The following is a 60,948-nucleotide window of genomic DNA, read 5'->3' as shown; positions in this document are numbered from 1 at the left end:
TGGCCAAGTGGTGATAGAGCTGGATATTTTAACAGAATAGGGACACTGAACATTAATCACAACAACACAGGGGGAACAGCTATGTCTCACTGATAAGAAGGCCCATACCAAAGGAAAAACTAGTCTTCCCAATACTAAATTGTAGTGATTACGAGTTGACACACATTGAACTTACTCATGACATTACTAGGACCAATATTAAATAAAATCTCCATTTTAATAATGCAGAAAAAGAAGTATCATCAAGTTTGCACACCTCAGAAGGCAGTACAGCGGTTGTTAGAATTACTTCAGAAAGTGTAGCAAGAAGCTATACCTATGTCAATCGGGCAATTCAATGACAATGTGACAGACTCTTAAGCTACACTAGCTTGAAGGCTATACCAGAAATCACGAACCACAGAGGAAAGACATCAGACTTTACAGGTATTGTGAGGGTACATAGATGTGAATTATTAATTCGGGAGTTCACGCAACACCTGCCACAGAACAGCTGATATAATTGAGAAATCATGGTCTTTTGGTAGGGACTTAAGTTACATCATTAGAACTAATTTGAGAATTGAACCAAGTCTGCTTTTCTAAGGTGCTCCTGGGGCTGTGCAGTGGAGAAAGACTATCTTATGAAGAAATCATATCACAAGTAGCCACAGTGCAGCACACCATGACCGAGCCCTTCACGATTGAGTTCCATGACAATGGTCAATGATGATCTAGGAGAGCAAAATGAAGGAGGATTCTGAAAATTACCTTAGATCAGTTCAGTAACATTTGTATTACTAACAAGTTGAAACTTGAGTTGTGAATTCAAGTCTGTCTGTAATCTGGCAAATAAAACCAGATAATATTCTACCACCGCTTGAATAGTTCTTTGTACAAAGCAATTTTCAGGAATAACTTCTAGACGTGGTGTAGAGTTCTGCCAGCTGAAGGTAAAAGCATGTATCTAGATAGCAGAATCCTCGCAGTATATGAATACTACTACGTACAAACAAGAAGTCATCTAATGTTGTTACCATAAAAGTTCTTAACTGATTTACTTTAAACTTTTACATGACACTAATAAACGTGCATGGATTTAATATACCATATATAAAAAATCCCAATGTACAGGTTTTCTGTTAAAAATCACCTGTGAGAAAACGGTGTTAAGCTGTACCGTGTATATGTGCAGTTGCATTTTCTTTCTCACAGTCAGTTTTAACTATGATAGCAGGGCATTTAAACCATTAGACAAATTGTTACTCCTCCATATATTCTTTCTTCTTATACATAATTGGGAACATGAATTGTATACACAACTATGTGCTCTTTTACTTTATTCCTCATAGTCAGTTTTAAACGAAACCACAAGTAACGTTGTTGAAGATACAATACTCACAGATCCAGCAGCAACAGAGGTCCCCATACCCCATGTATCAATGGTTACAAACTATTTAACAATTTATTTTAAGCAATTTCGCTTTCTAACAAAGGTTTCCTTAGCATTAACAATAAATGAGGTTCAATGTCAGTGGTGGGGAAGGGGGGGGGGGGGGGGGAGAAGAAATTTACCTACACAGGAGAGGGAGGGAGAGCGGATGTGGACATAGATATGGGAAGGAGGGGGAGTTTTACAGGAAGATGGGGAGAAGGAGACTAGGTGGCATGCCTATCTAGCAACTGTGAAACCTTGCTGGGTTTACTGTTTGTTTATAAAAGTAATGGCAAGACATATTGAAGTCAAAGCTAAGTAAATAGGAACTTCACCTATGTCATTATAACACCTGGGGCAGGCCCTATAAGCTCTCATTGCAACGAGTTTCATGCTACCTAAACTGGGGCAACAGGGCAATGACTTCATGGAGGTATGCCACAGGGTATCTGTTGCAGAAACTATTACTCAGTGACAGCCTCAAAGACACCAAGAACAGTCAAGTTTCACCTAACAATACAGTGATGCCTCTGAGCACTATGGGACTTAACATCTATGGTCATCAGTCTCCTAGAACTTAGAACTACTTAAACCTAACTAACCTACGGACATCACACAACACCCAGTCATCACGAAGCAGAGAAAATCCCTGACCCCGCCGGGAATCGAACCCGGAAATTCGGGCGTGGGAAGTGAGAACGCTACCGCACGACCACGAGCTGCGGACAATAATACAGTGAAGCAACAAGCACAGCCCTAAGTGCCCAACAGGAGACTGCACTAGCATTGGCTGAACTAAAGCATAAAACAGTTTCCAAGCCAGATATCACCCATGCTGAAGTTTTGCAACATACAGCACCATCATATACATCATTCCTAATTTTTCAGTTACACGAAGGACTAAGACTTCAAAGTATTCCTGAGACTTGGAACTTAAAAATTTAATTGTGAACCCTCATGCTGCAAACATACTGGCTAATTTGTCTTAAGGTACAGCAGTGGTTTCTGTGTGATCAATTCTAGGCGCCCAAGAAAATCCATGGTCAGTGCCACTACAGGTTCTCACAAGTTAAACCAATCACCACTATCCATGAAGTATTAAAAGAAAATTCCAGTGCTGTCTATAGATAAACTTGAAAGGGAAAATAGGCTATTCCTGACTTTCAGAACAATTATGTAATTCCCCTGTAGGTAAGAGGGTTACACTGGGGAGGTCAGAAATGAGGGACATTGCACCACAAGATGAGGGTCACCTGCTTATTCTAATGAGAGGAAAGAAAGGTCACAGAGAGGAATGTCCAGCTGAAAACAGTGAACAGTGTTCCACAATTTTTCATGTATTTAAAGTTTTTCCTGAGACAGCAGTAAGCGCACAAGCCCCACATCACATTGATATGAAGAAAACTTCAGAGCCACAGCCCTTCATTGTATCACATCATCAGCTGTAAGCTGGTACCAAACTTTAGCATACTGTATTTGCATGAATATATGCAATGTGTGAATATAGGCCACACCTAAACTTTTGATTTGAGGTTATAGCAAAATCTAAATCTCAAATATAGGCCACTCTACTAATTTTACTAGAAATTTCAATTAAACAGTACTTTCAGTTTCACCTCTCCTCCTCCCCTTCAAGTCCTGCATAACTACGGGCAACTCATCACGAAGTACTACTACTGTTTACATGATGCAGACACTAAATTATGTTTGTCACCCTGCATAGTTAAGCAACACAGAGGAACAACATTACCGTATGCTTTGTGCTTTGCACCCATACAGAAACTAATATCAGAAACTGATGAGATTTTCATGAATGTTCATGTACAGTACAGACAAAGCTGGTTCACCATAACATCCATACATTCTGCACTCTCAAAATTGATGACTGTGTGCTTTAGGCTATTTACAGTTCTCGGCATATCATCTCCCTCCCCTTCTCTCTACAATCATCTCATAAGTACAAGCCATCACCAAGTTAGGTTTTGCATATTGGGAGATCTGATGATGTGACTAATTTAAGGGGCAGTTTTAAGGAAGTTCAAAGTTGAGGACAAGAAAAAAGTTGATCATTTGGTTTGTGAGTGATTATGTTAAAGCAGCATACTAGTTACACAGCAAAATTTAAACTTTAACTTATCAGCTATCAAAAGGAACATGGACAGCGGGAAGCTGGACCAGATTTCACATCTATGGGGGGAAAAAGAGAAGTAGTTCAATTGTTGTTGTACACGTGAAGATAAACTCAGAAATAATTAGAAACGTGTTTATTTTGAAGGCAAATGTGAAAATATCCAGATGTGAAAAAAGACTTTCTTCATTTTTTAAATCAAAACAGGAAACATGGGTATGCCATTACAATTAAAATGATTCAAAATGAAGATTGCTAAAATTACAAAAAAGGAACATTTCATTGATGGATTTTAAAGTTTTGTTCAGGTGGGTTTGGCAATTTATGCAATGAAATAATCTATCACAAAATTACAACTGCACAAAAACTGCCTCGAGCTTATGAAAACAGTTTCATAAATTTTCAGCATCACACAATCCAACTTCAACACACAACTTTTTATTTACATTCCCAAATAGAGAATGCAGACCAAATGGCAGTCTTATTTTGATAAGCAGAACAGAACTACAGTAAATAACACAGGGGAATGTCGTGTACAAATACCTACATGTGATGCTGAAAAGCAGCAGTCCACATTCACGATGAGCATTATGACTGATCGACAAAAATTACTACCGTACGTGGGTTTTAATTGGAAAACCCTCCCCAAGGGAGAAAGCTTCCCAGCTGGTATTACTTTAAGAGCTCGTGATGGAGGATGACAGAGAAACTGGTCCTAGACTGAATTTCTGTCATGTGGAATAAACAGCCAAGAGCTCTTCTTCACTCAGTCAATGCTTCTGTTGCAATAGTTTTCATGGGCACACTGCTGATGAAGTGAAACAAACTTGACCTAGTGATTACTCCTGGGAACATGACAGGTGTGTCACAGGCTTTTGATGTGTGTCTCCATCCATTCAAAGCTACTACAAGACAATTGTGCAGGAAGTGCATCATGAACAAAGCAACTTCAATACCAGGCGGTCATTTGCAACGTGTGCCTCTCTGAAGTTTGCCATTGGATTTTGGCTATTTGGCAGTCAATACCTGACTAACTTTTCACAAGTTTCAACACACTTTAATTTCCAATAATACTGATGGGACTGAAGATGACTTCATTTGTGGTAGTGACTGTTGCTCAATTTGGGAAGGTACAAACAAGTTGACAGTTACATGAAACAAGGTTGCTTTCTTTTTTCAAGATCTGATACTGTATTTTCGACAAAGTATAAGTTTTTCTGCTAGTTTCTTTTTATGGCGGCTTTGATGGTTTACAAAAGTAACTTTTAATGGTATTAATTCCACCCACAAGACCTGTGTATGCGTCTTTTGAAATTGATGATTTATTATGTGATGGGGGAGAAACACTAAATTGTGAGCTGCACCACGATTTTTCATGCCAAAATTTAGGAAAAAAGTAGCTTATATTTGCACAACACACAGCAGGTCTGATTTCCCCGTTCACCACGAAAATTAATGCTCTTCACATTGAGCTAGTTCTGTAAACAATTTATTTGTAATTGCATACTTCTTGCCGTGTACAGTGCTTTTATAGCATTGGTTGTGATTCTTTCCTTCTCAAGGCTGGAACTTTTGCATCCAAAAGCTGTGGTACATATTTTGATGTTTATTTGAAATGTTTGTTGACCTTCATTTACCCTCTCTCTGGCTATTAATTATTTTCATTTTTTCAGTTATGACGTCATCTAATGTAAGTAACATGATACCTATATTTTCTGAGAAGCCATTATGTTTAAACTTGTTCTTGCTTGTTGAAGGCACTGGAACAATCATGGAAAATCTGTCTCAACTCAACATTTTCCTACGATTTTCACAGTTGTAGTCTTCAATGGTTACCTTGTACAATCTTACCTTGTTTTGGTCTGCTAGAAAACTACATATTTCATGAGGCATACTAACCCTCCTAAGAAACGCTCCATCTACAGTTTTATTTTGATAGAATAATCTGCAGTGGGGTTAATAATGCTCCTTACTACATACAGCACAATAGTGCTATTCAGAAATATCTTTTAGGCGATTAAGTTCATTTCAATCATAGCACATCACTCCAGTATTTACCTTTCAGTGAGTTGCAGGCGATTAAGTTCATTTCAATCATAGCACATCACTCCAGTATTTACCTTTCAGTGAGTTGCACCACTACCCTGGCTAAGAAAAATTTCACACATGAAGGATTTACTTATGCCTGTTTCAGGAAATTTTACACCTTAGGAGGCAGTTGTTGAACAGTTTATATTTTAAATTAAGTATTTACATTTAATTATTTGGCTTTAGTGTCTTCATATCAACAGCACTTTACACATTAGAGTTATTTTACATTTATCTGTACTGAACAATTATGCTATTCTTCCTAAGTATTAAAAATCTGAATATCAAAAATTACACTTGACTTAGTCAAGTTTAATATGAGCAAAAATATCAAGCCGCTGTTCCAGTCCACAGAAACAGCTGCAAGATATAGATCACGGGTCTACAGAAATAACATCACCATTAATATTACAGTTAATAAGGCAAAGTGATATCCAAAGCAACCCAAGAATTTAATTTAGCAGGACTGATTAATCATTTTGGTAAATTCCACCTACACAAGTTATCAAACCTGATGTGCGTGCAAACATTCAATGATGACACCCGATATAAAAGAAACAATACTACTCACATTACCACAGACTTACCATTGAATAGTATATAACTGACCTCTGTGTTCCTGTGTTGTGTCAAGTTTCATCATAATCTACCCACTCAGTGGCGGCAAATGAGTAGTTTCTAATAGACTACTATTTGTGTTCCACTGGAAAATGTATGCAGGGTCTGGCACCAACAAAACTAAAATGATGACCATTAGTCTTTTAAGAAAGTTTTGATAGAATGTAAATACTTTTGGATTAAAGCGAATACTTACTGAGGCTTACTCTGAAAGCTAGCACATTTTCTTTTCGTGTATGCTTACAGACAACTCAACATTGCTGCTTTGCAGCTAAAGCTCTACTCTGACCATTTTTGCTACTGTGGGTGTGCACATACATCCTGCTACACTATTTCCCAGGTGCTTTAGACATGTGTATGTGCAGCACTTTGATCTTCCTACAGTTCTACAGATGTCTGGATGCATCCTGAACTGCCAACCTCTCACTGCTTTGGACAAATCACTTCCATATCTCAGTGAATAAAAGGGTTTCAAGTATTCATCATACAACATACTTGCCTCATCGCATGCTAAGATTTGAAAAAACCTCATTATGATATCTAACCATTTATAGGATGACGATTGTTATGATCACAACTCGCATTTGCAAGAACATGAATGGGCACGTCGCACATAATTGTCCTTCCGATATAAAACCCAGCAACTTGATAATTGACTGATATCTTTCTGCTCTTAATTTTAAATTGAATTTCGATATGTTATCTACATTTCATTTGCTGCAATGTACAAGCTAAAAACCAAACATTCAAAGTTTGCACAATGCTATTTCATCTCTGTGCTCTCAAATTTTGTGCAGTGTTTTGCTTAATTTGATTTAGTGTAGAAAGTATGACTGAACATGAAAAGAAATTCAGTTCTTTATCAAACACTGTAAAACGTGCAAAAATCAAATATTTTTCACCTAATAGTTCTCAAAATATCGGACAATACGTATTTCGTATTGGCCAGAATGCCATCTCTCAGCACAGGCACCCGCATTTGGTGAGCAGTGCAGCTGAAACAAAAGCCACCTCAGCACAGAATGCAAAGAGCATTTCTGGAGCAGCAGAAGGATTAATCCAAAAGTATTGATGTTGCAAAGCTGTGGGCTTCCCAGTAATCTTCAGTTATTGCCACTTTCAGTGTAGGACCCCTTCGATTCCACGAACTTCTGCATTCATTCCTATAACTACGCAAAATGTATTTACATGTGTCTTTGCACAAGGCAGTACAAAATCTCTGCCATCTGTCATACATCAGATCTCACGCACTAGCCTGTAGTAAACTGTTACTCCACTGTGACAGTCAACATGAATTTGATAGTTTCCCACTCCAAGGACAATACACAGTAATGCATTAATACACAGCCATTATTTCTTAGTACTTTACTTCTTTCGCTAGTGTGTTGATGTTTTATTATATATCATTTCTCACATATTATGATGACAATTGTGTGAAAGGATGGTACAGGAAAAATGCACACAGTAAAATATATGGCCTAATCTATTACACATCCCATGCTAAGAAAATGCAAATGGAAATGGCCCTACACTGCATTTGGACAGGCACTCAACCTCTTAATATTATGACCAAAGCATTTAGAGGGTTCATGATGACTCCATTACCTGTAAAAAATATTCACAGTAATAATCCTCAACAAAAACTACACACCTGAGGATTCCTTTTTAAAGTCAGTAACTGTTCCCACAATATATTTAAGGCAGATAATGGGAGAAAAAAACTGACATTCAATACAAAACTATAAATGTTTAATACTTGAGTATTCACATGTACATCACTTATTAAAATACATCACGGATGTCTGTGTAGCACTGTTCTGTTTTATCAGAAATATACAGTAAATATATATATTAAATGCTTCAAACTTCTTTTTGGCATGAATAATTTGTGGTAACTGAGTCCTGTAAATACACCATGTTCCTTTGGCTACCTCAGGATCTGCATTTTGCGCTGTTGCCATGTAGCAAATTTACGGTAAGCTGCATTCAGCAACTGATTCAGGTGACTAGTCAGATTGTGGCTCAAGGGTGAATATTCTCTCAGCACTCTATCCTGAAAAGATTTTAATAGGTATTAGCAAACGCTAAAGCTCAAAGATGGAAACTTACCAAATGAACAACTTATAAAGGTTTAATTATTCAAAATTTATATAACGAAAGTAAAAACGTACGTGTGTGTGTGTGTGTGTGTGTGTGTGTGTGTGTGTGTGAGAGAGAGAGAGAGAGAGAGAGAGAGAGAGAGAGAGAGAGAGAATATATTTGTCATTAATATGAGTGATGGAAATACTGCTATTACAAAAATACCTCAAAAGGTTTCAGCCTAGCTGAGTGAAACCTGTGGAGTGCTTCATGCATATGGGCTGCTTTCTGCTCTAGTGTTGTTGTAGTTGGGGGAAAGCATGCCCAAAAATGGCGTAGTAGCTCACACATTGACATGTACAGATTCTTCAGTTCCTTCTCAAGATCCGGTGGCACAAGCTCTGTAAAAGTATGTCATATCTGAATCAAAAGTGTGTCATATCTGAATCAAATATTTCCATCATTAAACAATCACATTTCCACAACAGAAACATTTTGAAATTTACGATTTATTTGAAAAATAATGCAATTAACTTAAAGGACTGATGTCACAAAAGCAACTCACGTGCCAGAGATTCCTCCTGGAAACCTTTCATTAATGCACCTCCTGGAGTCAGTTCTCCTAAGGCACTAACAGCTGATGCAGGATTCACCAGTGTTGTATTATGCCGCTGTAATACTCCCCAACTTTGTGCCTCTCTACCAAGTTTCATGGAGGTTCCCAACAGCTGTTCTCCTGTCAGCCCTTCAGCTGGGTCAGAAAAAAATAAAGCTTTGCAATATTTCAATGTGTTTAACCTAGTCCACTATTAAATATCAATATGATAGTAAAATTGTCAACTTACTTCCAAATTTATATCTAAACTAGTATTTTTAAATATGGTAATAGGTTCTTATTTTTGTTCAACTCATCCCTTACTAAAACTAAGTATCAAGATGAGAAAATTATTTTCAGGTTATACTTTTAACACCAATCTTCTGACTGATTTGATGGATCAAATGCATATATCATTGCATGAATTAAAAGTAATAAACATAATCAATTGTAACAAATTAGCAAAAATCACACAGCAGAAAAAACTTTTAGCACAGTTCTTACAGATGGTGACGTACCTTTCCCAAACAATTTATTACATTACAAAAATGTCACCCATTACTCCAGGAACATAATTCACATTTAAGGAATTTCAAATTTAGGTAATTACCTGAGGAGTCAGGCATTGGTCCATGCAAATACCTATCAACTCTAGACAGACTGAGCTGTGGGGCACTGACATTATTGGACTCACTAGCGGCATCTAGGTCTTCATATGTTATCTTCTCCTGAAGTCTTAACTGTAAAGAGAAAATGTCAACACATTTTTATGGAAGTCTAATCAGGTTAGTAGTCCATACATAGAATACAACAAAAATCATTGCTTCAATAACTGGGTTGCCACAAGTTTGCCTACGTGAAATTCCCAGATATATCCCTGATTTCCAGACGAGTTATAGCATTTTTTCCTGACAAATTTTGAGATCTCAAGGGTAAGTTAAGATGTAAGTTGACTATCTTTGCAGCTACGGTACAAGAAACAATTGTCCAAACAAGGAAATATCTAATAAACTTTCAATCTGAAAGCATTTCCTGATGTCAGCAAAAATTTTAAGTACTAACATCAAGATCTTTTGCAATGAACCGCTTTTAAATGGAGAAAGCAAGCCAAATGATGTGCGAGTTTCATTAAGACCATTAATGTCATTTTATTTCAATAAAATGAAACACTTTTGGTGACAAAAATGTGTATTTCCATGGTATCGCTAGACAGATTGAAAATATCTTCACTGATTTCAGAAATAAGCTCGGAAAAAGTAGGTCTCCTGAAAGAAGTGTATAAGGCGGGGAAGAATTATGTAAACCAACACTATATGTAACTGCCAATGAAATGTTGCTTCTACTACATTCATTATTGTCTTATTACCCACTGTGTTATTGCAGGTATTATGTGATTTTTCCTTTAGAGGAATAAAGAAGTGCATATTGTACAAACGGCAGGACACAATTTTCTTCTTCTTACCATCCATACTTTTTATACACCACACACAGACAGACTCGACCTGCGGCCAGATCGGTGTGATTAGACTCAATGGGCAGGGCCTGCACATTAGTGGGAACCGAATGGCTTCAGATCGGCAAGCCCAATCCAGTACAGGCAACCACAGAAACAGCCTGCAGTATTGGCCCGTTGCAGAAATCCACTTTTATTGCCAGCTATTCACAAGCCACAGACAGCATGTTGATGAAATGAGACCACTGATCAATCCAGGCACAGATAACTTGTCCAATTACTCTAAGAATCAATAATAATGAGGATATGTAGCAACTCACCATAAAGATGATTGCCAACCTGCAGACAGGCACGTACGAAAGAATCACACACTCACAACTGAATTTTCAGCCATAGCTTTTGTCAGAAAACGAGAGCACACACACACACACACACACACACACACACATTCACAATCACTCAGACAACTAATGCACACATGACCACCGTCTTCGGCAGCTGTGTCTACAGTCTCAGAATCAGATCCAAACACACCACTCCTCATGCATGCCTGCCTCTCATTGGCAGCTGCCAGGCTAGTGGCAAGCAGGAGTGGCAGCACTGACTGCAAGCTGAGGGGAGTGGTAGGAAAGGGAGAAGCAGCAGCAAAGAGGGAGTAGCAAAGCAGTGAACGTACTCAGCTGCACCCAGCCAGCAATGATTCACGACAACTCAGTAAGCAAACTATTTCATCTGCCGAGATTTTCGCTTTTTTCCCTTCAAAATTCCCAATATTTCCTCGATTTCCCTGATGTGTTCGAAATTCCCTGATATTTCCCGATTTCCAGAACCTGTGGCAACCCTGAATAATAACAAGAAGCAGCAGCAGCAGGAAGAGCACAACCGAACTCAACCTCAGTAAATAAGCCCTCATCGAAAAATCTAACAAGAAATTGATTGGTGAAATATCTGCTCATGAAAACCAGTTTTACAGGGCAATTATCTGTCTGTCACTCTTCTTTAACAGCTTTCTGGACAAATTCATCTGAAAGAGGAAAAACTTAATGTTCAGAACTAATGTAAACCTATACAACTAGGATAACAAAGACATCAAAATAGGACGATTAGCTTTCACAGATGACTTTGCTATCTTAATGAATGAGCACACCATTCCAATCAGAAGCCCACTAAAAATGTACTGAAAAACTCAGCTTAAAAATTTTGTTCCAAAAACTATTCTTGTGCTCAAACTGTGATATCCAAAAATTGTCCTCACAGTAGGTCAAATCAAGACACTCATACTTCTACTACCCAGGTAAGATCCTTAAACCACCTGGAGGAATGGGGGCAAACAGAGAGGGGATGTGTGAAGAAGCCTGAAAGGAGACTGCAAAAGTATGAGAAAGGTTCTCAGCTCAACTACAACAGAAGATGGCTACAGACTAAAATCCTGGAAAACAGAAAAATTATCCAACCCTGTGCCAGATATCTGAAGAAAGAAGATTAAAATTCTATTGATGCATTGAGACTCCCAAAAACAAGACTTGGCAAAATGTCAACTTACACAGTTTGAAAATTCTATACCATTGACTCAAAATGTCACAAAACATCCAAAAAGATCCCAAATAAATTCTTGGGACTTTTAGACAAACTCTCACAAAAAAATTGATCAATAGGCATCGCAGTCTGCAAGACTGAAAAGGAAACAGGAACAAAATGGCCTGAAGAATTAAAGGACTTGCATAAAAAATGAGCTGCATGGAAATTCAGAAAATTTGATCAAAGCTTTGCATGATCCAGTGGAAATAGTACACAAACGCAAAGCACTGTTAAAACTGACAAGAAACTAGTCTTTTCTAATTTTTTCACTCATTTACTGGAAAAGAATCAGCTTTGAAGTTTTCCAACATCATTTATTACTAGAGTCAAGACTTTTTATAACAGCATGCTGAGCTGAATCAATAGCATTGTAGAATGATAAGATACACTCCATGGAGCAATGGTCCTAATCTCCCTTTGGTCATTCTTTTTCCTCATTCAATTTGGAATACCGACATCATCTAAATATAAAATTCCTGAAATTTATGCATATTAACAAATATCTAATCATTTTAATGAAAAATTAACATTTTTTCTAATTACTTGCTGTACACAAAATTCCAGTTGTCATTGTAAATATTAATTCCTAATTACCAATATTAAATAATGTAAATCCAGGATGGAATGTAGCAATATTATGAAAAGAGAAATTGCCATTCACCATATAGAAGAGATGCCAAGTCACAGACGGGCAGTGTAATTACAGTTGTCTCAGCAGTCACGTTAGTGTGTGAGTGAGTTTTTTGTTGGCAAATACCTATGAGCCGAAAGCTTTATTTGGAACATTCTTTTTGTTGTGCCTATCTCCGCTGTATGGTAAGTGTCAACTTTCCTTTTCATAATATAATTACCAATATTTTATAGAAGATTTTTAACAAAAATGGTTTCAATTAGGAAAACTAAATTTTCAGAACAAAAATGTAAATCAAATACTTTTTATTTAGGGTAAGGCCATTGTTTTCTACCACAGACATGGTCTCTCAAAACGCCAGTTGATAAGGGTCTTGGAAGCATGAGAAACAATTTTCACAGCATCAAGCATGCCATACAAATGCTGCATTTGCAGTTGCCACTGTTTCATAGTTTTGGGAACTAAACAGTACTTATCTGGAGCCAAGGTAGGGGAACTGTCGTAAGGAATAACATATTTAAGCTGCCAGACATACTGGAACTAACGCACGAAGCTGTCACACATCACTGCTGAACACTATCTGAATATAGAGCAGCACGTCAAAAGAAGGGGAGAAAATGTGGCACTTTGATGGCTTCACAGTCTCCATTGCTGATCAACTATAAACGTAGCAGATGAGAGTTTCAACACTGAAACGTACTTCTTGGATTAAATATCGATCTAGTTCAGGAATTACTAGATGACTGTAAGAAATGATTTCAGTGGCTTCAATATTTAATGTATGGTGGAAGCCCTGCAATACACTTTTAGGAATTTTCATTGCTCTTATTTGTAACTACAATTTAATGTTAGCTAAGAATGAGAGCATGTTGTGCTTACTGTCTGGTCCCCTAAGATGCATACAGTACTGCTCGAATTTTACCAAATATTTCATTCTACTTAAAAATCAAATGACATTCCAAGCTATATTGTTGCTCTGCTCATCTCTTTTTACATCTTAATTGGAACTAATCACATTACTGCACAGTTGTTGAACCAGCTGGTTGGCCAGTGCTGTCCAAAGCAAATGTTTGGGTAATGCTGTTGTCCCTTATTGACTAGACTGTGTGTGCGTAACTCACACCATAAAATATATCTTTTTTATTGTACTTTACTCTAGATAGCCTGGCTTCTGCTCCACGTCTTGATTGAATATTCCTTTGATACATTATAAATACTTCCTTATGAATTAGTTAAAAGGTGAGATAACAATGACTAAGAATCTCATCATAATGAGTATACAATATGTGAAACACAAATGTGAGTGTAAAAGTTGTGTATGTTCAGCAGATGTCACAATCCCTGATGACCGTAACCACAACCAGCAGAATGATTCAAACAATATTTGTATGTCTAACTGCAATGAGGACGACTTCGTATGCGTATTCTTATCTCAGATGACATCTGGATCCATTGTTTAAGCAGTGAAAACAATGATCCTTGAGTGCACTGAAGGAGGCCAAGACCACTTTATTAACTCCTAAGGTGAAGGTGAGACCTGTTTAGGGATTCTACAAGTATCATCCTCACACTACTTTGATACGAACAGAACCAAAACTGAAGGAAGGTCAGCCAGTCTAGGCATAATAAAGATTTTTCAAGCAAAATTTGATTTCAATTTTCCCCAGCTTGTCCTCCAGGACAGTAGCAATTCACTCCAGTAGCAGCTACTGAAAGTACACTTCTCTGTCCCCTCCTGAATAAACTAGCTACCGACATCAAGTCTAGCGAACAGGAGGTGTGAACTGGCTTGCATTGTATCTGCTGACCAAGCCTTGGTGAGCAGAACACAAAAATTAATCTCTTGTGATCCATCCTTCCAAGTACCGAGTGGATGGCTCCCTGCCATCTGACTGGTTCAGCACTCCACAACTTGCCACCAGCAGAACTTTAAGTGAACCACCATCACTCCCACTTGTTCCTGTGTTTCACAACCACCTAGACCGGTAGCTGTCATATATTTCCACTGCAGGTGTGCCCACCTCTATTCCATGCTGTCAATCTCACAATACAGTCAAAGTTTTCTTTACTTCTCATTTCAAATTAACCTCATTACCTGTAACCCCCCTGCTCGTCCTTGATTCAGACCACCCATTTCTGGCACGGCCTGTACACCAGTTACATTTTACTGTTTGCTCATATATAACAACTTCAAATAAAAACTACTAAAACTGACAAAAATGGTGCACTTTCATCAATACTATGCACCATCTGACAAATTCCAGTCACAATTGCAAAGTGAATAAACTAAGCTTGAAATTTGGTCCCTCAGCCAACCTACTTTTTATATTTAGTTTCACTGACTTGTTCCAATTTTCAAACTTGACGAATTAGTTTGGTGGGAGAAACTTTGTATCAAACGAGGAACTGGGTGTTGCCCTCAATGAGTATTTCTACAGAATGAAAATAACTGGTCCCTCAGACCGAATTTACATAATGGATAGAGACTCAACAAATACTATTTTGTTTTTAAAAAATTCTTACTTGATATTTTTACTAAAATTATCTCACAATTGCTGAAGTTGCACATTTGTAACTACATATTCCTATGACTTATCAATATAAAACTCATTATCTAAGCATTTTACCAAGTGTTGAAAATAGGACAAATGCCCAAAGCACTGATATCCCTGGATTAAAAGTAAGTGTGTTTAGCACTTTGGTCCAAGCAAATGAGAGTTACTAAGTGTCATCTGCTGCATTGAGAGCCCCCTTTCAACAGCAAAATGTTAAAGAGGAGAGAGGCCACATACCACACAATTTTTAATATCGGTTTACCAAACTAAGTTAATCACTAAGTTAATCACAAAGTAAGTTTTACCTTTTTTACATTTGACTGTGGTTCACTGTTTATATTGCCATTTATCTGGGATGGTGACTCTGGCTGCTCATACGTATGTTGCTGACAGGCTTTTAATACCATAATTGAATGCTGGTTAAACCTGCAAATATTTGAGAAATTAGTATCATGAAACATTGCAAGTGACAACAGTACATATGACTTCTGTACATGGCAAATGTTGAAGCTAATACGTCTCATTTTATTTTAAAATTAAAAATAGCTGCAGTTCAAGGAAAATTGCATACATTACATACTATTACATAACACAAATTAACAAATACTCCTGCAATAATGGGGTGGTCAGTTTTAAAACTCATTTTGCACAGTTGTTTCATTTCAGCAATTTTTCCCTGCCCCTCCTAAGTTCCTTTATTTTTAAATCAAATGGCATTCAATAAAAGCATGTTATCTGTGGTGCACCCAGTGGCTTATGTGCATTAACAACTATATGTTGAAGGACAGTAAGAATTAATAAACTTATGAAGAACACAATTATATTACAAAAATTTAGATTGAACCACTTAGATGTAAAAAGTTTTTGAACAAGAATTCCTGCCAATATTTCTAAGTTGAATATGTAAAGTTTTACAATATTTCTGAAACTGGACAATAGTTCATAGACATTAAACTGAAGCACAGGGGCTTTGCTACACAAACAGGGTGTTTGAGAAATGCTGCTCGAATGTGCAATTAATTACTTCCATAGGCAAAAAATTCCTTCACACATTTTAATGGGTACCAGATACAAAAACATACTGTACCAGTAGTGAGGAAACAAGTTTCCCAGTGACTAATACAGTGTCAACTTACAGATAGCTATGAAGTTATTTCTAAATATACAAATACTGAATGGAAGAAAATATGCTGTAAACAGAAGAGTATTCTTTAGCAAAGTTATTTTACTAGATTTGAAAGCTTAAACAGCTGTCAGTCAAATTCAAATTCAAACTAAGGTTACAGATGAATTAAACACCACACTATCTCTGTATTTGGCTGTCCCTATAACAGTTTTATGCTTGAACAGGCACAGCTCTGAAGTAGAGTTGCCCCAAGATATGTACTAAAATATATTTCTCAATAATGTATTACAGAATTTAAATCATCATAAACCATTTCACACATAGTCAATGTTTTTATGACTTGATATCAAGTAACATTCATCAACAGGCAGCAGCCAGTCTTTAAACTGCTCCTTGAAATAAGGGTTAGCTCCATGCAGTAAAGGTTTGAAGGTGTGGCTTCTACAGAATACAGCAGTTGTGAGCCTCCTGAAGTCTCTGTACAACCTAAAAGTGTTCTATCAACCTCCACACAATTTTCGCATTCCACTGCTTACATCAAAACTGAATGAATCAAGGGCTGTGCTACTGAATCCCTATATACAAATTTCTAGTATTCTTTGGTGTCTCATTAACTAACAATTTGTATTGATGTTCTGGTAGTGTTTTATTTAGTTTTTTGTTTAATGACATTGGCAATTTTATCCACCACAGGAATATGTTTAATTGTATCTCTAGAGTATATTACAATACAGTAACTTAAGTGTTGCCATTCAGGACAAGTTTCATGATTGATTAGAGGAAATGAGCACAGGACACAAATCCCATCACTACAGTTTCCTTGCTTGCTGATGGCATTTCTTAGGATACATTGTGTTATTAGCGAGTTTCTTTTTGTGACTTGTGTTCAACTTCTAGTGCATTATTTTCTTGTGAAGTCTTGCAGCAGAGTGCGTGTCTGAAAAAGTGCAATATAAATTCTGTGTGCGATTTCTTGTGCAAAAATCTGGAAAATGAGCTTAGGATGAAAGTTAACAACTTAGTTGCACCCAGAACCAATCTAATCATATATCAAGAATGAAAACAGAGAACAGTTTAAATGCAGGTAAGAGTAAACATGCACTTTCAACAGAACATTGTATGATGCAGCTGAGTAGCTCTGAAGTAAAATGTACATTTTTCTGTTTCACCTGTCTTGTTACCGTGTAGCAATAGAGCCTAGACTGGGAATGGCATCACAGAATTTAAGAATTTTCATGCAAATGATGAAAAACCAATTCTGACGAAAGAATTCCAGTGAAAACACGAAGGAATTCCAGTGAAAACAGTTAATTAGTTTTCTTAAACTTTTAAAGCTAGGGAAAGTGGACGTTATGTGCCAACTAAATAGTGAATACAACCTTAAGCCCTTAATGGCAAATGTCACCAATTCACATGATACCAATGCTGTGATAACAATTGGCAGGTTAACTGTTTCCAAGTACCATTGCCAGTAGGTGCTGATTCTGCTTGTGGCTACTAATGCTTCTAGCGGGTGCTGCTTTCTTCTGAGTGTTTTGGGCAGCTCTAAGTCACCAGGTTTTTTTTTTTTAATCTTTAATCTTGGGAAACAATTATTAACCCAATGGCATACAAATTTTTATTGATATGGTGTCACAGCAGTAACCTCATTTTTCAGGATTTTCCTTTGTTTGCACAGCAACACACTACAAGCTGTGTTAAGAGCATTTTACTTGCTGGAGGCATAATTACAGAAACCAGTACCTATAAGTTAAAAGTATTGACCCCAACTGTTGAGACAATTGTCTCAATGTGACAAGGCGAATGGCTGTCTCATAAAATTCCCGGGGCTGCGATACTAACCAGTTCCGCACGTACAGCTGGAGGTCACCATCCAAGGTGAATCTTTTGCCCCTCAGAGCCTTTTTAAGGGGACCAAAAATGGCATAATCACAGGGAGAGAGGTCCGGTCTGTATGGAGTGTGGCCAAGAATGTCCCATTTGAATTTCTGCAGGAGTGCCGCGACTGTGTTGACGGTATGAGGCTTTGCATCGTCGTGGATCAAAATGACCGCACATGTGATATTGCTTGGTTGTTTTTATTTGATCACTTGGAGAAAGGTGGTCAAAGTTTGCAAGTAATGCTGGGCATTCACTGTTGGCCCATGCTGCAGGAAGTGAATCAGAAGAGCCCCATCTTGGTCAAAGAAGAATGTCAGCATAACCTTTTCTGCTCTCATGTGGATGGCCTTGGTGGGTTTTTTTTTTTTTTTTTTTTTTTTTTTTTTTTGTGGTGACCCTGGATGCTTCCACTGGGGACTTTGCCGTGTTGATTCTGGTTTGAAGTGATGACAGTGATCTCCAGCCACCACTCATGCCAGGAACACATTCCCTTCCCGAGCATAGCACTGCAGAAGAGCAAGACAGTGAGCCATTTGACATGCTTCCTGGTGTTGCTGAAGATTATGGGGCACCCATTGGGCAAACACTTTGTGCATATTCAGTCATTCGTTCACGATGGTGTGAATACTTGCAACACTCAATCCAACCACAGCAGCTATGGCTTTCACTGTCACTTGGCGGTCCCGGGTAATGAGTGCATCCACCAGCTGGACCTGTTATCAGTAATGCAGTGTGGTGCTCCAGGGCGTGCATCATCGGCTAACAACACCCATCCTTCCCTGAAGTGCTTGTGGCCTTGCAAGAGACATGCAGTGTTTGCTGTACACTTGAGACATTCGTCAATGAATGTCCATTCCTCCAACTACTCCCGCTGTCAGAAAACAAACACATCTTTGCTCATCTTTTCACGCCTCCATGTCACTATTTGCAATGTGACTGGCAGCGTTGGATGATTGATGCATGCTGCTGCTAGCTCTGTAATATTATAAATGGACAAACTTGTTCATCCTAGGGAACTAATTCACTGGTGATAGCTCTTTTTTGGAAACCGTTCATTTTTACTCATTCATCGTTCATTTGTACACGGTATATGGTTTTTATGAAAAATTGAAAATTAGTAGCTTAGGTTTCAAGACATAAGGCGCAAAGAGGGGGCACTTGCCTCCCCTCTGGAGAACAGAGTTTTTATTCATTACACAATTCTCACACACTAAGTAATTTTCGTGATTCTGCAAAACCTCTCGTTTAGCCAACTGTAGCGTTATGTGGCTGATTGCAATTAAATAATATAAGATAGCACATAAAAAGTGGCCCACTGTACAGACTGCTTGCCAATTACGCACGATTTGTTGACCACTAAGAGCAGAATAGATAAACATATAATAATTAGGCAGTAACTTTGAAACAATAGATGACTGGTGAGAGACAGTGAGCAGTCTAGTACTCTGAGCTGGTTTTTCGTGCACCACCCTGTACCACTGAAATAATATTGTAGAAGTTATCGTATTCTCCTCACAAAATGAGACGCCAGACACACTAATATGGAGCGTGGGCTTCATTCGGTTTTAAATTGGTCTGCCTTCCACAACAATGAACATGGTGTTTTACCTTTGATCAAAAACCTTTGATAAAAAAGACTGAAAATGACAACTTGTGTGTGCCATGCTGACTCTTTACATGTGTAATAAAAATCTTGCTTTTTATATCTTCTGCTGTTTATCGAAATAGTGAAGCAAGCTGATATGCCCTTTTGTTACGTGTGAAGATTTATGAATTACAAACCACGTCTTTTGATGTAATTTACTTAATTATAAAATATGTTTTAATTACTGGTGGTGGACACTAATTAGAATACGAAAAGAACCAAGTCGCGCACGCGCATCATCGGCTAACAACACCCATCCTTCCCTGAAGTGCTTGTGGCCTTGCAAGAGACATGCAGTGTTTGCTGTACACTTGAGACATTCGTCAATGAATGTCCATTCCTCCAACTACTCCCGCTGTCAGAAAACATCTTTTACTAGATTCAAAGCCATCTCAAGGCATCTTAATTTTGCTAATGTTTCTGCAGGTGCGCAGCATGACAAACTGAGGAAGATCAGACAAGTTACTACTTATTATTCTTGACAGATTTCAGTGTGTACAAGCCTAGTAAAACTTTTTTACTGATGAGTTGGAGGAATTCTGGGGCAGATTGTCATATGCACAATACAACCTATTAAAGAGGGCAAGATTGATTTGAAAATATATAAAGTATGCTCAAGTGATGATGGATACTGTTAAAAATTTTAAAATTTATACAAGGTCTTGAGATAGAAAAAGTATTCAGCAACCCAGCAAGTGAGAAAGGTGTCTAGGATTTATTTGAGGCTTTACTGGATGAATGGAGAAAAATATACGTGGATAATTGGTATAGTTCTCCCCACCTTGTTTCTAAAGCTATAGGAGAAGACGACATACACGGTTGGAACCATACGACCAAACAAGAACAACATGCCACCATAGTTAAAGAACTCTTGTGCTGAAAAGCGAACTGACTTTTGAATCGGCCAATGAAGTTCTTGCTGTAAAATGGATTAACAAAAACAGAGTGCACATTCTGTCAACCATTGATGATTGACCTGATGATGAAGAACAGCAAAAAATGGGGAGACTAAGCTGTAACCTAATGACATCAATGATTATAAACAAAGGAATGGGTGGAATTGATGCACATGATCAATACTTAGCATCATACCCTCTTACGAGAAGATATACGAAGAGATATAAACAGTTGTGGTTTTTGTGTGTGTGTGTGTGTGTGTGTGTGTGTGTGCGCGCGCGCGCGCGCGCGCACGCGCGCGCGCGCGCGCGCTCAAGAAATGGAGTCTTTTGACCCAAGTTTTGATACTGCTATGAGTGCCTTCATCAGAAAACTCTCACATTGGCTTATAACATAGTTACAAAATTGCAAGAAATAAAAAAGCGCTGTTAATCTGTAACGGCCTGAAATCTAGGTTTAGTTCCGATTGATAAATACCACACCTATTCTTTTAATTCTGGTAAGAGATATGTGCACACTTTTATTTGTATTAAGACTAAAATAAAATTACTCAGGCCAATGGAATAGAAGTTAAGAATGCATGCTGTATACAAATAAAAGACTTTGCTGCAGTACATACTGTTACAAGCTTACAAGATTTTATTCTCTCATACACATGTTGATGTTTGCATGATTGTGTGTGCACTTGAACTCACCTCTTTATCATATTCTGATGAACCATATTGCCACTCTGAGATGTGCCAGACTTCTCGATTCCAGTACCATAACCTTCATCCAATGTGGTGTCTTCAAATTCTGTTATGTTTACAAGTGGATCTTCAATACCACAGGTGATATCTTTCTTCAGTTCTAAAAACATTCAATGACAAAGGCAAAAATGTAATAGGTCAAAAGTAAATGACAAGTATGAATTTAAACAATGAACTCTTACAAGACTTTATGAACAAAACTATCTGCAAACCTAAATTCTCTTCCTAATTTTCTGCATTATGTATCATCCCTGTGGAAACAATTCTAAAAAAATGAGAAATTGCTATCAACCCAGAAACAACTTTTGAAACAAAGTAGGGATCACCCAACCTATTCTATTATTTAATGTACGAACAATGGGCAGTTATTAAAAGTGGTGGCAGAATGCATTACTGTGTCCTGCACAGCTTTCAGATTCAGTAACCCATTTAGTTGAAATGGTAACACACTCATATGTATACCTGTCCACAAAAATTATAGTTTTTCCTAGGGACTACTCTGCCTTTGTTCTTAACAAAAGCAGCCAAAACAATGTGTATTTAGTGTTTAAGTAAAGACTTCAAGAGAAAACCCACATACCTGAAATTTAATGCACTATTTAAATTGGGAGGTCACTTAAAAGATATCTGACAATTTTCACATTAGTGTATATCATTATTTACAACATTAACTAAGGTTCACAATTTGGAGCAGAGTTAAATTTCACACATTCAATTCCAGCACGATAAAAGCAATGTATGATTGCTTGTGGCAGACTATCAAACTTGTTTCGTGTGCATGCAAGAGAACCTTAACAGAAATATGCATACTGGTCACACTCCATTTTTAAAAAGTTGTGGGCACTGTTTTAGCCTCTAAGCAATGCTGCTTCGGTTCTTAATTGCTGTCGCTGCAGCTTTGTTACAGCTTTCACATTCAGTTCAAACAAATTTTCAACAACATGTACTGAACAATCTCAAAAGGTTAAAGGACTGCATAATTTTTTGCAGTGTTACATAATCAGATACTCAATACAGTGACTATTGTTGAGCCGCAAATGAAGACAGTCAAGTTTAGGCTGCTCCTGTGCACGTGACGTCAAGCATTCTCCGAGTCCACTCAATGGAAAGCAGAGGTGCTGAGTTGTCAATATGCACACACAAAAAGAAACAAAACTTGCTAGTTTTTCAACTGATCTTTTTTCGAGCAAGCAAAAAATAGAAGTGTACAACTGCAACACTCAGCGCTCCTACATCCCTATAAGCCTCCAGATAGATGAACAGTGCCAGTGCTGCATTTCGCTTTTCGGTAGGTGGACTAGGTTGTTGCGAGGGTTGTGTCAGATGGAGCACGTAGTGGGAGAGGCAGGTGGCACACAGAGATTGCAGGTGCGTGGCTACCAGCTTGGAGGGAGGCACAGTTTGCTGGATAGGAATGAAGGGAGGGAGAGGTGTCAGGTACATGGGCTAGGCATGCAATGCACATTTGGAGGTGACAAGGGAAATTTTTTTTTTTTTTTGTTGGGGTTAAGGGCGCTCAACTACTGAAGTCATTAGCGCCCAGTCACAATTGTTGGAGCACATAGAATCTAGTAAAACTCAAGGGGAGGGGGGGACACCAGAAAGTCCTTACAAAGATGCAGATAAAATAAGAAAGAGTTAGATGTCTTTGGACAAGCCAGTCAAAGTTACAAAACGAAGAACACGAGCAGCTGCTCGAGCATCATCAGCTAAAATATCCGGTAAAGTAGATGGCAGGGACAGGACAACACGAGATTGACTAAAGCGGGGACACGACAATAAAACATGGCGCACTGTTAATGCTTGACCACAAGGGCACTGCGGGGCTGGGTCACCGGAGAGCAGGTAGCGGTGGCTAAACCGGCAATGCCCAATCCGCAACCTGGTCAGAAGGACCTCTTCTCGCCGAGATGGTCGGGAGGAGGTTGTCCAAGCAGTTGGGAACGGTTTTACTGCCCGGAGCTTGTTTCCTTGAAGGGATGACCAAGTATCCCACCACAACGACACAAGCCTATGACAAACAACCCCACTAACGTCAGATGACGGGACACAATGGGAGGCTGGCCGAGGCAGGAGGACTGCAGCTTTGGCTGCAGCATCAGCAGCCTCATTCCCAGGCACTCCTACATGTCCGGAACCCCACAGAAAGCTGACAGGAGAGCCATCATCAGCGAAAGAATGGAGGGAATGCTGGATCCGTTGCACCAAGGGATGGACCGGATAGGGAGCCCCAAAGCTCTGAAGAGCACTGAGTGAATCAGAGCAGAGTACATACGATGAATGGCGGTGGCGGCGGGCATACTGAACGGCCTGATGGAGAGCAAAAAACTCGGCCGTAAAGCTGGAACATTGGTCGAGGAGCCGGTATTTAAAGGTGACGGCCCCGACAACAAAGGCACAGCAGACACCATCGTCAGTTTTGGAGCCATCAGTGTAAATAAAGGTGTGACTGGCAAGTCGCGCACGAAGTTCGACAAACCGTGAGCAATACACTGCAGCCGGAGTACCCTCCTTCGGGAACGAGCTGAGGTCGAGATAAATACGAACAGGAGCCTGGAGCCAAGGTGGTGGTGGGCTCTCACCCTCTCTGAAGGTGGTAGGGAGGGCAAAATCCAATTGTCGAAGCAGGCGACGGAAGCGGACTCCAGGGGGCAGCAGGGCAGACACACACAACCCGTACTGACGGTCGAGAGAATTGGCGAAGAAGGACTGATAAGAGGGATGGTCGGGCATTGACAACAGCCGGCAGGCATACCGACACAGCAGTACGTCGCGCCGGTAGGTCAATGGTAATTCGGCAGCTTCAGCATAAAGACTCTCGACGGGACTAGTATACAAGGCTCCAGTCGCAAGACGTAACCCCCGATGGTGGATGGAGTTGAGATGGCGTAAGAGGGATGGCCGAGCAGACGAGTAGACGAAGCTCCCATAATCCAGCTTCGATCTGACTATGGACCGATGCAAGCGAAGCAGGACAGTGCGATCCGCTCCCCAAGATGAACCACTAAGAACTCTGAGGACATTAAGGGAACGTGTACAACGGGCTGCCAAATAAGAGACGTGCGGAGACCAACAAAGTTTCCTGTCCAATGTGAGCCCTAGAAACTTAGTTGTTTCCACGAATGGGAGAACAACGGGACCGAGATGTAAGGATGGCAGAAGGAACGCTTTATATCGCCAAAAGTTGATACAAACCGTCTTCTCTTCAGAGAACCGGAAGCCATTTGCCACGCTCCATGAGTATAGGCTGTCTAGACAATGCTGAAGGCAGCGCTCCAGGAGGCATGTTCTCTGGGCACTGCAGTAAATCGCAAAGTCATCGACAAAGAGAGAGCCTGAGACATTAGGTGGAATGCAATCCATAATTGGATTGATCGCGATGGCAAAAAGGGCTACGCTCAAGACGGAGCCCTGAGGCACTCCGTTCTCCTGGAGGAAGACGTTGGACAATATGGAACCCACACGTACCCTAAACTTTCGATCTGTTAAAAAGGAATCAATAATAAGGGGCAGGCGACCGCGGAGACCCCACCTGTGCATAGTGCGGAGGATACCTCCTCTCCAACAGGTATCATAAGCCTTCTCCAAATCGAAGAACACTGCTACCGTTTGGCGCTTTCGGAAAAAGTTGTTCATGATGAATGTCGACAAGGTCACAAGCTGGTCAACAGCGGAGCGGCGGCGACGGCGACGAAAGCCGCATTGAACATTGGTAAGTAGCCGTCGAGATTCAAGAATCCAGACTAACCTAGCGTTAACCATGCGCTCCATCACCTTACAGACACAGCTTGTAAGAGAAATGGGGCGGTAACTAGAAGGAAGGTGTCTATCCTTCCCAGGTTTGGGTATAGGAACAACGACGGCGTCACGCCAACGCATGGAGACCTGACCTTCGGTCCAGACGCGATTGTAGGTACGAAGAAGGAAGCTTTTGCCCGCCGGAGAAAGGTGTGCCAGCATCTGAACATGAATGGCATCTGGCCCCGGAGCAGAGGACCGGGACAGTGCAAGCGCACGTTCGAGTTCCCGCATAGTAAAGGGGGCATTATAAGTTTCCAGATTCAGCGAGTGGAAGGAAGGTCGCCGAGCATCTTCTGCCTCTTTCCTGGGAAGGAAGGCAGGGTGGTAATGGGCGGAGCTTGAAACCTCCGCGAAAAAGCGGCCGAAGGCGTTGGAGACAGCCACAGGATCAACAAGGACCTCATTACCTGAGGTCAGGCCAGGTACCGAGGAGTGGGCCTTAATGCCCGACAGCCGGCGCAGGCCACCCCAAACGACAGAAGAGGGAGTAAAACTGTTAAAGGAGCTGGTGAAAAAGGCCCAACAAGCTTTTTTGCTGTCTTTGATGACTCTACAGCATTACGCTCGGAGTCGTTTGTATCCAATACAACTCGCCAACGTAGGATGGCGGCGAAAGGTGCGTAAAGCACGTCGTCGAGCACGGATAGCGTCTCTACAAGCCTCATTCCACCAGGGGACGCAAACGCGATGTGAAGAAGAGGTAGTATGAGGAATGGAACGTTCGGCAGCATTGATGATGACAGCCATGAGGTATTCGACCTGACTGTCACAACTGAGAAAATCGTGGTCCGGAAAGGTCGCCAGGGAGGAGTAAAGTCCCCAGTCAGCTTTTGGTATGTTCCAGCTTGAAGGACGTGGGGATGGGGTGTGGTGCAGGAGACTAACGACACAGGGGAAGTGGTCGCTCGAATAGGTGTCAGAAAGGACATACCACTCGAACCGATGGGCAAGAGTGATAGAGCAGATCGAGAGGTCCAAGTGGGAGTAGGTATGAGTAGAGTCCGAGAGGAAAGTATTGAGGCAGACAAGATTGAGATGGTTGAAGACATCCGCCAAGAGGGAGCCTCTTTGACAGGATGCAGGAGAGCCCCAAAGGGGATGATGGGCATTGAAGTCGCCAAACAATAAAAACGATGGAGGAAGCTGAACAATCAGGTGCATCATGTCAGCCCGACTAACTGCCGATGACGGAGTGTAGACTGTACAAACTGAAAAAGTAAAGGCAGAGAGAGTAATACGGACAGCTATTGCTTGGAGTGGGGTGGTCAATGGGATGGGATGGTAATAGACATCGTCCCGAACGAGCAACATGACCCCACCATGAGCTGGAATACCATCCACAGGGGTGAGATCATACCGCTCCGAGGTATAGTGGGTAAAGGCAATACGGTCAGCTGGGCGCAACTTGGTTTCCTGGAGACCAAGGGCGAGCGGACAGTGCAGGCGGAGGAGCAGTTGTAATTCCTCACGATTAGATCGAATACCTCTTATGTTCCAATGTAACAAGGCCATCGCTAGTCAGAAAAAAGGGGGGAACGAGACGGGGGAAGAGCTGGTCACCTCGACGGCCGCGGAGGGCCAGGTTTCGAGGGAACAATGCTACAACTGGCGTGAGGCAGATCCTGTTCCATCGAGTCGTCGCCAGCTGCGGCCGCTGTCCCGGGTTGCGTAGGAGGGGCAGCGTCATTTGCCGACGAGAGGCCAGCTGAGTGCCTGGCAGCAGAGCGTCCCGGCAAAACTGAGGACGGCCGGGAGCAGCGACTCACAGATGGAGCGTCAGACGAAACGCGCCGGGGTGGAGAGGGGGATAGAGACTTCTCTTGGAGGCCTTCTTGGAAGTCCGAGGAGGCACAGGGATGGTGGGCTGGACCCGAAGAAGGTCCTCACGCGCGGGGTCCGTTTTGGAACACCGGACCTCGGAAGCCGGGGTCCGGAATGTTTCCCCAATGGACGCCTGAGAATAGGATCGCTTCTCAGGCGGTGGAGGGGGGGGGGGGGGGGGAAGGAGGAAGGGTGGCCCCTGGGGCAGAGGGGGCAGGGGCTGCAGGGGAGGAGGATTTGGAAGGGAGGGATTTCGGAACTGGAGGCATAGACCCCGGATGGGGGGTGAAGGAGGTGGAGGGGGGACAGGATAGGGGTGAGGATACTGTGGAAGGAGTGGACACGACTGAGGCAAACGAAGTTGTCAACGTCACATGATGGAGGCAGTCATACTTCTTCCTGGCCTCAGAATAAGAGAGACGATCCAAAGTTTTGAGTTCTTGAATCTTCTTCTCCTTCTGATACGCGGGGCAGTCTAAAGATCGAGGCGAGTGGATGCCAGGACAATTAACGCACCGAGGTGGTGGGGTGCATGTATGTTCCTCACGAAGAGGACGTCCACAATCGCCACAAAGGGGCTCAGCCTCACACCGTGACGACATGTGCCCAAAGCGCAAACACCGAAAGCAGCGCATAGGAGGCGGGACGTAAGGTCGCACGTCGCACCGGTAGCACATCACCTTTACCTTCCCCGGGAGAACGTCCCCCTCGAAGGCGAGGATAAAGGCCCCGGTGTCGACGCGACGGTCTTTGGGGCCGCACTGGACTCGCAGGACGAAATGCACGCCTCGGCGCTCCAGGTTGGCCCTGAGCTCCTCATAAGATTGCAGCAGGAGGTCCCGATGAAAAATAACCCCCTGCGTTCTATTCAGTGCCAGATGCAGGACAATGGACACTGGGATGTCCCCTAGTCGGTCGCACGCCTGGAGCGCCGCTGACTGTGGCGGAGGTGGTCTTTAAAAGAATGGACCCCGAACGCATTTTACTGAGAGCCTCGATTTCCCCGAAGATGTCCTCAATGTGCTGAACAAAGAACATGGGCTTGGAGGTGACGAACATCCCCCCCATCGGTCCGACAACAGACCAAATAGCGGGGGAAGTACTTCGCCCCAAGCCGGCAGGCCTGTCCTTCCTCCCAGGGAGTGGCCAAGGGGGAAAGGGCAGGAGAACCAGAACCACAGACAGTACCTTTCTTTTTAAAAGACTCGGCCGCAGAGCGACCTGATACATGTTGACGTTTCATCTGCGAAACGTCTGCCCCGATACCACCCACTCCAACCAGGGGCTCTCTCCACGGGCGCCACCTAGCCTCAACAAGGGCCACCTGGCAGGATGACCGTTGTCGGGAGTCCTGATGCCCCAAGGAGACGGGCATCTACTCCTTGGCCGACGTGGGGAGAGCGCAGCTCAGGTATCGGTAGTACGATCCCTGTGTTGTCAGGGGGCTACAACCTAGAGGGTACATGACGACCCCACCACAACGGGCTGGCTACCGTGCTGGATTTCGGGTGCCATGGAAAGTCCATGATCGTAGGTGCAGATGGGGACGCACTATGGGCATAACTTGTGCAACCCATCAGGCGTTTAGGCCCAATTTGAGGAATAGTGGTTATGGTTACAACGCCGTTACAATGCTGAGTGCCAAGGTCTTAGTGCACGGAGGACCAGTGATACACCACGTAAGACGTCCTTCCCCAAAAGGCTCGTACTTCTGTAGAATTTTGAAAAATGGAGGCCAAACCCCAAGGGGGACCATCACATGAAAGGCCGAAACGGTTGAAACTCCTTTTAGTCGCCTCTTACAACAGGCAGGAATACCTCGGGCCTATTCATACCCCGGACCCGCAGGGGGGTGACATGGGAATGTGAACTGGGAGGGGGTGATGGCATAAAAGGAGGAAAATTTTGGGTGGATGGTGCTGGGACAATAGATCACAAGAGTGAGGCCAGGACAGCTACAGGAATGAAGGATGTGTTGCACTGATAACTCATCTGCGTACTTCAGAGGAGCTGTTGATGGAGGGGATGATACAGAAGGCCCACTTTTAAATCTAGCATGTTATACTCAGCTGCATTTTGTGTGACCGAGTTGTCAACATTGTTCTTGGCAACAGTTTGGCAATGGTCATTCACCCTGGTAGGCAGCTAGTTGGCATTCATACCAACATGTGGCCTAACCATCCTGTCTGCAGACAGTCTCCACCACTGTCATGATGCATCTCAGTGACTACCTGATTAAAGGCCTCTGCCAGCTGTCTGACTCCCTCCTCACCCCATTGACACTCTACAATCCACTTTCTACATGCTCCTAGAGGACCACAAACCCTACAATTCTGGAAACCTTATAGTAGCTGCCTATTGTGCTCCCAGTGAAACAATGTCCACTCTCGGTGGCGACCTGCTCCAACCAATTGCCCAGAACCTAGCCTCCCACATCAAAGATACTAACCACTTCTTTCACCGAGTCTCCACCATCCCCACCCATTTATCTCCTGGATCTCTACTCATCACTGTTGATGCCACCTCCCTCACACCAACATCCATGCCCCTGCCCTCACCACTATCAAACACTACCTCCCCAAAGTCCTACAGACTCAATCCACCACATTCTCCTCACACCCCTTACCAATCATACCTTGACCCTCAACTTATTTTTCTTTGAAGGGAAGGTATATAGACAAATCTGCAGAACAACCATGAACACCAACATGACACTCTTATGCCAACCTGTTTATGGGCTATATAGAGGAAACCTTCTTAGCCCTCCAAAACTATCAACCCGAGTCTGGTTTGGGTTCACTGACATCTTCACAATACATTCCTTCCCAACTTCAACACCTTCTCTCCAACCCACTTCACCAAGTCTTCAACCCAACATGCTACCTTCCTGGATGTTTACCACATCTAAGGTGCCTATCCACACCTCTGTCCTCATTAAACTCACTAACCACCAACAGCGATTGCATTTTGACAGCTGCCATTCCTTCCATACCCAAAAGTTCCTCCCATACAGCCTAGCCATCTGTGGGCTTCCTTAAAATTCGTTTTTTTTTTCACTTTTAACTAATTACCATCAACATACTTGAGTATAATCTGCATTTTCACAAGAAAGAAAGGTTGGCCCTCAGTTTCAAAGAATATAACACCAGATCTAATTTTGTGCTTAGTTTTATGTACGTAATAGATCTAATTTATTTCAACTATTCCTAGTTAGTATCTTTTGTTATGGGGTGAAATCAGTAATTGTTTCACAACTTACATTTTACTGTTAGCGTATAAACAAATATAAATTCTGTACTAATTATAAACATTTGGAGGAACAACTAATAGTACTCTTAAAGAATCCATTCGAAAACATGTTAGCAAAGCCAGCCCTTAATTTCAAAGTAATTGGCAGTTTTGTCAAAAGTATTGTTTGCATAACGATACTTGTTAATTTTATGATTTAAACAATTAATTCGGCCTAACTCTTTAGTACAAGGAACTGTTGAAAAGAACCAATTTTTCGATGTATTCAGTTAATTTAATGAGTTAAGTTTTAATCGGAATTTCTGTGAATTTAACTGTAAATTTTAATTTTAGTTTCAGTACCTATTATTGTGAGGATATAGAAGGGGCCGATTTTTGGTCCTGAGATAGTCAGTCCGCGGCCGAGTTTCAGACAAGAACCTATGTTGGCTAGAACAACAACAACAATGCATCAAATTAACTGTGAAATAAGTGTAACCAATTAGGCCATATGTTAAAATAATGACAGTGTCTGTTCAATACATACCACAATATTCTGCAACACTTGTGAGCTGTGTGGTTAGGTTTCTACTGCTCATTATGTACAACAGTAAACTATTGAAGCAGTATGTGGATGTTCGCTTGCAATCTATATTAATGAAACTTGTAAGTTAAACAATAGTGCACTGGCCATATAACTGTGTATTGTTTGAGGGGAGGGGGGGGGGGGTTGTGAACAGTGAAATAAACATTTGTGAAACATAAATGTGCACATCGGCTACATCATTTAAAGTACTCTGTGTCTGACTTCTACCCCCAAATTTTTCAGCCAGTATAGCAACGCAGTACATCTACACCAAGCACAACAAACTAAGAAATAAAGAAGGCGAATGTCAATCTCTTGGAAGCCTTCACAGGTGAGCACTACCCATGAACGTAGTCTGTAAACATTTCCCATACCATATTCTCACACACTTCCAACAATCAGCTACAAAGGAGCACCCCCTTGTCATCCAGTATCACCCTGGACTGGAACAACTGAACCACACCCTTCGTCATGTCTTTGATTACCTCCAACATGCTCTGAAATGAGAGAGCTCCTACCAAAGATCCTTACCACCCCTCTTATTTTAAGTGGTGTTCTCTCACCCACTCAACCTACACAACTTTGTTCATCCCTATGCCACTCCCACTCCGTTGCCACAGGGATCATGTCCCTGCAGTAAATGTGCAAGACCTGCACAATCCACTCAGCCAGCACTTCCTACTCCAATCCCATTACAAGACTATCCTACCCCACCAGAGGCTGGGCCACCTGTAAGCTACAACGTCATACCAACTCTTTTGCAAACACTGCACAGCATCCTATGTTGGTATTACTACCATCCATCAGTCCACCAGGATGAATGGCCACCACCAAACTACTGCCAAGAACAAAGTTTATCACACAGTGCCAAAATATGCAGCTGAGCATAACATGCTCAGTTTCAAAGGCTGATTCACAATCCGGACCTTCTGGATTTTTCCCTCCACCACCAGCTCCTCTGAACTAAACACATGGGAGTTGTCATAACAACACATCCTTCACTCCCTAGTCTCAACCTCCCACCTGACTATCCCCACCACAACCCAAACCACCTGCTGGAATGCAGCACTAGTGAAGTAGAGCTTCTGGGAATTTTATTTGCAACAGCAGTTGTGACACAATGTAGGCTATTATACATATCAAATTTTATACTGTCTTACCAGAAGGCCTGACACTGGGTGCAAATAAAGGAAAGGAGAGTTGGCAGCTTACCTTGATCATCCAACTTGGCACACTCAGTGAAGAGATCCTTTGAACCTGCATTGATACGGTCTCTATGAAAATAGTGTGACTGGAAGAATTTAGTCCAAAAGTCAGCTTCACTGAGCTTGTGAGGAACATATTCTAAGTGTTTTTTACGTACAGCAGGATATGTTTTGAATATGCACTCTATAATATCAGCAGTCAGATTATACTTCAAACCATTGCATCCATCTGTCTGAGGCTTTATGTCAGCCTGAAACAAAAATTTATCATCAGACAGTTGTTCATGATTTTAATTTAACACACATTGTTAAAAGACCTGCAACAAATGTATCTAGTACTGTGAAGTAAAACAATAAGATATCAAATACAAAGAGAATGGAAAATGTAGGACATGGGCCACATTACTTTTTGCCAGCAGAACAATCAGTGCAAAGGAATTAAGAGTGAAAGGAAGTAAGGAAGTTATCAAGTAAGGAAGTTATGATCAAATAACTAACAGTAACTTACACAATTTTTTTTACATTAAAAAATGAAAAAATAAAGTTAAACTTACTATTGGAACCTAAAATTTGCATAAACTTAACAGAGGTGGAAATTGTGTGATTGTTTAAAACTACAATAGCATTCTATGTCATGTTTATTTATTTCCAGTATACAACATTCAGTTGTCAGTGGTCTGATACGCAAAAATAAGGTTCATATTCGAAAACATTTATTTTGCATAACATCAGAAAGTTTTTCCTACTTAATATCATAATAATAATCAGTCAAAGACCAAATGAAAATTTAGTTAATCAGGAGAAAGAGTAATTACCCTGGAAACTACTGCCACTTGAGTTACAATAGGTGTACACAGACAAGTGCCACGGTATACCAGTTACATGTTATATACGTATAACAAGTGAACATTGTGTGATGTAGATAAGACTTTTCAATACATTCATCTAGATAATGTATAGAAGAATGGATATAGACTGATTCAATCATTATGTGTAAACCATAAATAACCGATGTATCCAGTCGCTAAAAAATAATTTAACTACAACTCTTCAAATGCTTTATTACATCATTAGGTTATTTTTTTGGACAACATTGCCCTCTGAACAGCAACAATGTCAAACCAAGTTTGGTGGCTATTTACTTTTAGTATAGTACAATTTGAGTTTAAATTTTAGATTTGTACGCTCCATAATAGCCTACCTACTGATGACTGTTAGAATATTATATTGATGTTTTGCAAGTTACAGGTGAATAAATGCAATTTACATTTTGCTTCAGTTTATTATGAAATATCCCCACTAGTTTGAAATACATATGTGTAATACTGAATAAAAGTTGTGCTTGTTACTACACATTCTCTTAAGACAATCCGAAATTGGAAAGAGGCAGTAGTAAATCCTACACTGTGGCATAATCATCATTATTGCAGTTTCAGTCAGGTAGTGTACCTTTAGGAAATTCTTTTTTGTTTGTCAGTCTTAAATGACTGCCCACCAGAGTAAACTACTGCAATGTGTGATAATACCTAGGACCCTAGCCAACATAGTGCATATGCGGTTTCAAAGTCTCCTGTTAAGGGGATCAGTACCAGGAACTCCTGTAGTCAACAATGGTGAGTTTACACACACTCAAAGCATTTCAGACAATGGCGAAGGCAGTTCCAAAGCATTGCTGAACTGAATAATTTAAATTTACATCTTTCTTCCAAGAGTTTACAATGATTTCTCAGGATTATCTCTATTAAATTTCTGAATTATTCTCAAAGACCTTAAACTTGCTTCTGTGTGCAAAATCAACAAAACACAGCATCATTATTTCACAACTGCTCCATTCACAAGGTTTTGGGTTGGATCACCGAGGTTGGCAGCGGCCAGACGAAACATGTGTGGGCTGAAGTCTGTATTTCTGCCAATTCAAAACTCTTGAGCCATTTTTCTTCTCTAAGAGAAGAAACTTCAAGTAATTTTCTTTCAGACGCAGGTATCAATTTATGTTAGAGCGATTTATGATTTTGTGATTTGGATTGGTAATTGAAGTTCTTTATTTATATGTAAAAACAAAGATGATGTGACTTACCGAACAAAAGCGCTGGCAGGTCGATAGACACACAAACAAACACAAACACACACACAAAATTTAAGCTTTCGCAACAAACTGTTGCCTCATCAGGAAAGAGGGGAAGGAGAGGGAAAGACGAAAGGATGTGGGTTTTAAGGGAGAGGGTAAGGAGTCATTCCAATCCCGGGAGCGGAAAGACTTATCTTAGGGGGAAAAAAGGACAGGTATATACTCGCACACACGCACATATCCATCCACACACATACAGACACAAGCAGACATATTTAAAGACCAAATATGTCTGCTTGTGTCTGTATATGTGTGGATGGATATGTGCGTGTGTGCGAGTATATACCTGTCCTTTTCCCCCCCAAGATAAGTCTTTCCGCTCCCGGGATTGGAATGACTCCTTACCCTCTCCCTTAAAACCCACATCCTTTCATCTTTCCCTCTCCTTCCCCTCTTTCCTGATGAGGCAACAGTTTGTTGCGAAAGCTTGAATTTTGTGTGTGTGTGTGTGTGTGTGTGTGTGTGTGTGTGTGTGTGTGTGTGTGTGTGTGTCTCTATCGACCTTCCAGCGCTTTCGTTCGGTAAGTCACATCATCTTTGTTTTTACATAAGTTCTTTCTTTATTTTGATGTGGTTTGGTTTTGAAAATATTTCTGTTAGTTGTGGTTTTTTGGCATTGTGGGCTTTGTTTATGCTATGTAGATCAAGTGAAATTTCCAGTACCCAGTTTATGAGCATGTGGGTTTATGGCATCACAGACTTAGTTTGAGCTATATAGGTGAAAATTTTCAATACATGGTTTTGTTTCTTCCCCACGTTTGTTATTGGGGATTTTGTTGATTGCTGAGGTTGTCATGTTTTTCATTTTTGCATTACTATTTCCTCCAGTAAGTCATTATTAGGACTGTCAAATTTAGTATGGCCCACCCAAAAAGACCACAATTCCCACATGTGTCCCATTAGTTTTCTTTTCCTATTTTCATATTTGTGTGTGTGTGTATATGTAGTGTGTGACACGTTCACCGTATTATATAAACTTTAAGCAGGAGTATCTGTCACCTTAGCAATGGGTCTAAACTAACAATACAGAAATTTTCAGTAAGCCTCACAAACGTGTACTAATCAACTGTAGGATACAGATTCTAATAGTGATATGCAACATTAGCTATCACTAAGTTTCATGTCACTCTTAACAACTAATGCAGTTAAAATTCATTAATAGTGTTACAAAATTACTGCTCATTCACCAACTGATGTACAACAATGAGATATTAAGAGTAAATTTGGACTTCCGAGTAATGGTTAAGTTGGAAACAAATGCTTGTTATTTAAAGAAGCAAAATTAAAAACGTCCTTTCAATATTAAAGGGTCGAACAATTCTGATACAGAAAAAAGGGAACATTGGGCACCTTTGGGCCACTGTACACTTGTGTAATAATGCAATATAATTCCAGAACTTTAAAAACAATATGAATTCTGCATTATATAGGGAGCTGCTGTTAATTTTATGACCAAAATAAGTGTCTCAAGGTTCTGCATTAAAAGATTGGGCAAGGAGAGCAGGAGAGAACAGAACATTTGAGTTGGATTGATAGACCACAGTACACTATTTCGTAGTGTTGGACCAAAGTTCAAGAAAATGGATAATATTAACAACTGAAATAGCGTGTAAATTTGAGTGTCACAAAATATCTGATAAAAATATTAAACTTTGAAGATCTCGTGGTGACACACCCCTGTTCAGTTTACACAGAAAAATGAAAACAATGTTGGTACCATAAATTTGTCAAAGTAAAGAAAATACTGATCCTATAACTTAGGAGACAGTGGAGAAAGAAACCTATGTCTATAGCATTTGTACTTCAGAGAATTCTTTCCACAGTGTTTAGCAGAAAATAACTTTTGAAATTCTGAAGACAGTAGGGATAAAGTACAGAGTAAAGGGCTAGCTACAACTTGTGTAGAAACCAGCTTGCAGCTGCAAGAGTTGAATGACATGGAAAGTAGACAGTTGCGAAAACACTGAAACCAGGTTGTAACATATCCTTGTTATTCAGTTTGTACACTGAGCAAGCAATCAACACATCCAACTAATTAAAGTTCAAGTGGATGTAGATTGCAGAATTAAACAGAGATGAAGAGACCTACATAAAACAGGGAGAGCAGCAACAAACACTACTCTCTGGGCTTATGAAGACCACACCCCATCTCAACCAAAACATTGCAAAATGTAAAGGTAGTGTAAGTACAATCTTATCTGACAACAGCAATAATATACCAAAGATTTTATTAATTAAGCCATCAACATCATCCATTAAGGTCCGTAATCCATCATTTCAATTTAACAGCATGGGATACCACTGCAAAGCTCCAAGTGCATCAGAGAGAGAGACACAAATATGGATCAAAAGCATCTGACATGAAGTTGTCAACCCTTTACTGATTTTTCAATACGAAAAGCCATTGCAGCAAGGAAGAAATTTTGAGGGGTGATTGGCAGGGGCAGTGGGGTTGAGAAAAACTGATCATACTTTTAAATTAACGCACCTACTGACCAAAATAAGCTGAGACACACAAAAGGAGAGCTTACATAAGTATGAACAACATGAGCTATTTACAATTTGTTAATTTGTACTAGGCGTACATTAATTTTATGTTAATTACAAATGTAAAAATACTGAAGTGGCCTACTTTGCAACAATACTAACGGTATTGATAACACTACATGGACTAATAGAAAACTTACCAAAGACCATGAATCAAACCACATGTTGCAATACAGGCCTGCAGAAGATTTTTCCACTCGCTTTCCTCTGTTCACAATACCTACCTCTCAGCAAATTATGTAAACAGCATTAACCATACCACTAGCTAAAACTGCACTTTTTAATGAGTATCAGTGGTGGCAACAACCTAACTCTTAAAACCATCACTTTTCCAATTGCAAGTACATTCATTTTCACTCATTTTTAATCTAGAATCGACATGTGGAGAAGGCAAGGCACACTGAACTATCACAAAATGAATCTTCATAATGCCAAAGCACAAACTCAGCATTACAATTGTATATAAACTCACCAAAAATGCTCCTGAGACACCAATATCCTGTTTTTGGTTAAGCTGCTTCTGTGTGTATTGTACAGCATGATGAGCCCAAAATTCTTCTGAAGTAACTACATGAGTTATTACTAAATCACGATATAACTGCAACAATGCAGGATTCTCTGTCAGAAGCCTGAAACAATTTGGTCTATCAATAATCATCAATTTTATGTTGGAGTCCCAATCTAAACATGTACAGTCTATGGCAGTGTTCAAGCTGCAATTTTAGAAAGGAAAGCCATTCCACAAAGACTTGACATTCACAAGTGGAATGAAACTGGATGCTTTCTTTATAAAAGTACCAAACTAACCTGCACATGCTTACCTTTTTAACTTTCATCTCTTACTAAGCAGCATGGCAATATGAAAAACAAAGTTAAAAATCAATCTATCACCCTATTCAATAGTGTGCTGTAACGATCATTTCAATTTATCACTTCTGGCTTATTTTAACAGTAGTGTACAGTACAAAGGAAATAAAGCTATCTACTCGAAGGTTGAATTTATCTGTCTTGTTCAACTAAAAAGATGAAGGCATGACAGTTAACTGATGGATCATTTTCTCTGTACGAAATTTCGGTTCGTGAGAAGTGGCAAAATAACAGCTGACAGCAACAAAATATTTAGCAGCCTAAAGATGTGACAGAAGATCTTGGTATTGATTATCAGTTTAGCATCGAATAAAACATACCCAAATGGAACTTCCCAATAAAACTTTCGACGCTATCAGAGAGCACTCACCTGTTTTTCTCTTCAAGCTCTTTATTAACTTCTCGTTTAAACTTTTGAAGAAGTTGCTGCAGTAATTCTTTAACATCATCCCTGTCTTTTATTTGCGCTTCCTGACCCAGCCTGTTGACGAAATGAAATGTTGACGTAGTTCCATCATGTAATACAACTTGAAGTTGCACTTTAGGTTTGCCTTCTGGTGAAATCTTTTGTACTGTTAAAAATAAATCACCATATTATGTTCATAATTTTCAGTCACCTGTCCTTCATATAAAAACAAAAACCTACTTACATTTGATATCTGTGTACCGATGGCTTACAGACACTGTATCCCTATGATCCAGCATCCACGCCAACCGCTCGTTCATTACATACAACGTGCCATCGCCTTTCTTGTACCGGACTTGGCTCACTTGAAGCAGTACGTCTTCTGACGATGTCGTCATGACGGTGTAGGAAAGTGACTATAACCTATCAATTTAAAATTATACACTTGAACTAAATCTTTCTACTGCACAAAATGTCTTTCTAAACTTAAGAATGTTCTCTACAAACAAAAATATAACTGTCCTTGAGATATGGCGACTCACGATGTTGAAATTTTATTAATGCTTTAATCACACTCTATAATGTCCCAAACCCCAATTTTTCGGAAGTAATCGCTAATTATGGGCAACACTTCACTATAACTCAACCTCAATTAGGCAATCAGCTGTTTCATAATGACAACCAACATGCAAAATGGCAATGCCTATAGCGGGAGGACGAGTCCATGGAGGGGGAAAATAAAATTTAGTTTTATTCGACATTTTACAATTTTCATAAAAAATTTTGAGTTTCAGATGTTCATTCAGGCTAACTGAAGTCTCTCAAACGGAAAAGAATTTACTGTAGCATGCTTTACCCTTCGAAGTCAACAACTTCCTCAGGAGCAAGGCGCTAGCCCACCATTCACGGCGGGAGCCATGTGTGACATACATAACGCAGCGCTGCATCCCGATCGACCAGCAGTCCGAACTAGAATAGCGCGCAGACACGCTCTTCCTTGACAGAGCCAACTGACTCCAGTTCCTCCCCTGCCGTGTTGCCATCGCAGAAAGATGAACAGCATAATATTCAGCACTTTTATGTCACACGAACACAGGTGAGATGTTGAAATAATGATGACGAAAACCGTAAGCGTGCAATTATTACTGAACAGAAAGAAAAATATTCCGATATAATAACATTTCCAAAGACGAAAATTGTTTGTAACTAACGACACTTCCCCCTTCGATAGTGAAGTGTCGACCATCCCTAATATTGTAGTATCTCTGATAACTAAAATTTTCTAGAAGTTCTCGAAAGATAATTTCTACTGAATCAGTAATGTATAACAAAAAATATATTTAAAATTTAGGACACAGGTCAACGTCGTCAGTAGTCCCAACAGCTTTCTACGGTGTGCAATAGAATAACGTCATCCTTATGCTTCTGCAGCCAGTCCTTTCACTTATCAAACAACATACAACGCAAAATAAAACCAAGAAAATATTAAGAAGCCCCATCCAGTGTTCATTTTAAGTGGACTATGGAAGGTATGTACTATAGATATTACATAAAATGTGAACTATACGTATGAGACAACTTTCGATCTCTCGTAATGGAACTGAATTAAATGCAAAATTTAGTACCATGTCGCTCGAACATAGGTTAGTAATTACTCGATGACATATCAATCAAAAATAAATTTAAAAAAGAAAATAAAAATTTTAATGCCACAGGAAATACGACAGCAACAAATTATGTAGATACAATAAACAAATAAATGTCTACACAATTTGAGGTTCTGTCGTAATTAAATGTGATTCTAACATCAGAAGTTAAAGACTCTTGAGAGATACACACCAAAGACATGCGTCTTTTCATTTGCAAAACTAGGCTATGTGACAGCTGTATGTATTCTTCCACTCCCTGTAAGTTACAAAGTGGATTCAAAACACAGATTAGGGAAGTAAAGGGATTTGCACCATGTAAGGTATTGGCTTTACGAAAGTTATATGAGATACTACAACTTATAATTAAGGCCATTTCACATTCAACGTCAACAAAACAGAACAACAGGCCATGTCACTGTAAATGGTGCTGTGTTCGCACAAAATGGAAAGTCAACCTAAAGACACATCACTTTTGGACTAGAACCACAGGCTGAAAATAAGAATATGAAGTACCACTCGTGATACAAAAAGTCTGAACTTAGTGTCAGAACTAAAAAACTAGCAGTGATAAAATTTATTAATGGCCACAGCAAGCTTCATAATTGATATTCTTAATAGAATTTTTACGGTGAATTGCTGAGAGATGTATCAATATGGAAAGTGGCCCCCAGAAAATTTATTTACTAACGAAAATATATGTATACTAAATACATCAAGAATGTTTATGTGGTAATACGTAGAATATGTTTACCTTATTCGTTGCGCTGCTTTTCCTTCTAATTAAGAAATAATGACAAAAACAAATATTTTTAATGAAACTTGATAATATTAAATAGCAAACACTACCTAATTTTTTAGAACACTGTTCTCATGTTCTGCCAAGGAACGGTGGAAAATTCAGTTAATGTTTAAAAAAACGGATTTATCAACTTGTACTCTTATTTATACCAAGTGTAGACTCTTTTGCTATCAAGGAATTGTGAAAGCTAAATTATTATTCAATTTCAGACATTTGGTCTCTCTTCTGAAAGAACAATCGATGGCAAAAATATCCAAGTCGTCAATGACTATTTTCAAAAAATGGTTCAAATGGCTCTGAGCACTATGGGACTCAACTGCTGAGGTCATTAGTCCCCTAGAACTTAGAACTAGTTAAACCTAACTAACCTAAGAACATCACACACATCCATGCCCGAGGCAGGATTCGAACCTGCGACCGTAGCGGTCTCGCGGTTCTAGACTGCAGCGCCAGAACCGCGCGGCCACTTCTGCCGGCAACTATTTTCATTGTGACACGAAATTAAAGCGAAATAATAAAGTCTAACAAGATGAAAAATCAAGTACTCCGTTTATATAACACAAGTTAGCACAACAAAAATAATTTAAATCTGATATTAGCAAACGACGACATCATTCCTGGCCCCCCACACCAATATCAGGGTCAAAATTTTATTCTCAAGGAACCTAGTCACCTCATTCTGTCAAAGTGGTGGTCTCTGTACATTCTGATATTTGAAGCGCTTTCGGAATGTTTTGGCTCCAGTCAATCAATTATGAATCGACATTCATTCTCCTTAATCTGAGTAATGTTCAGCACACATTTTCTTATCTTTCTGAGGCTCGTCTCCTCAATTTTCGTATTTTCAACCAACAAACGAGTAAAAACGCACATTTGAGGTAAATTACGCAATCAGAAGTCACTACAGGGAATTCTAGAATATTTCTGAGGTGTGTGGAACTCGCACAGTGGACGACTAACAGGGATTATAGATCATATACAGAGAAGGGCAGCATGAATGATCACAGGTTTGTTTGACATGCAGGAGAGTGCACAGAGATGTTGAAAGAAATGTGTTGCCAGACTCTTGAAGACAGACGTAAACTATCCTAAGAAAGCCTACTTACAAAGTTTCAGGAACAGGATTTTAACGATAACTCTAGGAACATACCAAAATCCCCATCATATTCTTCCCATATGAATCGTTAGGATAATTACAGCATTTAAACACTCATTCTTCCTGTGCTGCATATGTGAATACTTACTTACTGGTCAGCATTGCAGTCCCTGTAGAACTTTGGCCTCCTTTGTCACCACCTCCATTCTCCTCTGTCCATCGCTTTCCTTCTCCAGTTCCGGACTTCCGTTGCTTTGAGATCCTCTCCCTATTTTCGAGTCACCTTTTCCTGGGTCTTCCTTACCTTCTCATTAACCTCTTTCTTTGCATGTCATCATCCCGTAATCCATATCCTACCAAGGAATATGTGTGGTATCCACCTGGAGGACTAGTATTTTTCATTTGCGATTTACTCCCCTAGGGAGGTTTGGTTTTCTGTCATCTATAGAGATCCCCCCCTCCCCCTTGCTCCATGTGATACACGATTCGTATGGCCCCTCTGTCGATGCCTGTTGGTTTTGGGTGACCTTGCCAGCAGCTATGCTACTGCCAGCACAGCCCTAAACGTCCCTGGAGTGTGAAAACCCTTCCTCCTGGCACTGAAGGTGCCTTTGATAAAGCTATGTCTCATGGCAAGATCCATATGTGAACGGAATGGGAAAAAGCCCTAGTAACTGATACAATGGGATGTACCCTCTACCACACACTTCATACTCCTTGGCAGAATACGGCTGTAGATACAGATGTAGATAAACAAGGAATTCCTTTCATGCCTCCCTAATGAAGGATTTTCAGACTTATGTTCATGGAAGCTTTTGTAATGCTCTGCTATCAAGAATAAATCCCTAAAGTTTCTGTGTGCTTTGTAATATCTAATTACATATTTAATTATAACTTTTATAAACAGTTGTCATTATCTTGCCCTCCTTTATAACCTCCATAAGCCATAATAGAACCAATACAATAGTTCAACAATTCTTAAGCTTTGTTCTGCTATAAATATCTGATGTGTTGCTTGACTCCTATACATTGTTCATAGAAAAAGAAACTCTAAATTATAGTAGTATTTCCCTTTCAAAACTTGAGAAACAATTTATATCCTAAGAAAAGAAATAGCTTAATCACTATCTTGTTCTAAGAGCACTGTCTCAGAAATCTGAACAGTCTATTGAAATTTATTCGCTTTGTGGAGATGGCAAAGTTGAGATTTATATTAATTTACAGATGGTTCCTGTGTTTAATAGTGCATAGTAAAAAATTAAAAATTTTACACTTTCACTAATTAGTAAATGTTTTTGAAGGAATATTAATAATGTTCAAGTTTTCTCATAATCTAGTTCTTTGCTATTAGCTGCTCAGTAATTTGTCAGTTTCCATTTTAAATCTTTACTGAGAGATTTACCTTCTTTTTCTTTGATTGATGATTCATTATTCCTTTCCCAAGACATTATCTACCTAGTAAATTTAAAACCATCTTTTCTTTTCTTCACTTGAAACTGCGAGTGAACAGACAGAACATAGATAGGCAAGCTAAAATATATTTATTTGTCAACTGTCCTTGAATGTACATGTTTGCTGTTGTATGGATCTCAATAAGAAGTTTATTTAAGCTCTTGCCAAAGAAGATCTGAAATGATTGAAATGCCTTTGTACAGTCTTAGACATAAAAGCTGACCGCCGGCCGGCCGCCACAGAGACTAAGTCCGAGTCGTTCACTTAAGGCGGCCAATAAAACTGACCGCCCCTGACAACTCTAAGTCCGGCCACCTGCACAATCTGGCAACACTGTAAGATGCGGAAGTGTTAGGAGGAAAAGTTGTCTACTTCCGAGCTGATATGGAGGGAGTGAGCCCGTGGTCTTGCGGTAGTCGTCGTGCATTCTAAACTTAGAGTCGCATGTTCGCGTCCAACTGTATTTTTTTTTTACCACATTTCGCTCTAAAGTTATGAGTCTGATTGAACATTGAAGACAATTCGCTTAACATTCTACCCACCCGCAATAACAAGTATTCCAGAAACAATGCCGCAGTACAGCTTGTGGCTGCGTCGCGATCATAACAGCTTACGCTCGAGCGTTTCCTCGCGCTGCAGCAGCTAACGGCTACCGGCCAGACGCCACCCGCCGCCTGAAATCCGGCGCCGCCCATGTGAAGGCGGCGCCACGCTGTCAGTGTATGTATCAATGCCATTTTCGAATTTGAAGTTCTAGTTATCATCTTGCAGTTAATCATTGGATTTTGCATACTTGAAAATCATTAACTACAGTTAAGCATTGTAAAATTGAGTCGCAAGTGGAAAAAGGTGTAACATCTGCAACACAACGTTTACTTTTGGTATAGCAGAGGGGTAAATGTAGAGGAGGCAGCTAGAAAGATTTGAACTGCGTGGGGAGCGAGTGCTTTTGGGAAAAATACGCCACAAAAAGATATTCTTGTTTCAACAAAGATCGTTCTGGGATGAATGATTTTCCACATTAAGGAAGTCTCGACTACTGATATATGTGACAGATCACCATTTTACCATCATGCGACATTTGCATTCAACAGGCAAAGTTCAGAAGTCTGGTGTAGGACTACTGCATGCTCTAATTCGAAACAACAAAAATCAATGGAGTGACTATTATTGAACGTCATCAGGTCGCTCATTGAGCATTCCTTTGCAGTACTGTTACTGGTGACGTGTTATGATGCCTTTATCGTTAACTTCCTAAGAAGAAATGAAAGGCTGAGCCCCACCAAAAGAGTATACTAGAGCAAAGAGTAGTGTGAACATAATATTTTAGATTTGATAGCTCCAGAAGTGTGTTTTGGGCTACATATTCTGCCCCAAGGGGTGTGTGCAACACAGCTGGAATTTGTTGTCAACAACTGAGACACCTTTCGGTCGCTGTATAAGAAAGTCGAGCAACAAAACTACATCACTTGTGCTACTGCATGATAATTCACTCTATTGATTTGAGAAACAAAATTATCCAGGAGATTGATAGGAAAGTCGTCTCTCGGACACTTGTTTTGTTAGGGAAGTCCACTCTCAAGCACTTGTCTCTCTTGTCATATATTTGTAAATTATTACCTTTCCCCTTCTTGATCGATCAACCGTCAAGGCAATTCATTTCTAGACGAAAATACTCTTAATACTACTATGGTTTAATGGCACCGTTAAAACAAGTAGGTTTCTACGGGCGCAGAATTTGTAAACAACTGTAGCATTGTCAGATTGTTTTAGATATCAATAAAGAAAATTCAGCTGCTGATTAATTTCTCTTTGATGATTACTGTTGCGTTTAGTAAACTAATGGAAAATGCAAATAAAATATTCACTTTACTAATACCAATTAAATTCAGCTTACTACAGAAACATCATGACGGCAGTCTATCTTAATAAAGCATTAAGTTCAAAAATGGTTCAAAGGGCTCTGAGCACTATGGGACTTAACTTCAGAGGTCATCAGTCCCCTAGAACTAGTTAAACCTAACTAACCTAATGACATCATACACGTCCATGCCCGTAGCAGGATTCGAACCTGCAACCGTAGGGGTCGTGCGGTTCCAGACTGTAGCGATGCATAATTGTCTGTAAGACGATTGATCCTATTTTAACACAAATTAGTAGGATGTTACCGGCTTTTGACTTCGAAAAGATCTGTATTTACTTCATTTCCTGTATCATTCGAAGGTATTATGAATATGTGGCATTTCATAGATAAAATTATGTATTCACAACAACAAAAAATATCTCGACAGAAAACAAAAGTGGCATTATGAAATTGGCAGTACCGTAAGGTTTTCGCTCTGACTGTAAGGGTTACTGAAAGTACCAAGACGAATTTTGATCGAGCGCTGTCTTACGATTCCCTTATTGAGTTTGTATCTGCCTGCTTGTAGCTTTACTACAAAAGAATTAAAAATCTGGCTTTCAGCTAGTCTAGAAAGGCGAACGACAGCAACTTGCACCTGCTAGCCAAGCATCTTACCTGAGAAATGGTATTTTCCTAAAGTGAGAAGACATCCTTTTGTGGTTGAATTGTTGGCAAATATCAGTCAGACGTGTGCCGTTGGTCTAAGGGTTTCGGTGTGTTGAATTTGTGCCAATGATTTTTCTACAGGTTTTTTCTGTCCCAAATAGAGTTGAAGTCTTCCATTAGTATTTTCACGTCATCTTGGTGAATTTTGCTCATGGTATTTTCGAGTGCGTTCCAGAATTTTTCGACATTTTTGGTGTTTTTCTTATTTTCGATGGTGGTGAGGCCATGTGCATTGATGAGTGTATATTTTTTACTGGGGCTCTGAATGAGCACAGTCATTAGTCGATTGTTGATGGGTGTGATTTATTTGACAGAATTGATGATAGATCTGTGTTCGAGAAATGCCATGCCCAAGATTGGTACCCCTTTCGCTACCTTTTGTTGCATTTTGCTCTTGAAGATGCAATGGTTTCCGTAACGCAAGGTTTCATTGTCAGTTAATCGTGGTTCTTGAAGAGCAATTTTGAGAATTTTTCGTCGGTTGATTTATGATGTGAGATTATTAAGTTTTCGTATTTCGATGAATGTATCGATGTTTAGTTGTATAAAAAAAAAGTTCTTATGTGTGTGAAATCTTATGGGACATAACTGCTAAGGTCATCATGAGTCCCTAAGCTTACACACTACTTAACCTAAATTATGCTAAGGACAAAGACACACACAGCCATGCCCGAGGGAGGACTCGAACTTCCGCCGGGAACCGCCGAACCGTCCATGACTGCCGCGCCTCAGACCGCTCGGCTAAACCCGCGCGGCGTGTAGTTTTCAAATGCATGTTTTCTGCTTGTAGAGAAATTTACAAGAGATCTTCAATATTCTCTGCCGTGCTAACCTGGAATCCAACTGCCACCTGTCGACAGCCGGGTTGTGTACCACCTGGGGTAAAGTTGACTTTGCTTGCACTGTTCATGTTTGCTTGTGTTTCATTGGTTTGGCCTGGGTGATTCCAGGACCAGACAGGACCAGAGTGTGTTGAAGCCTTTGGAAGCAAATATTTTCAGCCGGGCTCATTGAGCTAACAGACGGTGACCAGAGTAGCGGTGATTTTCACTCAGACGTGCGTGGATTTCAGTTCAAGGGATTGAGTAGCCGTTCAGGATTGTGTTAGTATTTGGTTCACCCCAAGTATTTGATTTCCTCGGTACCACCCATATGGGGTAGGGTTTCCTCTATCGGCCCCATGGGATTTTTATTATTATTATTATTATTTCTTTTCTTTCTCAGACGTTATGTCTGGTTAAAAATGGAAAGTGATGCGGACGTTGATCAAGCGTGACCTCCTTTTAACTGTACGGTATATGTTATATTGCATTTAGGAACTTTCGGGCAATTGAACAAGTATCAATAATTACAGATTTCTGTAGTTGTAAAGTTTGGATGTAGCTGTATTGCGTTGATGTACTGGTGGATATTGTGTGGTATGACTCCTGTAGTTGATAGTATAATCGGTATAATGTCAACTTTATCCTGATGCCATATGTCCTTGACTTCCTCAGCCAGTTGGATGTATTTTTCAATTTTTTCTCCTGTTTTCTTCTGTATATTTGTTGTATTGGGTATGGATATTTCGATTAGTTGTGTTAATTTCTTCTTTTTATTGGTGAGTATGATGTCAGGTTTGTTATGTGGTGTTGTTTTATCTGGGTGACCTATTACTGTTATTTAGGATTCTCTCCGTTGTGTTAATTTCTTCTTTTTATTGGTGAGTATGATGTCAGGTTTGTTATGTGGTGTTGTTTTATCTGGGTGACCTATTACTGTTATTTAGGATTCTCTCCGTCCTAGGCGTAATGCAAATGGAACTTCAGAGGCGCTTTCCGCTATTCTTGACAAACATCAGCAACTTGTAATCACTGCGAGTTACAACTGCGTGATGATATGGCTCAGATTGTCAGTAGTTGTGGTGGTGTTATGCTCTCAAACTGCTTACAGTAACGTCAATGGTGGCACACATAATTTAGCGCTGACTACCTATATAAGTAAAGATAGTGTTGTGGCGTCGTCGCTTCTCTTTATTTGGCACCAGCTTGAGTAATCCGATTTAACGAACATAGTACTCCATTCGCGGGCTGCTAATGATACAGTATGACTACAGAGATCATCGTGCGGTTATTACATTAATTCTGCAATGAATTGCTTAGCAAATATTACCCTCAGCTATGCAGCTGGAATGACTCATTACACAGGTACTGAATGTTGCACTTGGTTAAGGTATCAGTTCGCTGCAATCCTGCTTCTACTGTTCGTAAATACTTTTATACTTCATAAATGGTTCAAATGGCTCTGAGCACTATGGGACTTAACTTCTGAGGTCATCAGTCCACTAGAACTTAGAACTACTTAAACCTAACTAACCTAATGACATCAGACACATCCATGCCCGAGACAGGATTCGAACCTGCGACCGTAGCGGTCGCGCGGTTCCAGACTGTAGTGCCTAGAACCGCTCGGCCACCCCGGCCGGCATACTTGTATACTAACCATTCGTTATTTGACTAAATATGAACTACAATCTGATTCGCATACATATGACATGGGTTAGCGCCGGCACAAAGCAATCACTAACGGTTGGATGCCGTTGAAGTCCCGTTACACTGATGGCAAGACAAATGTTCGCAAATCACCTCTATTGCCTCACCAAACACTTGCATCTTAAATATCGAAGGACCGACGTCCACACTGTCACAGTGCGTTGAAATACAGCTAAGACGGCAGATGAATATTTGTGACCGACTGGGCTTCGAACCTGGACCTCCTGCTTACTAGACAGACATGCTGATCACTGCACTATTATTTTTTTAAAAAGTTTGAGAAGACTTTCAGCACCAGGTAGGCGGAGGCAAAGAGGGCAGGGGTCGAAGATCCGAGGCCTGGCCTCAATGCCTCCCCCAGACCTGTCACTGAGCAGCTGCATTATTCCCATGTATTCCATGTTTGCACCCATATATGCCTTTAAATTGTGGAACAAAATTGAAGTACTAATTAAGGTAAAATGAGTTACAGATTGCCGCCTCCAATGGCGTACGTTCCTTGTAGAACATAACTTATAACAGTGAAAAGGGTGACGGAAAAATAAATAACAAACATTCATTCAGAAATGTATTCACAATTTAAGTTATTTTGTACTGGATGCATATGAGGTCTGTAAGGAAGCCATATATTTTTCAACAAATGAAAAAAAATTCGGAGCCGAAGGGGTTATTGCCAATTAGAACAGTTCTGATTTTAGAACCAACGTAAAACAATATTCCAGGAATAAAGAAAAGTGAAAGAATAGTATTCTGCTTCCAGTCAAAAAAACTGTCTACCTCTTCGTAGCCCACACAAAGCAATAGATAAAATTATTTGAAACCATTCCTTATATTTGTTATTCTTCTTCTGCAATATAAAACATGTATTCTTCGAAGTTCTGTTTGTTACGACGTAAAACACAATCTGTCCCAGAAGCCACGAGTACCTGTATTCTTTGCGGACGGGTAACATTTCCAGTCGGGTTGTAAAGCTTCAGTTATCGGTATATGGCTTTCTGTGGTTCTGTTGATAGTGCTAATTTCTTCCTAGTCCAGTTCCAAATTCTGATTCTATTTTCACATAAGAAGATGTGCGCTACACTTGTTACAAGACGACATTTGTCGCAGTATGGAGATGGTCTCAATTTGATTTTCCATAATCGTTCCGTTGAGGGTATGGTTGCGTTTACAACGTCGCACCATACGGCACTGACTCTAGTTGGTAGGATTTTATTGTTGATATTTTTCCAGACGTTCATCCAGTTTTTTGTAGGTTAATTTACCGGAATTGGTTTGTGAAGACGATGTCTGCTAATATATTCATAGACGGTTCTAGTGTTGGTTTGAGCTGGTGGAAGTCTTATACAGCTCCAATCGCCATAGTACATTCGGACGTAATCTAGGCTGGCAGGCTACATTAACAGGAGCGTTCCTATCCCCAGGATCTAACGAGAGGAACAGAAGTTTCGTAATACCTGTCTTAGTGGCATGTATTTGTTTAAAAGCACGTCTTTAATTCCATGTCCTCCGTTTTGATTCTGCAAAGTCGCCGTGTGGAGGGATACTTTGAAGATATTTTGTTTCCACACATACCAAGATGCTACAGCTAATATTTTATGTGCAGTGACCTGAAGTATCGGTAAGACTGCTGCGACGTGATATATTTTGCTAAGTATGTATGTATTTATAAAGTGAACTTTCTGCAGTCGGTCTAACAATCGTATGTCATGGTCCTTCAACAAGGTTCCGATGACAATAAGTTTCCGCTCCCAGTTGTTCATGGCCATGCGCTTGGGATTCGCCCTTAACCTCAAGCCGAGTTGGAATCTCTCTTCAGTTACATCTAACAAGTGCGCACCTGTTGCACTATTATAGCAACCGAGATGCAGGTTCATTTGGCTACAAGAATGCGTATGTTCCTCTAGCATGACGGGGCTCCTGCACATTCTAGTCGTCAGGTAACACATTATCCATACCTAACATTTCCCGGAAGGTGGATCATTAGATAAGGGCACTTTTCTCGGCCTTCAAGGTCCTCAGACCTTATCTCTCTGGATTTTTGCCTGCAGGGATGGTTAAAGGCGAAGTCTACAAATAAAAAGTAAGCCCAAGAGCCGATTTGATCGTTCGGGTTATCAATAGTGGAGCCCTCATAAAAGAACGCATAGACGACATCAGTAGAGCTACACGTGGTGTTATCAAGAGAAGTGAAATGTGCATTGAAGTTGATGGTGAATTTTTAAAAATCAACTTTGAATGTCCTAATTTGGCTTTGCTTTGAGTTTGTTAGCGTTACGTACTAACAGCTATATCTCTGCACTCAATAAAAAGTGGATGCATTTATATGGAATTTTTTTCGACTGTACTACCACCTGCTAAAATATCTACTATTCCTCCTGAAACACCCTGTATATGGATATATGTGTGGTGTCTGTTCTTTCGGACATGTCCGAAAGAAATTGCTTCATGGCATTCTGCAACGACCTTCGATCTAGTTGCAGGGGCTGACACAGATTTCAGAGCTGCTTGGCTGTCTGAATAAAAGTAGATGCTATGATTTTTGTAGGATCTACTCTAATTTTCCTCCGTGCACATGCTGACAGAAAAAAAGTGTAATACTGTGGCCATCTTCCGAAAAGAGATTCTAGGTAGTACACCACACCTGGTACTTTAATCTAAAAATGGTTCAAATGGCTCTGAGCACTATGGGACTTAACATCTGTGGTCATCAGTCCCCTAGAACTTAGAACTACTTAAACCTAACTAACCTAAGGACATCACACACATCCATGCCCGAGGCAGGATTCGAACCTGCGATCGTAGCAGTCGCGCGGTTCCGGACTGAGCGCCTAGAACCGCGTACTTTCATCTGTTTTCGACCTGTCAGTAAACCACTATATTATGTCTCCTGCACGGTGTTGTGGTTCGTTTTTCCACTGCTCCCTGCTTCCAACTGTTACATGGCAAAGTTTATTGAAACACCTAGAAGTTATTGTGTAGTTAGTCAGCATTTCCTCAGCCATCGCCTTACTGATTTGGGATTCCGTATATTCTAACTATGTCCAGTTATTTCCAATTGTTAGCCTTTACGTCCCTGCCGCTGCCTCCATTTTAAGCCACAGGTGTAAGGCGGGCATGTCTAGCATAATATCCATTCCAAGAGTGGATGTCCTGCTAATACCACCTGTTTGTGAAAGCAGACCAGTCTCTGCACTTTGCCAGACTCCCTAGCAGCCACCTTCTGTTCGAATTTGTTCATATTATAGGCCAATAAATTATCATTGGTCTTTTTGCAGGGATGTATATCCAGTATGTACTGGGTTTAGACCCCATTTACCCTACAGCAGCTTCTAGTGCTTATAAGATTATCTTTCGCAGTGGAAAATATTCTTTATGTGAGGTGTTCATAATAGTTTCCCATCCAGGGCACCTCTAGATACACTACAACCCTCTCTAAAGTTTCATTGAGAAACATAATTTTTCGGTGTGTGTGCTGGACATGCTTCCCCATAAATAATACTACACCAGTTTTCGTGGGGCCCGTCTTTAAATACTTTTTCACAATGTTCAGTGGACATAGGTTTAACAGTACTAGTAAATTTTCTAAGTCTTACTGTGAATAGATCGTATACTTATTCTTTTCAAGAGTAGCCTCCCGCATTCAGCTCATCTATGAGTTCATTCACCACTAGGTTCTTCATCTCTAACAATTTACTCGAAGGTCGTATTACTCGATATCCAGGGAGATACAGAGAGCATCCAGAAATGATAGTGCTTTTACCACGTTCCCAACAAGCTGGTGAAGTGTTACTTCACATGATTTGCTTCGCAAGTATTATGAAAATGTGGCAGTTCATAGATAAAATTATGTATTCACAACAACAAAAAATATGTCGACAGAAAACAAAAACATGGCATTATGAATTTGGCAGTACCTCAAGGATTTTCGCTTTGACACTAAGGAGAATTTTGATAGAGCGTTGTCTTACGATTCCCTCGTTGAATTTGTATCTGCCTGCTTGTAGCTCTGCTACAAAACAATTACAAATCTGGCTTTTGGCGAGGCTATTGACCCAGTAAGCGCTATGGCAGATAAACCGCAACATAAGAGGCGACAGTAGTTGTATTTCCCCTGTGGAACGACATTCGTGGACTCAAAAGGATTAACTGATATTCTTATGTCACATCTCAAGCGAAAATCACTCAGTATTAAATTGAAATGATACGATAATATCAAGTGAATTTAGCAGGATAGTTCTGTGCCATCAAGGAAGTAACTCGTCGGTCACAGAGTTGCCAAACATATTCTGCGCTGTTGCAAAGTTTCAATTATACCGCCAGGAAGGATACCAGCTGATGTGTTCTTTGAGTGACCTCGGAAGTGACTATAGCTTCGTTTCGAAGTTGCGGGTGGCAAGGGCCGCAAGATCCTCATTATATGTCAATGAGTCTTATTCGCATTTCTGTAACTAGGTTTAGGGGCTAGAGTGCAATTACTTGTAATACATCGATGATCTGAATGCAAACTAAATGTCATAAATTAATAACTGCGGCAGTTATTTCTGTTTTACTGACTTAATCGGACCGAAACCTCGAAAGCGTATTTACCAGAAGCGATTCACAGTTTTGGAGCTTCTCCAATGGTTGAGTTGGCAATGTATATTTGCAGTACAATATTGTTATTGAGATCACTGTCATTGGCACATCCACCAGAAGACAGGCATTGCCTGGCTTATTGCTGTCAGCTTTCCTGACGGATATTCTGCCTTTATTCGAAACGTGAAGACTTAGGGTGAATTCGAACATTCCATATGGCGAAAATTTGATGTTTCTATTCTTCCAGCTCTAACATTGAAATAACAGTTACAATAAGCGGCAGAAAAGCGCCTGTGAATCAACAGTTAATAATGCAATCATAATTAGTGAAATCTGACAGATTCCATCTGTCATCTGATAATTGTGAAAAACTGCTTTTTTCATCTTCACAGCACCACAGTATGAACTCAAGGGTACCTATACTTAATTTCGTTGTGATCGTTTTCAATGACAGTACGGGAGGAGCAAAACCATCTGACTTGAAACATAATCTTCCAGCGGAATGTGAATCTTTGGCTACAGTTGCAGTATCACGTCCAGTGAGGTGTCAAGAATGTGAGCAATCACTCATTGCTATAGTAGAGGCTAACACTGGACTCGCATTTGGAAGGACGACGGTTCAATCCCGCGTCCGGCCATCCTGATTTAGGTTTTCCGTGATTTCCCTAAATCGCTCCAGACAAATGCTGGGATGGTTCCTTTGAAATGGCACGGCCGACTTCCTTCCCTAATCCGATGAGACCGATGACCTCGCTGTCTGGTCTCCTTCCCCAAACAACCAACCCAAGTATAGGCTAGGGCAGAGAGAAGCAGGTTTCCGACAAAGTAAACGATGAGAGACGCTGTCGCTGTCACTTATTAAACAGGAATTGTTCAGAAAATTACAACTATATCTAGTGAAATGAGTAGGTTGCTGCAGCTCCAGTCCGGCACTATCACTGAGTTGCCAAACATTTTCCGAATAGCACTTAAGATAAAAATATGTATGTGCGTGTGTGCGTGTGTGTGTGTGTGTGTGTGTGTGTGTGTGTGTGTGTGTGAGTGTCTGTTCTTTCGGACATTTTCGAAAGAACAGACTCTACGAATCTAAATAGACAGCCTTGTTAATCAATTAAAGAAGTCCAGGCTGTCATGCACATTAAAATAGAACAACGGGACAGACGAAAATTTGTGCCTGACTAGGTTCGAACCCGGATTCGTAGTGTCTTTTGTTTCGGACATTCCCGAAAGAACAGACACCACACATATATCCATATACAGGGGGTTATATGGCATTTTTTCTGCAATTTGTCTATAACACCACCTCCTACAATATTTACTATTCCTCCTCAAACATCCTGTATAATTATTTGGGTATCGACGGGTTATCGAAAGTTTTCAGTGCTAGTCGCACAACATCGTCCGAACCCTAGCGGGAATAGTGTGGCCGCGAGCGAGTGGAATAATAGCCGCGGGGGGGAGGGGGGGTGGGGGGGGGGGAGGGTACTGTGCATGTGGTATGCGGAAAAGATGGGAATTCGCGTGTAACGAGGAGCGTGTGTAGATAAGTGCTGAAGAGTGGTTGGCTGCTGTGTCCCAACAGTGCCCACCGTTGGGGGTACGAGTCCTCCCTCCGGCATGGGTGTGTGTGTTGTCCATAGCGTAAAGCCGTCGGCATACGGACCGTGCTGTCGAACGTTAACGTTGAGCGTGCCAAGTTCAATGTGCTGCTGAAAGCTTAGGAACGATGCGACTTGTGCATACGGTAGGTGGGTCCCAACGTGGTATACGCGATCGCAACGCACTCCAGCGGCAGTTTGAGGGATGTTTCTAGTTCGTAAATCACACTGTTTACTCAACGGGCGCGCGTAAAATTCCCACGTTAGCTCTATTAAAACGCACATTTCCTCTATCGTCCACGAAAAGGAAAGTGCCATGTCCAATCAATAAGGACACAGGCTTATAAAAGTTCCATTACAAATAGTGCGGTACAAATTTAGAATACTTCTCCGAATAAGATAAACATTATTTCATCATTCCCACATTTTAGTAAAACCCCAAGGTCAGTCTTACTTGATCACTGTTCCTACCCAGCAGTAGAATCTCTGCAACATGTGAATTACGAAGTGTAAAAGAAAAAGGAGCAAAATATCTTTATACAAGTAGCGCAAGCTGTCCTGTATATTAAGCCAATCCAACAAAGTCACCCCTCATAAAAAGGTGAACTTATATTTACATAACATCAAATATTGTAGCATCAGAACTAAATAAAAACGCGAATGTTGGGAAACAAAATTTGGAACTGTTCAGACGCGAACCACCGCCCCAACAAAAGTTCATTATTGGACACAGACGCTACTCATTACGCAAAACATACAACACAATCCTCTTTCTTCATCATATTGGATTCCCCCTTGCCAGAAACGTTAATAGTAGATAATTATGTTACTAATTGAAATTTAATTATAACAAATTGTACGAAGAACAATGCGTTTTGGATGGATCTTCAGTGTGTCGCTGCCTTCAAATAGCCTACTCTCGTAATACGCTCGTTACAATAATTCTTTTGCCACGACTATGATGTTTCTCATTATTTTATTGGAATGAATCACACAGTTAACAACGGGGTTCCCAGTTATTCTCACTTCGCTGGTGCTCAGAAACGGCATATACATGTATAGACTCGAAATGAATGCCAATATGGCGCCTCACAACTCTGTGCTGAAGGGAGACGGCGTGCGTGTGACGTAGTTGGCGTTGTGCCATCTCATTGGTCAACGCTCAGATGCACGCTCAGAATATCTGACATGCTAGATATTGCTCTGCACGTTCGGAAAGACTTCCGAGCGTGCTATTCCACGCTATGACGTCAGAAACTGGGCACGCTCAACGCTCAATGTTCGGATGCACGGTCCGTGTGCTGACGGCTTAAGTTAGTTCAAGTTAGATTAAGCAGTGTGTAAGCTTAAGGACCGATGACCTAAGAGAAGAGTCCACGTATTGTCTCGAGTTCTTGCAGTTTGATATTAATGCAGTTCCCGATAGTTTCACACTAACGGGTTCTTTTGGCTATCGGAATACTCATATGGGAATTATAAAAGTGTAATTGCTAGAACGCTCAACTACCTTAATAACACCTCATTCTGGATTGAATACGACTCGGAAACCGACAATAATTTGACGTTTCCATCCATCTCCTGACGTCTTACTGAATGAAGTCTGAAGTGCATGCACAGTTGTGTTGCCTGCCGCATGGATTCTGTGATGTGTTGTGGCAGCTGGCAGTCATTGCTGAATACAGACATTTGCAAATATCCCCACTGCTGTAGGGGAAATCGTCTTTGTTGCATTTTTTACATACCGTAATTAACACAATAACATAAGGCTTGTTCTGCTGAAGAACTTGATGCCTACAAGTCCTTAAATAAGAATCTCGTAGCGGGAGTAATGCATGGAAGGAGACAGACTGTTGAACAAAAGAATGGACAGCTCCTTGCTTCTTGCGTTTCCGATAGCGCTTACGAAAGGAACCTGGTGTGACAACCTTAAACTGTTTATTTTTTACTTCATACTAAAAAAAAGTTATGATATGAGAAGAGGAAATGACTGATATGCTTGACAGGAACTTTAGATTTTCGTGTTTATTTTCTCACTTCATACTAAAACAAGGGCGTTAATATGAGAAGAGGAAATGAAATATACGCTTCCAAGACATAATACACTCCTGGAAATGGAAAAAAGAACACATTGACACCGGTGTGTCAGACCCACCATACTTGCTCCGGACACTGCGAGAGGGCTGTACAAGCAATGATCACACGCACGGCACAGCGGACACACCAGGAACCGCGGTGTTGGCCGTCGAATGGCGCTAGCTGCGCAGCATTTGTGCACCGCCGCCGTCAGTGTCAGCCAGTTTGCCGTGGCATACGGAGCTCCATCGCAGTCTTTAACACTGGTAGCATGCCACGACAGCGTGGACGTGAACCGTATGTGCAGTTGACGGACTTTGAGCGAGGGCGTATAGTGGGCATGCAGGAGGCCGGGTGGACGTACCGCCGAATTGCTCAACACGTGGGGCGTGAGGTCTCCACAGTACATCGATGTTGTCGCCAGTGGTCGGCGGAAGGTGCACGTGCCCGTCGACCTGGGACCGGACCGCAGCGACGCACGGATGCACGCCAAGACCGTAGGATCCTACGCAGTGCCGTAGGGGACCGCACCGCCACTTCCCAGCAAATTAGGGACACTGTTGCTCCTGGGGTATCGGCGAGGACCATTCGCAACCGTCTCCATGAAGCTGGGCTACAGTCCCGCACACCGTTAGGCCGTCTTCCGCTCACGCCCCAACATCGTGCAGCCCGCCTCCAGTGGTGTCGCGACAGGCGTGAATGGAGGGACGAATGGAGACGTGTCGTCTTCAGCGATGAGAGTTGCTTCTGCCTTGGTGCCAATGATGGTCGTATGTGTGTTTGGTGCCGTGCAGGTGAGCGCCACAATCAGGACTGCATACGACCGAGGCACACAGGGCCAACACCCGGCATCATGGTGTGGGGAGCGATCTCCTACACTGGCCGTACACCACTGGTGATCGTCGAGGGGACACTGAATAGTGCACGGTACATCCAAACCGTCATTGAACCCATCGTTCTACCATTCCTAGACCGGCAAGGGAACTTGCTGTTCCAACAGGACAATGCACGTCCGCATGTATCCCGTGCCACCCAACGTGCTCTAGAAGGTGTAAGTCAACTACCCTGGCCAGCAAGATCTCCGGATCTGTCCCCCATTGAGCATGTTTGGGACTGGATGAAGCGTCGTCTCACGCGGTCTGCACGTCCAGCACGAAGCTGGTCCAACTGAGGCGCCAGGTGGAAATGGCATGGCAAGCCGTTCCACAGGACTACATCCAGCATCTCTACGATCGTCTCCATGGGAGAATAGCAGCCTGCATTGCTGCGAAAGGTGGATATACACTGTACTAGTGCCGACATTGTGCATGCTCTGTTGCCTGTGTCTATGTGCCTGTGGTTCTGTCAGTGTGATCATGTGATGTATCTGACACCAGGAATGTGTCAATAAAGTTTCCCCTTCCTGGGACAATGAATTCACGGTGTTCTTATTTCAATATCCAGGAGTGTATTTCCTTGTGTGCTACTACTGCATACATGAAAGCCCTGCAGTTAGTTTTTGTAAGTTGGAAAATTTTATTATCACCTCACATTCCTTTATGAGAAGGTTCCTATTTTCTTGGGATTCAAATAGAGTGGACATTTCATCACTGGTTAAGATTCTGATGACTAATGACATGATACTCGTTGCAATTACTTCATGGCACCTGTGTGCAGAGTCTCACTTTGGTTACTATAAGAACATGCAGGAAGTGATATCCGCTCACTGCAGTCAGAGCCAAGGTGATTTCTTCCTGTTTATGGCGAAGCGTCTGCTCCAGTGTCAAAAAAAATGGCTCTGAGCACAATGGGACTTAACATCTGTGGTCATCAGTCCCCTAGACAACTACTTAAACCTAACTAACCTAAGGACATCACACACATCCATGGCCGAGGCAGGATTCGAACCTGCGACCGTAGCGGTCACGTGGTTCCAGACTGAAGTCCCTAGAACCGCACGGCCACACCAGCCGACTTATTCAGATATCCACATTAAGCCTAACTGGCTGAATACGATTAGAACGATCTGATATCGAAATGAAATTACAGAAATCGGATAATTTGAACGTCTGTATTGCAAAAGTGCTGCGCAAATAAATTCCTATGATGGAGTAACAGGTAGCAACTGCCTAAGAAAAAGTGAGAAATATGTCTACTAGCAGCAATGTAACGTAATTATAACCCATATTTATGTGATGGAAATACTGAATCGAGCAATGCACTTCTATTCCAGTGGTGGGAAGATGCACCATATCGGATTTGCTGATGACATAATGACAATAATAATAATAATAATAATAATAATAATAATAATAATAAAAATCCCATGGGGCCGATAGGGGAAACCCTCCCCCATATGGGTGGTACCGAGGAAATCAAATACTTAGGGTGAACCAAATACTGACACAATCCTGAACGGCTACTCAATCCCTTGAACCCAAATCCACGCACGTCTGAATGAAAATCACCGCTACTCTGGTCACCGTTGCATGTGGGCTTAATGAAATATAATGCAAATATTTTTAATTTTAGTAGCTGACTGTCCGGTTACGCAGTCTCGTAATCAGTTGGCCCTGACTAGTATTACTGCGCAATCTGACTGCATAGAATAACAACAAAGAATGAAACGAAATTTCCGTTAACACAATTAATTAAGTCCCCAGCAACTACAAAGCTACGAAACAACAAAGCACAAGTGTAACTGTTCTGTGTGTGGAAGTGTGATTCAACGTACACATCTGGCACGATTCTTCCTCAATAAGACAAGGTATTTTAAGCACCATTTACACAGAAGTAATTAAAAAAGAAAAAACAGAAATACTATAATTGCACATAGAAACCAGAATTACACTCTAATACATGAACACAAGCCAGATGCTTTGTTGACTGAACCTGTGACCAACAGACGTTGTTAGTTAGGAAATTTGAAATAAAAAAAAAATGTTTTTTTTTTACCTTCATATATATTGACGAAAAATACGCTCTGATCATTACAACATCCCCATTCGAACAGCATTGGCTGTCTAGCCCATCAGAACAGCTGCACACGACATGCTCACAACTAGTCACGGCAACTTCAGAACTACTACTTCCCACTGCAACTTCTGGACAAGCACTGCCAGTGGAGGCGGCGGAATAAAACTCTTTGGCGTAATCTCTGGCGCTGTGACTGAGTGTAGCCACCTTTCACCGTCTGTTAGCTCAATGAGCTCGGCTGAAAATATTTGCTTCCAAAAGCTTCAACACACTCTGGTCCTGTCCGGTCCTGGAATCACCCAGGCCAAACGAATGAAACACAAGCAAACATGAACTGTGCAAGCAAAGTCAACTTTACCTCAGGTGGTACACAACCCGGCTGTCGACAGGTGGCAGTTGGATTTTCGGATTCTGGCTAGTCCAGGTTAGCACGGCAGAGAATATCGAAGATCTGTGGTAAATTTCCCTACAAGCTGAAAACATGCATTTGAAAACTAAACATCGATACATTGATCTAAGCACGAATACTAAATAATCTCACAAAAGAAATCGACCAACAAAAAATTCTCATCCTTGCTCTTTATGAACCACGACTAACTGACAGTGAAGCCTTGCATTATGGAAACCATCGCATCTTGAAGAGCAAAATACAACAAAAGGTAGCGAAAGGCGTACCAATCTTTGGCATTGCTTTTCTCGAACATAGATCTATCATCAACTCTGTCAAAGAAATCACAGCCATCAACAATTGACTTATGACTATGCTCATTCAGAGCCCCAGTAAAAAATATACACTCAACAATGCACATGCCCCCACCAACAACGAAAATAAGAAAAACACAAAAAATGTCGAAAAATTCTGGAACACACTCCAAAATACTATGAGCAAAATGCACCAAGATGACGTGAAAATACTAATGGGAGACTTCAACACTCTATTTGGAGCAGAAAGAACCTGTAGAAAAATCATTGGTACAAATTCAACATACCGAAACGCTTAGACCAACGGCAAACGTCTGACTGACATTTGCCAACAATTCAACTACAAAAGGATGTCTTCCCACTTTAGGAAAAAACCAGTTCCCTGGTAACATGCTTGGTTGGCAGGTGCAAGCTGCTTTCGTTCGCCTTTCGAGAGTAGCTGAAAGCCAGATTTTTAATTCTTATGTAGTAGAGCTACAAGCAGGCAGATACAAACTCAATAAGGGAATCGTAAGATAACGCTCGCGCAAAATTCGTGTTGCTACCTTCAGTAACCCTTAGTGTCAGAGCGAAAACTTTACGGTACTGCCAATTTCATAACGCCACTTTTGTTTTCTGCCGGGATATTTTTTGTAGCTGTGAATACATAATTTTATCGTTGAAATGCCACATTTTGATAATACTTGCGAATGATACAGGAAATGAAGTAAATACGGATCTTTTCTAAGTCAAAAGTCGATAATATCCTACTAATTCTTGTTAAAATAGGCTCAATCGTCTTACAGACACTTAATGCTTTATTAAGATAGACTGCCGTCGTGATGTTTCTGTAGTAAGCTGAATTTAATTTGTATTAGTACAGTGAATATTTTATTTGCATTTTCCATTAGTTTACTAATCGCAACAGTAATCATCAAAGA

The 60,948-nt window shown here is 40.8% G+C and overlaps 1 protein-coding gene across 1 annotated transcript; it reads right to left on the bottom strand.

Moving 5' to 3' along the window:
• Positions 1-7,975: 7,975 nt before the first annotated feature.
• LOC126251887 (general transcription factor IIH subunit 1) lies at positions 7,976-39,017 on the bottom strand. The gene is made up of 11 exons (XM_049952590.1): positions 38,883-39,017; positions 38,271-38,449; positions 37,991-38,192; positions 37,226-37,382; positions 32,086-32,329; positions 21,384-21,537; positions 15,445-15,565; positions 9,533-9,662; positions 8,893-9,078; positions 8,553-8,728; positions 7,976-8,301 (listed from the first exon to the last, which is right to left on the bottom strand). The coding sequence occupies exons 2-11, from the start codon at positions 38,422-38,424 to the stop codon at positions 8,176-8,178; spliced, it is 1,650 nt and encodes a 549-aa protein (XP_049808547.1). The 5' UTR covers positions 38,425-38,449; positions 38,883-39,017; the 3' UTR covers positions 7,976-8,175.
• Positions 39,018-60,948: the final 21,931 nt, after the last annotated feature.

The sequence above is a fragment of the Schistocerca nitens genome, chromosome 4 (genome assembly GCF_023898315.1).
Source record: "Schistocerca nitens isolate TAMUIC-IGC-003100 chromosome 4, iqSchNite1.1, whole genome shotgun sequence".
In the NCBI taxonomy this organism is placed as follows: Eukaryota; Metazoa; Arthropoda; class Insecta; order Orthoptera; family Acrididae; genus Schistocerca; species Schistocerca nitens.
Note: the sequence above shows the minus strand (reverse complement) of the source record. Positions and strands in the feature narration are given on the sequence as shown.

What these genes read in the sequence shown, in the direction of transcription:
- LOC126251887 (XM_049952590.1), bottom strand. Translation starts at nt 38,424, where the DNA reads ATGACGACATCGTCAGAAGACGTACTGCTTCAAGTGAGCCAAGTCCGG. An exon ending in GAGCTTGAAGAGAAAAACAG is followed by an intron (nt 37,383 to 37,990) that starts GTGAGTGCTCTC and finishes AAATTGTTTCAG; the next exon opens with GCTTCTGACAGAGAATCCTG. An exon ending in CACAGTCAAATGTAAAAAAG is followed by an intron (nt 9,663 to 15,444) that starts GTAAAACTTACT and finishes TTCTCTTTACAG; the next exon opens with TTAAGACTTCAGGAGAAGAT.